Below are 72089 nucleotides of genomic sequence, written 5' to 3'. Positions count from 1 at the left end.
ATATGTATAGCTAGAGGAGGCAATGACGCAGGAGCCATACTACACTTCCAGTGGGTCACAGCTTTGCTTAAGTCTTCCTCCCACCATTCTTTCATTCCTTTTATGAGAAAATGGAGGAAAGCCTGCCTCCTATCACCATAATGACCAGAAACCTGTTCCTAACCTTGGCAGAGACTACAGTTCAATCTCTGATTGTCTCTTTTTGCTATGTGTGTGGAGGAACTAATATGGGGGATCAGTGGCCATGTCTAGCTCCATTCGCTTTCCATGCCCCCCCCCCCCGCCATGAGCCCTATAGTGGAGCCATGTTTCCCGTTCAACTATTGGTGATTGGTTCCTCACAACTTCATTACTGGAAATATTGTCTTGCCCAAGAGGGAAAACAGTTTAACATTTCAGCTGGGACCTTAACATATCTGGACCAAAAATTCTATAATGTAATTACCCAGAAAAACCAATGGTGAGAATCCTAAAATCACACAAAACCACATCTCAAATTTCTCTAACCTCAAACTTGCCTGGAAAAATGCTGCCTTAGAAATCAAATGGCAAGCCCAAGGTGGACTCTACTGGATATGTGGAAGGGCCGCCTATGCTTAAAGCTCGCAGATGGCAACTTGGAACAAGATCCACTGATTTATGAAGTTCAGCCCCAATCCCAGTCTGAATCTTGTATACTGTGGACAATTCGCCCTCCTTCTTCCTCCTTCCACTAACCAGCAGGGAGCACTTGGGAGTCCCAGTATAGGAAGACCAAGGGGTCCAAAGAGAGCTGCCACAAGCCCTGGCATTTAGTGACAGGAAAGATGATAGGTGGCCCCCTGAGTGGATAATTCACTATTATGGTCCAGCCACCTCTGCAGAGGATGTGTCCCAGAGGAACCAAACTCCCATCTACATATTAGATCGCATCATTAGGCTGTAGGCTGTGGTTGAAATGATAACTAATGAGACTGCCCAAGCCTGCAATTTATTGGCCACATAAAGAACGCAAATGCACAATGCTATCTATCAAAACCACTTGGCTTTAGAGTGGGGACAGACCTTATAACCCAGAGTAGCAGGCAGGATAGGATTAGGCAGGCCCCCAACATGAAAACCACAACGCTTATAAGTTTTGAATCCCACAAAAAATTTTTTTTGCACATATAATTGTCATTGAGCCTGTACCTCCTAGACTATTTGCCTGCTTCTGAAGGTGGAGCATGTGGGAAGTTTAAGCTGAGCAACTGTTGCTTACAAATTGAAGATGTAGGCAAAGTCATAGAAGAAATTACAGATCAGATGAGAAAGATCACCCATGGCCTGGTCCAGATCCGAAAATTTGGAAACCTGGAGAATTATTTGGAGGAAGGTTTTCAACTTTTGTGGGATTCAAAACTTATAAGTGTTGTGGTTTTAATGTTGGGGGCCTGCCTAATCCTATCCTGCCTGCTACCCTGGGTTATAAGGTCTGTCCCCAGTCTAAAGGAGGCTATGTTTGAAAGAAAAATGGCTGCACATATAATGATGTTATGGAAATAGAAGCCATTGAATCAGGATGATGCTCTTTGACCCTGAAGGAATTCGAACATCAAAGGGGGTAAGAGTTTACCATGTGGCCTGTGCAGTGGTTTCATTAATGAGGTTCTAGGCATTAAGTTAATTAGAAGAGATCAAAATAAAACACACAAACCAGTACCTCATTTTACATTGCTAGGTCCGAGACGGCTCGCCTCCCTGGTTCCCGCCTCTAGCCGCCCAGCAGGGCAGCGAGGATTTCTCTGGGCTAGCAGGAGAGAGAGAGAGAGCGAACACGCTGGGGAGTAGCCTTTTATTTGGGGGACAAGAGATTCAGGGGAGAATTCCATCCAATGAAGGTTGAGGGGGGGGCTGCACTCCAAGGTCAGGGTCAGTGATTGGGTCTCCGGGGTCAGTGGTCACGCACACCCCCACACGGATGGGCTCTCTCATCAGGAAAGGGTCGGGATAGCTCCGACACAGCCAGAGCGCCTCAGGCCCTTAACGGGAGTCACCCAATCACGTGTCAGAATGGCTCCCCACATAAGAGATCTCCCAGAAGAGAGAGAAAGGCCAGGAGATGCACTCAATATCTATGTGCACCTGCACCATCAACATGCACCACCAAAGTAAAGAAAAGGAGACACAGCACACTCTGTGCATAGGTGCAACTCTGCCGTCATCTTGATGTGCATGACACTGTCACAACTATGTTACAACTTTATACTACAGAGTGCCCAATCAAGATGTATGTGATCACATAGGGAAGACAAAGGAACTAGCATGTAACAGGGGGATATAAGAAAACACTCCAGTGTGCTTGGGGCTCAGACTCTGGATACAAAACAGCTGGGCCAGTGCTACTGCTAATAAATGCTGCTCCCTGCTGAACACCCAGGTGCCCTATCTCTCTGTGTGAGAATCCTGCAACAATTCCAGAAGAGTCACTGTGGTCCACTAGTCAGAGTTGGGGATGATGGAGGTCAGGTAGTCAATGGAGTTTTAGCTCAGGTCTGAATCTAGTGGGTCCAGTGGATCTCAAAACCCATCTTCTTATTTTGCCAGTCTCAATATGCAAAATTGGTATAGATAGACTCAGCAGCTGGTGGAATCCCCTCATGGTTTCCCCTTGAGAGGAATACCCATTATTATTGTGGGAATGGTCAAGTGGAAGTGAGAGCCGGAGATAGAAATGGGTCAGGTAGACAGGATTAAACTCTACCCTTACCCCCAGAGTTTACAACTGGAGTAGACAGCTCATGACCAGTGACTCCATTAGAGCCAGAAGGTATGCTCCAGAACACTGAACCAGTCCCTGAGAGGAAGCTGAATGTGATCCACACCCTGATTGGACAGGGGGCACATGAACACCAGGTATCCTGTGTAACTAGACTCAAAGACCCACTTCTTTACAACCTCTAGCCTGTGGGCTAACTAACTCCCCTACTAACATTATCATATAAACCTCTTGACCATAACCACTCTGGGCAACCGACTCTTGGGACCCCTAACTCTGAGGAGGCTCAGCTTTTTTTTTTTTATTTCTACTACTTTGATGAATCCTGTTACTTTGCTCTCAGCCTTCATATCCAGTACCTCATTCTTCCATTTCTTACGACAAAGAACCAACAGCTTTCCTCCCATCTCAGAAGGCTGCAGGATTAGTTCCACCTAGGAAAAGAGTCCACCAAATTCAATTCTGCATTCCTACTGGTGTTGCAGAGATCAGTGCCACCCCTGAGGAGTTTAAGGATACAGGGATGGTGATTCCCAGCACATCACCATTTCATTTGCCTATTTGCCAGTACAGAAATCAAGGTTAGCCCAATGATGGCTCCAATCACAGGTACTGTATTGGTAGTGGTTTCATTGCTTGGGCAGATTAAAACATCCACTGGTACCTGGTGTGCAGTTACTGATGTGGTGTGTGTGTGTTTGTGTGTATGTGTTTTGTTTATGCAACTTTATTGAAGAAATATAAATCAACTACTAGCAGAGCTATAGGTTGATCACTCATCTATTAATAACTTGCATCATTTATTCAGGGCTATATTAAACAGTGAATTGGAAGATAGATTAACTAATAGCTCCAAGCCTCCTAACAATTTAAGCTAAAATTACAAAATGTTTTGAGACCGTATTTTGGAATACAAAGAGTGTTTGACTTCCAATTTCCATTCTCTGTGGGACAAGAATAGCTCATTCCTTTGTTGATTTTTTTAAAAAAATATTTTTAGTCGTAGTTGGACACAATGTCTTTATTTTATTTATTTTTATGTGGTGCTGAGGATTGAACCCAGCGCCTCGCTCGTGCTAGATGAGCACTCTGCCGCTGAGACACAACCCCAGCCCCTCATTCCTTTATTGATATGTATAAAATACATCACGTTTTCTGTTCTGCTGATGCTACAAATTCAATACCAATTCTCCAGCCACATGAGCATAAAGTATGTCAAATCTCTGATAGTGGAAGGTTTCAACAAAAAGGATGCTGCTAGAATAATACTGCTTGCTTTGATGTGACAACTGAGCATCTATCTCCCTCCCCTCAGATGATATCCTCAGTATGTTAGAACAGTGAGGAATGGTTTAGTCTCATAACCAAGTTAGTGTGAAGACATTGGCCACATAATACACATGCTCCAGTTTTTTTTAAATTCTGAATCTTGGGCAAGTGTTCTCTTGTAACTACTTTACAGTAGTTTCCTAAAGCACTTACCGTCCAAAGCTGGAAGAACTTAAGTCTTCTCAGGTGAGCATGTGAATGAACGGTGGGAGATAAATGAAAAATAACATTTGAAAAGATGAGGTCTGATAGGGGAGCATCTAGAAAAGAAAATCAAAAAAAGGAAGAGTCATTCAAAGTTTATTCCAGCTATAATGCAGGTTATTCTTACTTTAAGGTAGCGTCACATGGCATACTTCTGAGTCCTTTCCTGATACATTCAGTTGTACTTATCTCTGTCTTATAGATCTGTGCAATCTCTTGTACAAAAAGGTCATCTGGGTTTGGATCACATAGCAGTGAACAAATGGATAAAAGAACTTTAGAAATAGAGCAGGAGACCACTGTGACCTTAGAATATTGAGACAAATTACTGTTAATATGTGGATGATAAATTCTTGTAAATGCAAACATAGATGGTTCAAAGGGATAGTTTGTAGGGAAATGAATTGTCAAAAAGAATACACCACCTCTATATGGGCTGTCATTAGGTCCCCTAATTGTGGTTTCACAACAAAACGTATCATCCTCAACCGGACCTGCAGAACATTGTGCTGGAGGGTCACAGCCCAAATCACTGAGTTGCTTATGAATCTGTTTCGGCACCATAGTCTGTGCTTTTTGTCTGGCTCCTAACTATCTCGTGTGTACTCAAAGTTCCAGCCCAAATTCTTGATAATCCAGGCGGGAGGGAAGGATTGTCTCTTCTTCTCACATGGGCTGAGCCAGACACAAGTGTAGAGGGGCTGGGGCCTCCCTCAAGCTGTGGCCTCGGCCTCCTCCCCACATAGCTTTTATTGCCTCCCCCGTCCTAGGGGCTGACACGTACCACACAGCCACACAGCACATGCATGTTTAACCATACCTGTCAGTACAGACCACCAGAGACGGCTTGTTTTCAGCTGGCAAAGCTGGTCCGTCTACTCCCAGCACCACATCTTGATTTAAATCAAAGAGATCTTGATCAATTTTTGTTCCACAAGACATTACACTCGTCTCTCATATTGATGATGTCACGCTAGTGGGACTTAGTGGGCAAGATGCAGCAGCTACTCTGGACTTACTGGCATGACATCTGCATGTCACAGGCTGTGTTTTATTTTGGATCTGGCTTGCCCCTCGAAGGCTCGTGTATGGAAGGCTTTTTCCCCAACACAGCAATGTTCAGAGGCGGGGCATTTAGGAAACAGCGGGACCCTGAGCATTCTAAACGCATCGTAGGATTAATCCAGTGAGGGATTCATAGCTGGGTATCATCATTGGGAGCTGTGGCCTGGTTGATGGAGAAAAGTCACTGGCAGAGTGTCCTGGAAGGGCATTTCTTGTCTCGGGCCTCTTCCTCCCTTCCCTCCCCACAATCTCTCTTTTCTGGTTACCATGATCTGCACACCTTTCCTCCACCACACACTTAGGCCACTGTCTTCTGCCTCCCCTCAGGCCCAAGGCAACCAACACAGCCAACCGTGGGCTGAAACCTCTGAAACTCTGAGCCCACTTAAGTCTTTCATCCTCTTCAGTTGTCCGCACCAGGCATGTTGTCATGGTGATGAAAAGCCGATTAACACAGGCTCTAAAATGAATCTGACAAAAACTCAGGAGCTTCTACTTCAACGAAATTTCTAGGGGCTCACGTATGTGGCTCATGTCAAGAGATCCCTGCTAAAGTGAAGGGTAAATTGCTGCATCTGGCCCTTCTCCTAATACAGAATGAAGCACAATGTGTCGAGGGTCTCTTTGGATTTGTGTAGCAACCTCTCCTGAATTGGAAGGAGATACTCTGCCCCTTTGCTGAGCAGCCCAAATAATTACTATTTTTAAGTGGAGTCCAGAACAAGAGGAGGCTCTGCAACAGGGCCAGGCAGCCTTCCTACCTGCTCCAACACTTGGGCCATATCATCCAGCAGATCGAATGGCACTTGAATTGCCAGGATCAGAGAGATTCTCTGTTTGGAGAATTTAGCAAGGTGCTATAGATGAGCTAGAGCACAAGCCCTTAGGATTTTGGAACAAACCCCTCCAAACCCTCCATGAATACATTATGTCCTTTTGAGAGACAACTTGTGGACCAGGACCCTACTGGAGACTGAACGTTTTAACATGGCCATCAAGTTACTATGTACACTTAGTCTCACCACAAACTGGGTACTGTCTGACCCACCAGCCATAACACTGGGCATGCATGGCAACACTCCACCATCAAACAACAGGAGTGGTGTGTATGTGACTGGGCTCAGGCAAGCTGAGAAAGCACACGTTACACGAAGTGGCCCAAGTGTCTGTGGTCCCTGCTCCTGCCATACAACTCTGACTCCCAGCCTGTGCTTATGGGCTCATGGCGAGTTCCCTAGGATCAGTTTGACAGAGGGAGACTCAGGTCTGGTTAACAGAAGGTGCTGTGTGATATGCAAGCACTGTCTGTAATCAGAGAGCTGCAGCCCACAGACCCTTTTTGGGACATCCGTGTAGGATAGCTATGAAGAGAAATCCTCCCAGTGCACAGAACTCTGGGAAGAAGGGGTGGGGGTATAAGCCAATGGTAAAAGTTTTGCCTAGCACTCACAAGGCCCTGGGTTCTATCCCCAGCACCAAAAATATGAAGCAAAAAGACATGAAGACGTTTGTGCCCCTTGTCCACCAAATGGAGACCTAAGAAGAGGAGGATTTTAATAATCAGAGGAAAGGATGACCCCTTCTGGGCATACCAGTGGCTCTCTTTCCCCAGACACTCTTCTCATTGCCCAATGGGCTCATGAAAAGTGCGGCCATGCTGGCGGGGATAGAGGTGATCCCCGGACTTGGTAACGTGTGCTACCACTCCCCAAGTCTGACGTGGCCATAACCACTGTTGTGAGCTCAACATTCTAGCAGTGGAGACGAACACTGAGTCCCAATATGTCATAACTTATCAGAGTGATCATGCAGTTACCCGGTGGCATGTTGATTTTTATGGAGCGCTTCCTTCTTGCAAGGGACAGTGTTTTGTTCTTACTGCAATAGGCACCTACTTTGGGTTCAGATCTGCCTTCCCTTAGCACCGTGCTGTGGCACAACCTATCCTCTGTGAAATTATAGACTGCCTTATCTACCATCATGGAGTTGCTTCTGATCAAGGAACTCAGCTCATAGCAAATGAAGTGCAGTTACAGGCCCATGCTCAGGAAATTCACTGGTCTTTCTGTATTCCCCACTTTCCTGAAGCAGCTGGATTGATAGCACCTTTTGAAGGAACATTAAGCTGAAGTGCAAAATGGGTCACAATCCATGAAGGGCTGGGCAATTGCCTCCAGGATGCTCTTTCTGCTCTTATCCAGTGTCCAATATAAGTTGCTGTTTCTATCATAGCCAGGATTCCCTGGTCTAGAAATCAAGGGATGGAAATGGGAGTGGCCCGGTCACTATTAACCTTAGTGATCCATCAGCAAAACTTTTGCTTCTTGTCCCTATGACCTCATGAACTCTGCTGTCCCAGAGGTCTTAGTTCCAATGTGAGCAACATACACCCTCCAGGAGGCCCAGCAATGGGTCCATTGAATTGTAAATTCAGACTCCCACCTGCTACTTTGGGCTCTTCAGGCCTCTGAATCAAAAGGAAAATGAAGTAATTACTGCTTCATTGTGGGTAATGATTGGTCCTGATAACCAAGGGAACAATTGGACTGCTACCCTGGAATGGAGGCATGGAAGGAAGGGTGTCTGGTATATGAGAGACCCCTTCGGGCATCTCAGTAATACCATGCCCTTTGATTTAGTTAATTAAAAAACACAATGGAACCACTCTTCAGCAATGAAAGCTTTTATCACACAAGTAAAAGGCCACCCAGGATGACTGCCACAGATGAAGTGCTTGACAAAGGTAAAGAGAACATGGAATGAGTGGCGGAAAGTAATTATAAGTACCAGGTATGATGATGAGACCCATTTACAGAAATGAGGACTATTATTGTCCTGAATATACTTCCTTCTTTTGTTGTGAATGTTTTTGGGTATGTTTAAAAAATATATAATATATAAATAGGTGTAACAATATTTTGGTTGTTAAGGTCACGTGGCAACCTGACTGGACACAATGTGCCAAGATACTCAAATATTATGATGGGTGGTTCTGTGAGGTGGTTCTGTTTTGAATGAGGTTGACATTTAAATTGGTAGACGGAGTAAAGCAGATTGCTCTCAAAATGTGAGTGGGCTTCCTCCAATCAGTGAAGTTCTGGATTGACCAACCAGTTGACCCTCCCCCAAGTAGGAGAGAATTCTTCCTGTCTGCCTGCCTCTGAACAGGGATGTGGGAGTTTTTCCTGCCTTCAGACTTGAACTGAAATATCAGCTCTTCTTGGGTCTTGAGCCTTCTAACCTGTGGCTTAGGCTACACCACTGGCTCTCCTGGACCTCAGGAGACCTTCTGACTCAGATTGGCATTAAACCTTCAGCTCTTTGGGTTTTTGGCATGCCACATCCCTCTACAGATCTTGGGGCGTGCCTGTCTCCATAATCCCATGAGCCAATTCCAGAAAACGAAGAAACAAATGGACATGCACAATCTATGGTTCCCATTTTTTTGGAGAGCCCTGACTAATATATACGGTGAGCGTATGTATTTATATACACATATACGTATCATATATACTTATATTTTATTTGTAGGTTATATATATGGTCTTGGTTTTCTCCCCTGTCTTGTTCTTTTATTCTGTAAGATGTATTGAGTTTACATCATAGTAGTTAAATATTGTTACCTTTACATCGTTTTATTTAAGTCATAAGCAGTCAAGAAGAAGAATGAATATCATATTTCCCAAGGACTTTGCATCCTCTTCTGGGGAAAATGTGAGTGCATTTTTAGTTGTACACAGGAGTGTAGTATCCTATTAGGCAGCAGAAATACAGCCTTGTTGATGTCTTCATTTGAAGATTAAGGAAGGTATACAGAGTTCTGCATCAGTACCAACTTGAGGAGTGTGGGACTTGTGATGGCTAATTCTACGTGTGGCCTTGGCTAAACCACAGCGCCCAGATATCTGGTCAGACACCCGTCTAGATGTAGCCGTGAAGGTGTTTTAAAGATGGCATTTATATTGAAATCTGTAGACTTTATGTAAAGCAGTTTGCCCTCCATAATGTGAGTGGGCTCCATCTAATCAGTGTAGACCCTAAAAGAAGAAGACTGATATCCCCAAGGAAGAGGGAATTTTGCTCCAGACTTCCTTCAGATTTGAGCTGCAGCAGTAATTCTTCCCTGGTTTCTCAGCCTTTAGCCAGCCCTGGATATTTCAGACTTGCCATTCCCCAAATCTGCCTAGGCCAATTCCTTAGAACCCCCCTCTCTCTCTTCCCTCCCATATATACACATACTATATTAGTGAGTTTTCTGTTATTATAAAACATGTGTGACAAGATCAATTTACAAAGATAAACGGTCCACTCTGGCCTAGTGTTTTAGAGGGTTCAGTTCATTCTTGTGTGGCCCCATTGCCTTTGGGCCTATGGAGAGGCATTTTTGACATATTTCCCCAATCATTATGGAATGATTCGGGTTCGCTACTACTTCTTGCATCAGTTTTGGCCAGGTATGTTTTCCAGAGTTTGGTGACCTTTGTCTACATGTTCAACTGATTGGAATAAAGCTATCTGTAATATCCTCCTCTATGCCAGATAGATAGATTAGTTTAAATGATTTATTAGATGTATTTGAAAAAGTTTTACTTGAACCAGGAATTTAAAGTGCCTTAAAGCAAAATAAAATAGAAATTATTTTCAAAATGTCATATGGGATTTAATTTAACTGGCAGGATTGATTATTTAAGGAGGTAGTTCAAATTAAATTAACGAACAATAAGGAAAAAACGAAGGTAATTGTGTTTGCTTATTACTAGATTTGAAAACACAATAATATTCACAGGCTGTATGTGAATCTCAGGGAAACTAGGTTTTGAATTTTGTTTTAAAAACTAATAAATGTTTTTCTTTTGGGGGGTGGTGTTTTTTTTTTTTGAACCCAGGGCTCTTTGCCACATAATTACATCCCTAGTCCTTTTTATTTTTTTCTTTTGAGATCGAGTCTTGCTAAGTCGCCCAGGCTGGCCTCAGACTTTCAATCCTCCTGACTCAGTCTCTAAAGTAGCCGGGATTACTGATTTGTGTTACCTGGCCCATAAATAATAAGTGTAGTGTGTGGGGTTTTTAAATTATTTTTAGTTGAACATGGACACAACACCTTTGTTTTACTTATTTATTTTATGTGGTGCTGAGGATCGAACCCAGTGCCTCATGTGTGCAGCAAGGCAATTGCTCTACCACTGAGCCACAACCCCAGCCCCATTATAAGTGTTTTTAAACCCAGAAAGAGATACCTCTGTGTATAAAAGGATCCCTTTGCAGTCACTTAAATATTCATATTGGCATTTGCAAGTCTGAAAATGTCCTTTTGCCCTTTTGTTTGATTAATAGTTAGCTGGATGCAGAATTGAAAATAATTCCTACTGAAACTTTTGAAGGCATTGTTCAGTGTTCTTTGCATGCAGTGATGCTGTCTACCCCAGATTTTAATTTTAAAAATCTCTGTCCTACCCGTGGAGTTGCAAGGAAAGTGTGAGGAGCCCCTGCATGTCCTTCACCTGGACTCATTGCTTGTTCACAAATTGCCACGTTTGTTTCATTCCTCCTCCAACGTGTTTGCAAATGTTCAAAATTTTATGTCTTTTAATTTCAGTTTTTAAATTTCTTTTCACTTGTAGATGGACACACATCTTTATTTATTTATTTTTTATGTCTACCACTGAGCTACATACAACCAACCCCAGCCCCTTCATTTCACTTTTTATGAGATGGGGTCTGGCTGCTTTGCCCAGGCTGGCTGTGAAATCATGGGCTCCAGGCGGCCTCGTGCCTCAGCCACCCAAGTAGCTGGGACTTCCAGGGGGAGCCACTGTGCCTGACTCTGTGAGCGGTCTTTTAACTCATTCCACGGAAACCTGTGTGCTACTGGAAGACATGTGTCAGCGCGCATCTCTAAGATGAAGAATGGTCTCCTGCTGCTGGCTGCACTGTCGGGTTGTTGGGTCGTCGTGGTTGCTTCCTCTTCTGCTGCGCGCTCCTGGCGGTGGCCACAGTGGCGGCGTGAGGATGTCCCTGTGGCCAGCTCCGTGCTCCCGCTCACCCTGCGGGCCCCGCCCCATAGCCCGCCGCCCGGAGCTCCTGGTGCCTAGGCCGGGGGCGCAGCCAGCGCCCGGGTCCCGAGGGCCTCCTCAGGTGGCCCAGGAACGTGAGCCCAGCCTCACAGCTGTCCCAAAGCCAGCAGGGGAGCCAGGAGGTGGTTGGCCGGCCGGGGCCGGTCTCGCGAAGTTGGTGCCAAGCAGCGGATCCGGAAGGACCAGGAGAAGCCAGCAAGAGCGTCATTCAGCGCGGCATCGTCGCCAAGACCTCGAGAAATGCCCCCGAAAAGACGGCGTTGCCAGGACCCCGGGTATTCGTTCGTTCTCCGTTGACGGTGGCTCCGCAGCTTTCCAGATTACTCCGAGTATCCGCATGGACAGTCAGAGGTTTCGTTTCTCCTGTGAATTGCAACGTGAATCCTTCCTGACGTTTGATAGCCTGGCTGAAAACAATTCAGTAAAGCATCCTGCCCCCAAATGACCTTCATCCTTCAAGTTTCATCACCAGTCAGTCCAGGTTTTCCAGTTCCTACAGAGTGCCTTTGCAAAACCACTGCATGAATAAAGCAACAAAATTCGATTGGTTTACAATGGAGCTGTAAGCTCCCAGAGTGGACCCTACTTAGTAGAGAGTAAGCTGTTTCCGTTCACACTGTGGTTATCGAATCAGTATGCACCATGAATAATGCGATTAAATCTGTGTAGACAGGATCTAGATTTTGTTAACTCTAGCTTAATTTAAAATTTGAAATCTTTTTTATATAGTTAGGCACTTTTTTCCCCTCTCCCCTTCTCTCTCTCTCCTCTCTCTCTCCCCCACAACTCCAGCTCTCAAGCTTTTGCTGCTCTCTCTTTTTTCTTTGTTTTGTTTTGGGGGCGGTACAGGGAATTGAGCTCAGGATCACAGAGCCACATCCCAGCCCTATTTTACATTTTATTTAGAGACAGGGTCTCTCTGAGTTGCTTATTACCTCACTTTACCTGATGCTGGCTTTGAACTCCTGATCCTCCTGTCTCAGCCATATTACTCTCTCTTGAATAGAAAGAACACCCCATTACAGGGTCAGGGTAACTCTCCTGTAATAAGGTGCTCATAAATGGAACACAGCCAAGTTTCATCATAACCATTAGCACCTCAAAGTTTTGAAAGCATAATTTAAGCAGAGATGCTTCTACATAAGCCGTATCTATTTTGATGCCATTATTTCTATTACACTATCTTGGATTTTACACGAGTGAGCATAACCTAGAATTCCATTTTTAGACAGGAAAGAAAAAACTTGATTGAGCATTTTGTAACTCAGTCACTGAGGTTTCGCTAAAAGCTGCCATAGTGGGGTGAAGTCACGAAAGATTTATGTCATACTGATTTCGCCAGGTTGATTTTAATATGTCAAAGGGGTTGGCTATGCTAGACAAAATTTTAGGGGAAAATACCGATAGCAACGCATGATGCATTTTACTCAAGTCATCCAGTTGAGTCCACTGTGCCATACACATCCTAGAATATCCATAGCACTTTTAATACCAAAAAAGTCACTTCAACTAAAAAAATCACACTTGTTTTCAAAACGTTTTTTCTAGTTTTGTGATTAAAATGCCCTTAGGATAGTTACTAGATACCCCAGACTAAAGTGGTGTTGGGAATTAAAAGGATTTACTGATAAAGAGCAGTCTTTAGTCTTCCCTTGTATGATTTTCTAGGTTATGCCTGAACAGATTTTCTTCATACTAATTGTAAGGGTGAGGGAAATCAGGCAGAGTTTAGGTTTTCTAATATAGTTGAAAACTGCAGGTATTGGCTATATTTAGCTATCACTTGGTGCAAAAAGCCTGAGCAGCATGTGTATATCAGTGAATTGGTAGAAGGCTGCTTATGCTTGCCTTGCTAATTGCCTCAGGATATCTCTTTTATTATAAGGTTTTAAGAGGAACAGAATGGAAATCTGCTATGCATGTGTACACAGGGTGAACCTCACAGGGGACTTCTCACATACCCTCATGTAAGCTGGACAGTGAAGGAGAGGAGTGGTTAAGGCATCTAGGAATTTACGGCTCCCATAGGAAAGGAAATGGCCAACCTTGGGTCAGTAAGTTTGTTTTAATTTTAATTAGGTATATATGACAGCAGAATGCATTTTGATTCATTGTACACAATTGCAACACACATTTTCACTTCTCTGGCTGTACACAAGGTAGCGTCACACCCTATGTGCAGTCTTATATTTATCTAGGATAATGATGTCCATCTCATTCCACCAACTTTCCTGCCCCCATGCACCCTCCCTCCGCTTTGCCCAATCAAAGTGCCTACATTTTTCCATGCCTCCCCATTCCCTGTTTTGGATCGGCATCCATTTATCAGAGAGAACATTTGGCCTTTGGTTTTTTGGCATTGGTTACTTCACTTAGCATGATATTCTCCAACTCCATCCATTTACCTGAAAATGCCATGATTTTATTCTCTTTTAATGCTGAGTAATGTTCCATTGTGTACATATACCACAGTTTCTATATCCATTCATCTCTTGAAGGGCATCTAATTTGCTCCCCCAGTTTAACTATTGTGAATTGAGCTGCTACGCACATTGATGTGGCTGCGTTATTATAGTATACTGATTTTAAGTCCTTAGGGTATAGACCGAGGAGTGCGATTGCTGGGTCAAATGGTGGTCCCAGTTCAAGTCTTCTAAGGAGTCTCCACACTGCTTTCAGATTGGTCGCACCGGGTAAGTATGTTTTTAGCTGAACTCTTACCTGACTTTCTCACCCAGTAAAACAATCCCTGTACTTGAGTCCCCCTTTGAAAGCCTCCATTATCTGATTCTATTTTATTATAACCTTAGAAAGGCTCTAAATTTGTAGCAGGTGGCTTACTCTGGTCGAATCAAATCATTCCATAGCATGCTTTCCCTTGATTGACTATAGATAGCTGGCTTTAAGGTGTTTTTCAGTTCTGGTTTTTAATGCACAATAAATACTCTGATTCATTTGACTGATAAATCACGATACCAGGCAATCATTTCATGTATGCAAAATTATTTGCCATTGAGAGCATATTATATTCAGAATGGATTATGTATGTTTGTGTAGATGGAAAACTCTATTTGATTTATCATTTAAAAGTCCTTGTGGGCAAGGACATGGTCCAAGGGCTGGGGTCCAGAGCACGTGGTGGGTTGTTTATGAGTAGCTTGCCAAGGCCTTCTCTTGGGGAGGCAGTTCTTGAGGCCTTGGCGATGTTGTTGCACTGTGTGATGTTCTGTCTGGGCTTCTCCTTGGCCATCCAGATCCACTTTCAAATGATAAAGTAAATATCATGCAGACTTTTTTGGTTTCCTCTAAAACTTTCATGCAATTCTTGCAACAGATCCTCTTTAAATTTAATATCAACTTCCTGACAACTGCATTTACTTCCTCCTGCTCAGGACAAGTGCCAAGGAAATTAAAATTGACATATCATCTGGCTAAGCACAACCTATGTGTGTGTGTGTGTGTGTGTGTGTGTGTGTGTGTGTGTGTGTGTATATATATATATATATATACATACACACATATATATATATCATGTATCACTTGGCTTTTGATACTATGAATTATAACCATTTCTCTGGGACTAGTGGAGAAGCGATCCATCTAGCTGCCTTCCGCAGTTTGATCACACGGCATATAATTGATCCATTTTCCCCTTTTTGAACATTTGCCTATTGCTGGTACAGGCAGTCAGTCAGTGAAATCCATCCATCCAGGATCCAGGCAGGGAACCTGAGCTAGGCTGCCAGGAGTGAAATGGCAACTCTGTGTTTGGACTATATTGCCAACTGTGGCCTGCCAACCCTGGAGGAGAGAATGTGGTGAGGAATGTTCCTGAAGCTGGAGAACTTAATTTCATTTGGGGTCTCTCCCAACATCCACTTAACCAATGTCACCTGTTCTTTGCCACTGTCATGAGAATGGAAAATTCTAATTTAAGTAAGATACATTCAAGGAAAATGCAGGCCATCTTCAGAGGGAGAGACAGCAACTCCTTAGACGGGGGCTTTTACAGAGGGACCGTGGCTAGGACAGGAACAGAGGAGAAGTCAGGGTGGAGTTAGACAGGTTTGCACCAGTCTTTATGGTGCTCACAAGTTGTCCTCATGTTACTTTTTGTGGGCAACAACAAGAACTTGGTCCCAGAGCAAGTGCTGGGTAGCTTGTGAGTTGCTCCTTTGGCATTGCAAAAGGTCCATGGATATCTCCTGAATTTCACTGGTGCTTCTATTTTGAGACTTAGTGTATCTTTTCTTTTCTGGATCCCCAAAGTTCTACTTCTTCCCCCCTGCAGGTTTGAGATCCCTTCAGGGTCAAGGAAGACTAAAGGTTCATCTTCCAGAGCTGCCTCAAGCTGGCAAGGGGTGATGACATGCCTAGTCAGGCATCGAGGGTCTCTGCCTGATCTAATGGGGACAGAGAGAGATGAGTCTCTGCTGTTGGGATGGGTTAGTATCCTTGTATTGCCGTCATTCTAACATGGAACTGTTGTAGTCGGGAAGAAAGAAGTGTCACTAGGAGTTCATGCAGTAGAGTAGCTAAAAATACTTCATGGCGTTTACAGCTAGGTGAGGTTAGCCAAGTAAGGTTGCTTGCCTAACATCTATACATCCTGAGGTGCACCATCTATGTACCTCTAGATCTGGATTTTTTTTTCTATTAGCAGGTCACTTATATCTGATTCAAGATAACTCAGGACAAACTTATGATTTTGGCAGTCTGTTTTAGTGGTTATTACCAGACATTACAAGGAAAAATACAAAATGATAAGGATCCTTTTTACTTTTGGTAGGGGTGACACAAGTACACATCTCAAGTTACATTTAAAAGAATCATCTCCTTTCTCTTTCAAATTCCCATGCATGACCTTCCTTTCTCCTTTTTTTCCACCCTCACATTGGTACTTTTATCTGTGGTTGTATTTTCCTGCTGTGTGTTTGAGCCCAAATAGATAATCTCTATGTTGGCCAAAAATTAATGTCTTTCCTAGCTATTGTTAAGGTGGGCCAGGGATCCTCACGGGTTTCTTTTAGGAACTTGTGAGAGGCCTCTGGGGTCCTTCAGTCTTTCTCTACCAGTTATGCTATCTGCCAGCATGGGTCAGGGTCTTGCTGACTTGGTGGCTTCCATTGGAAGTGTTGGGGATATTTCCCTCTACATTGACCCTCTCTTTGCAGAATGCAGATTGGTTGGCAATCTGTTCTCTAGGATCCTCATGATCCACCTGATCAGGAGGTTGGGTGACTCACCAGCACATCCCCTGGGTCCTTGGCTGACCTTAGAGGACAAGAGTCAAAATATTGACTTTTTTTCTTAGCCCTTTTATTTTCCTTAACTCTGGACACCAAGTTATATTTACTGAGCATGTAGAAAGTCATTTCCACCAATCTTACAATAGGAGCAGAGTTTTTTCCTTTTAACTTCTGCAATATTACAGTTACCCATTCCACTTAATTGGAGTCAGCTTTAGTACAGGGAGTCACTGTCATATCCTATCTGTTCTGTGGATGGTGGCTCATTATCTCAAATTAACTCAGGTTATTCCATTAGAAGTTGTACTTCTGTAAAACACTCACAGGAAACAGTGAGTGAAAAGTATTACAAGGAAAAATACAAAATGAAATCAACAAGAATTAAGCATATTGTTTGTACCATAAATCTGAACCAAAAAGTGTATTTTAATGTTAACATGAATGTACTTTCAATATCTGTTTAGCCTCTACAAAAACCAATCAGTAATTTGTCAACTTGATCGCACATAAACTCTTTCATAAGTTGGATTTCTTTGAAACCCTTTGACAACATTTAAATATCTTTTATACTTTCCTGATACCTTTACTTAGCTTTGCCTTTTATTTCATTTAATTTTGAGATCACAACAAAATTTTATTGTTTTGAACAGACTTAATTTTAGCCTACTTGAGGAGCCATCTTAACATGGAACAGGACAAGAAACAGAGCCTTATCCCAGGTGAGGATGGCCATTTGGCAAATCTTTCCTGAACTCCTTAGGTGACCAATGCCCAACATTTTTTTGTTTGTTTGTTTTGTTTTGTTTTGTTTTGATGTTGGGTTTTATTTATTTTTTCCTTATCATGGTGGTACAATTTGGATTGCCAAGGATTTGTGCACTTGTTATTTATCCTTGTTCAAAAATAATGATAGCAATACAATTAGGAGTATACAACATAAATTTGAAAAGTTTTGTGCCACAAATAATTTTCATTTCAATAACCCCAACTTGGTTAAGTGTTTTCTTAAACTTTGCATTCTAGAAGGCTTATACTTGGGGGAACTAAATACATTTGACATACAAAGAAGCCCATAATAACCAGTATCACAGCTACATAGAAATCATATCTATACCTACCTGTGTGTGTGTGTGTGTGTGTGTGTGTGTGTGTGTGAGGGTGGGTGTGTGTGTATGTGTTTGTGTCTGTATCTTGAACCTGTGATTCCCCTGCCTCAGCTTTCTGAGTCTCTGGGATGACAGGAATGAATACCACACCCACACACCCAGGTAAAACCTTGGTGTTTTAAACAAAGAAAATTAAATTTTGATTTTATATCAGTACATTAAATGTTAATGTTAGAAAACCCTGTAATATCAGGGTGCAATTGCACATGACTGTAATCCCAGTGACTCAGGAGGCCAAGGCAGGAGGATCACAAGTTCAAAGGAGGAAGAAGAGGAGGAGGAGGAGGAGGAGGAGGAGGAGGAGGAGGAGGAGGAGGAGGAGGAGGAGGAGGAGATGGAAACCCTGAAATAAACTTGCAACTAAAGCTAACTTAACCACACATACCAATTTCATTTCAGAAACCTTCTGAAGCTTACTTAGATGCTCTGCAACTGATTTACATCCCTAGTTTTGTCTTTTCTTTTTCCCATCCTGGATTGTAGGACATAAATCTTACATTCCCATACAAAACCTTTTCTCATCCAAAAACGTTCTCCCAAAATATGTCCTCAAGCTCAGTGCATGCTTATATCTCGTGTTCCTACTTACTGATTCGTTTCTGCCTTTTTCTTTTCTTTAGTTTACAATTTAAAATAATCCTTACAAAATTCCTGAATTTAGACAAATTACTCCTTTTCTCAACAAGATGAAATATTTTGTTTGCTAGAGCAGTTCAGTAAACAAGGTTTATAGTCTTTATATCCTTTGCATATAGAATTCCATCTATTAATTGGAATTTTCACTCTCAGTAACCTTGATTTTTAGTGAAGATCAAGAAACAAAGCAATTTGATACTGTTTTGTCCATATATGACAACTTCATGTCACTCCTGGCTCCAGGGCCCCTTCTCTTCCAGAAAGTCTGTTACTGTGGCTTTTGCAATAAACCTGCTGCTTGCTTGCTAAAAACAATCATAGAACACAATATTAATAGAACCAAATACATATTTTCTTGTCTTTTTAGTAGTAGATTGACACAATGCCTTTATCTATTGTTTATATTTATGTGGTGCTGAGGATTGGACCCAGTGCTTCCCACATGCTAGGCAAGCACTCTATCACCGAGCTACAAACTAAGCCCTATTTTTTCTTATCTTACAATAGTGGGAAAGAGTCTTGGAATTTATTTTTAGCAACTGAAATTTCAGTATTTTAACTTAAAAATGCCTCAGATGAGCTGGGCACTCTGGTGCATGCCTGTAGTCCCAGTGAAGCAGGAGACTGGGGCAGGAGGATTGCACATTCAGTGCCAGCCTCAGCAACTGAGCCAGGCCCTTGCCAACTTTGCAAGACTTTCTCTAAAAATAAAAATAGGAAGGGCTGAAGATGTGGCTCAGAAGTTGAATGCCCCTGGGTTCAATCCCCAGTAACAAAAAAAAAAAAAAAATTGCAAAAGATTTAGATGTTTCCTAACAAATACATTTTTAAATGTTCATCTAATTTATAGAAAACATTACTTATCCATTTTACCAGCTATTTTTATATTATGCATGAAAACCAAGATATCAGACAAGCATAGTTAACGGTTTAAGCTATTTTAAGGTATTATGTTCTTGGGCTGGGGATGTGGCTCAAGAGGTAGCGCGCTCCCCTGGCGTGCGTGCGGCCTGGGTTCGATCCTCAGCACCACATACAAACAAAGATGTTGTGTCCGCTGAAAACTAAAAAATAAATATTAAGAAATTCTCTCTCTCTCTCTAAAAAATTTTTTTTAAAAAAGGTATTATGTTCTTGTCAATGAAAAACCCTAAAAGAAACAGACATTGTGCTTTAAATATTGCAACAGACACAACTTTAGTCCCAACTGGATAGTTATGTAGGCAAAAAAAAAAAAAATGTCTGTGCTAGTAATTTTAAAGAAATCTTTACTTTTATCTTACCAGCAAAACTAAATTAACTTGTCTGTCAAAGATTTATTTCTTTTATTTAAAAGGCCATTTGGGTTTATATCTTTATAAATTCATGAGTACTTATTTATTGCCAGCAAATTTGGTACCACGTAGATGCAACATACAATACACACATGTATACAAAACAAAAACTCTAGACGGAAAACAAAAATTTGTGACTTTTAGATTTCCTATTTTCATCCTTTTAAAAGCTAGACTGCAGGTATACCATGTCTCTGAGCAATCATTAATCTTAAATTCATACTTCCAAAGGTCTGACTTTATTGAAACACAGCAGAAATTTTATATCTCAAAATAGACACAGAAATTAGTCTAAATATCACTGGAAAGGGGAAGACAAAAGCCTAGTAAACCAAAATGTTTAAAGATGAGGCTTCTTATGTGGACGTAATGAATATCTTATCCCATTTTAAGAGCTAATAGATAGAGGGAGACACCCTTACAAGTGGAAATTCTTTTTTTAAAGGGTTAGGATAAACATATTTTGGAGAACTATGTAGTTGAAAAATCATTTTAATCTCATTTGTTTTTTATGAGATATAGGCCTTCAATGAGTCACATGAAAAGCACTTTTATATCCTCCCAACCTGAGAAGCCTCCTTTCAGCTTTCTAAAACATGGACAATAAAATTTCTGCCTTATGGTATTAAGGGGGGCAGGTACTAGGGATTGAACTCAGAGACACTTGACCCCAGAGCCACATCCCAGCTGTATTTTCTATTTTATTCAGAGACAGTGTCGCACTGAGTTGCTTAGCACCTCTCTTTTGCTGAGGCTGGCTTTGAATTCAGGATCCTCCTGCCTCCTCCACCCAGTTGGGATTACAGGCATGTGCCACACTGCCCACTTTATGCTTATGTTTTTGGCTTATGATATTTTTGGAGCTCTGTTAGGGGCTTATCTAGCTGGAACAAGCATCAATGTTGGGGTTTATAGGGCTTTTCTCCAGGTCACCATTGGGCCTAAATGCCCCTTTAACCAAAAAGCAGAGAAGAAAGTGTCACATGAAATTAGCAAAGGAAAGGAGAAAAGGATGGGGCCTGTTTTTGTTGTTGTTGTTGTTTGTTTGTTTGTTTGTTTAAGGATTTGGGGTTACATTTTCTCAATTCCTTAAGATGCAGCCCGAGGAGTGAGTCTCAGGGTATGGACACCTAGTTGTCCATCAGGAAGCGAAGACAACAGTGTGTGTGAGAGTTCGAGGTGTTCCAGCATATCTCCCAACGTGTGACTCAGTATGTGAAAGAACATAGCATCCAATGTCCCTCTCACCATATGACTTGATCAATTCAGAACACCCCCAGGGAGTGTTGTTGCCAACTCTCCATCTTCTAGAGTTGGATCATGTGAACACAAAGATTCCCTTCAGTATTGTCTTCTCGCCTTCGTGGTTATGCTAACCTATTACATCTCCACATGCCAGGGGAGGTCCTTCATAATTTCCCTAAGACATGACAGTTTTCACAGTGAGACTTGCCGAAAACCTCAGATGTCATCAAGGACAAAATAGACCATGCTGCCAAACAACCCAAGTTATGGGCCCAGACTCCCTTCAGGGAGAGGCCCACCACACAATGCCAGGGGTATTTGTTCTTAACCCTCTCTGGAAGGGGCATCTCCTCATACTTCTCCTCTCCCAACCCAAGCACAGTCCCTCAGAGAGAGTGCAGACCAGAAAATATGAGAGGCACTGAATTTTCAAATTGCTATGAACTAAGGTGGGCAAACCCAAAAGTGGGGGCAGAGAAGCAGCCCTGGCCGAAGAAGAAAGAGGGGGAACCAGCTTGGCCACTGCACCTGGGCTCCTCAGGTACCAGGGGCTAGGCTTACCTTTAGAATGATGCTTTGTACCACCTGACAAGCAGAGAGTCAGCCCACAGCCCTCCCACACAGCCAGGAGTGTGGGAAAGGTATGTGATAAGCCATATGCTCATTTCTGAGGTCCTAGGACTTATCATCCAGAGACTGCAAGAGCACTGAAAGAGAGACACATAACTAAGTAGTTCAGAAACATGGGCTACTGGACACTGTCCCTTTCACACTTCCTGGTGGTGAACCACCAACACAGGAACCTGACTCCCCTCCGGCCCCTGTCCAAGCAGCCCAGGGAATGACGCTCTCACCCACCACTGAAACACTTGTATAAGGAAACGACATGTAACAGTAGTGCTCAAACACTTGGGCAGGCAGAACCATCCAGAAACAATTTAAAACAAACCTAGGGCAAAAGAAACACATAAAAGAAACTACAGAAATCATTTTATAAAGGAAAAGCAAAGGTCTTGAGTAAAGGAGTCATCTGGGACTCAATGGCAGAGTACATGGAGTTCACCTGATGCACGGCTCTTTGTACACAGCCTCAGCAGTCAACACCCAGAGGACTCCCAGGCCAGCTGCAAGAAAGTCCATGTTTGTGGTGCTGCCTGTATCTGCAGGCCCAGCCCACCACAGGCTCATCCACTCAGAGACACCAAGGTCTCCCTCTGTCACGCCCCTGCCCCACCTGGGAGTCCTCATGCCTAGCTGCTCTTTGAGGTCTCTTCTTTCTTTCTGTGGCGCCACACACTAAGCCAGCAGACACCAAAGAGAAATGAGAATGGGATTCTGGTCTCCTCTCTCCTCATCCTCCTGCTCACCCCCACCTCTCACATTCCCCATATCCAAAAGCCCAGCTGCAGCACAACCTGGAATCCATAGAGGAAAGGAGGAGGCCTCCCTCCACCCTCTCATCCCTATGGTGTGGGATGGGAGGGGGCACTTAAGTCAGCTCATCCCGGGCAGGGAGCACACCCTCTAGCTGGGCCGGCATTTCTAGGGTCCAGAGAAAGCAGAACCTGGGAACAACCCTGTGCTACAGGTGGCTGCTGCCTCCTTTCCAGAAATGGGGTGTGCACTGCTGGCTCCTGGTCACTTGAAAGAGACACAAAATCAAGTCCCCCAGCCTAGGTGTGAAGTGGAAAGGGCCTGGCTGGGTCACACTTGAGGTAACAGCCCTCTCTGTGGGCAGCAAACTGCACTTGCTCTGACTAGCAGCCCACCCCTGTGAGCCTGCCTTCCCTGCTGCCCAGGGTCAGCCCCAGCTGTCATTCTGGCCCCCTAGTACTGTGGCTCTCAGCTGGACACTAGCAGAGATGCAGTCTTAGCCAGCCCCTCATAAGAGCCGTACAGCTGTATAAGACACTAAAGAAAGGGCTGTGTTCCTCCAAAAATCTACTTTTGGAGTTGGTATTTGGGGCACTGCTACATATCACCCCCACATCATTAAACCCACAGAGGGGACCAAGTGGCCTGACACCATGCTTGCCCACACCCAATTATTTATATGCTCACTGTCTGGACAGGCAAGAAAGCTTGGGACCAAGGCTGGGTCCACAGATGTGACAGAGCCAGAGGATTACAGATCCTGCCTTTCTCCATGCTATCTAACCCACAAAACTCACCAGAGGGGGCCGGGCCTCTGCGAGTGAGGCCTTTCTGGCTCAAGTCCATGTGCTAGGAACTTCCAAGTGGTTGGGGAACTCTGGTTTTCTGGTCATCAGTGCTGAATTCCCCACAACGCATGCCCAGACAAGGTGTCCTTGGCCTATGTGCTGGAAGCACATGCAGAAATTTCTGACTTGGCCTAGTGGGTGTGCCTGTTGAGTATGATCCTGTGTGCACAGGAGCTAGATGAGGTGGGGAACAAAGGAGGGATTCCAAGGTTCATCTCATTAGCAAGGTCTCCCTCACTCAGCTCCAGGCAAGGAGGTAGAGCTGAATCAGGCAGAAGCAGAGTGCGGGGGTGGGGAGGATTGAGAATGGTCAGGCCCCTGGGGGAAGAGCTGGAGGGAGGAGACTAAATACCCAAGGTGTGCAGCCCAATGTGTCAGGGGTCGCCTGACCAAGTTAGCATTCAGGCTCCACTTTCCATCCTAGCCGCTGACTGGTGAGGAGGCAGGAAGTACACCAAGTGTGACCAACAGGGACTGGCACCTACCAGACATTTTTTTGATGTCAGCCCTGACTACAGAGATTGCCAATGGACATTTCAATGACAATGGGCTCCCAAAGACAACCCCTCAGCAAGGAGCGGAAGGAAACAGGAAGTGTGGGCTAGGGCAAGAGAAGGGCAGTGTGGGAGGAGGAGGACAACCAAGAAGGCCCTTGCCCTCTTCACTTTGCAGCAGCCCAAATTTGAGGCATGGCTAGTGCCCAGGCCCAGGCCTCACCCTGGTGTGTCTGGGATTTGTAGGTTGGACACCTACAGGCTTCTCACTGGTCCAAAACTCTCTACCTGAACTGAAGCCTCATCAGTGGAGCTCATGTCACCAGTCCCACATCAAAGTTTGAGGGCATGCAGTTTGAAGGCTAAAATTTTAACTCAGGAAGGCTGTTGTAAAAAGTTTGAAACTCCTCGTCACTGGGAAAAGCTCATAACTCAAGTGTTCACTGCTTATCTTCTTTCCTTCGGACCCATTGTTACCTAGAGCTTTTCTCCTTCCAGGGCTCATCTGCAATGGGAAGGGGTCCAAATCCAGGTCCCAGGGGTTTCAGTATTTGCCTCCTTCCCTCAGGACCCATTGTGGTTGGGAAGGGGTAAATGTTCCCTTTTCCCCTCAGGGCCCATTATTACTGAGAAATGGATGTACTGGGAGAGGTTTAATGTTTGGCTAATTTCCCTCTCTGCTCCCCAGCCACACTGTCCCTTCATTTTTCTTGGAGAGCTGTCTTGTAGGAATATTATTTTCTATAACCCTTCAAGCATGTTTTTCACTTAATACAATGATCATATTGATGAAGGAGTTATAGAAGGTTTAGCTAGCCAGGGCAAGATGGCTAGTGAGGAATTTGGGGGCAGGGCCAGAACAAAGGAGCATGGAGAAGGTCTTATAATGAGGTCAACTTTCTGATTGATGACAGTTCTTAAGGACACAAGTGGGGGAATCAGACAAACACTTTCATTTTAGTGTTCCTAAATGGAGATTCCAATAGATAAACTAAAACAGATGTGTGGACAGAGGGACGCCAATCAATAATAGTGAGGAGAGTATGGACAGGGGAAGAGAAGGAAAGTAAGAAATTCCAGAGACCATAAAAAGAACAGGTCAAAACTCCCCCTCCAGATTCCGGGCTCTGAGACTCCTTCTCTTCAGAGAAGTTTGTCTGTATTGCTTTTGCAATACAGACAAAATATAAAGCTACTGCTTGCTTGCGCTCTATGTCCTGTTATTTAATTTTTGGTGAATGGAGACCATGAACCCAGCACCCCTAGACACTAACACAATTGGGGGCTCATCTGGGATGGAAACCATCAACTCAAAGGTCAGTAACAGTCATGTAAAAAGACTGATGAGACCTGAAATGTGGCCATTGATTGCTTGGCACTTATGTGGCTCACTGAGGCAGGAGAGTCCCCAGATCTGACCATCATAGCTGAATTCCCAGACTGATCTTTTTTCCATCTTTCTCTCTTCTTGGGCAAAAACATGAGTAAGAGGCCCCAGAGTCATGACAGAATCAGCAACACTTCTTTCCTCCTATGAAAACACAATTTGTCAGTTACGACTAGGTTGCTCCTAATTTATCTTTGCTTTATGCAGAAACCTTGTCCCTTTTGACAGGATAGTTACTCCTGATCAAAAGGCCGTATAATAGAGAAACTCCCTATCTTTTTGAGACATTTGAGAAACCACCTATTTCTCCCCTTTGTGGCTTTAAGTTTCCTTCAAAAGAATAGCAAAAGAAGAAAGGGGGATATTATTATGACCATCATAGGACCTCTCTTGGGGTTGATTTGTAGCATACTGGGAACTTCCAAGCACAGGAAAAAGAACTATAAATGTGGGCTGAGAGATCATGTTACTAGTTCAGGGGACTCTCCTTATCTCAGAGACTTCAGCATAAATCTTTTTACATACAAATGCTTCCTTCCAGATTCTTGTTCTCCTGAGAATTCTAAATCCCTTTTTGACCGGAATGGAAGCTTCAGAAATATTTGGATTACAAAAGAAAAGTCAGGGACCTGGACCTCAGACTATGGAGAGGCTTGGCTAATCCCTACCCGGACACAGTTCCCTCTCAGATAGATTCTGGGCCAAGCCAGTCTACCAGATTTGTAGACTGGAGCTTCCCCTCTAGATTTGTGAAAGAGTGAGATGGGGACTGGGCGATCCCCATCAAGACATCTTTTTTTTTCTTTTTGTTTGTAGATGGGATACAATTCTTCCAAAGTCCCACAAGGCTCACCTCTCTCCTGTCTTCTCAAAAATTGGGGTAATTTAGACTCCCAATTAAAGTGAAAATCTTTGATCTTTTGTATTAGGGCCTGGCCTCAATAATCATTAGGAGATAGAGAACAATAGCCACCTGAGGGGACCATAAATTAAAGTACTATTCAGCAATTAGACCTTTTCTGTAAATGGGATGGTAAATGGAGTTAAGTTCCTTATGTACAATTGTTCTTTTATCTGAGGGATCATCCTGAAATAGCAAAGGATTGCAAACTTGACACTTAGACCATAGCAGCAGGGTGCTGCTCTAAGCCAGGCACCAAATCCCCAGAACAGAAAAATTTATTGACAGAGAAAATGGGACCTATACCAATTAAACAGGAAATTTCCTCAACCCAATCTGAAGGAAAAATAGGCCCTAAGACTGCTTCCGCTTTATATTCCAATTTAAAAGATTGGAGCCCAGTTCTTTTAATCTAGGGACAAACTTCACCTATAATCCCGGAATTGCTAGGAAATCTGCTGCTAAGGGCATATTTCCTCTCAGGGCAATGCTGAGGGTGGGGGGAATTTGCACCCCAAATGGAAGATGTGCCTTTTTCATTAACTGAATTAAAGGACAATAAAGAAAGACCTACCAGAGAGAACATTCTGCCTTTGGTGTTTTGAAATTGCATTACTTTGCTTAGCATGATATTCTCCAACTCCATCCATTTACCTGAAAATGCCATAATTTTATTCTCTTTTAATGCTGAGTAATATTCCATTGTGTATATATGCTACAGTTTCTTTATCCATTCATCTATTAAAGGACATCTAGGTTGCTCCCACAGTTTAGCTATTGTGAATTGAGCTGCTATAAATATTGATGTGGCTGTGTTACACTATAGTATACTGATTTTAAGTCCTTTATTTTCTCTGATAAGTGGATGCTGATCCATAATGGGGAGAGGGGACATGGGAATAATAAAGAAACTTTGGATTGGGAAAAGGGGAGGGTAGAGATGGCGCATGGGAGTAGGAAAGATGGTGGAATGAGAAGGACATCATTACTCTAGTATATGTATGATTGCACAAATGTGCAATGCTAGCTATATCGTGTACAACCAGAGAAATGAAAAGATGTGCTCCATTTGTGTACAATGAAACAAAATTCATTCTGCAGTTATGTGTAACTAATTAGAACAAATAAAAAAATAAAAAAGACCTAGGGAACTACACTGAAAATCAAGAGCAATATCTTCAACCTTCTGGCAGTTATCAAATTTTTATGACTTAGTATGGAAGAATGTTATGTTGCTTTTGAATAAAACTTTAACTTCTTTGGAAATACAAAGGATCTTAGAGAAGGCTATTGAAACAAGTCTTAGAGCAGGCTATTGAAACAACTATACAGCAAGGGGAGGGAAAGTAACCATGGCTGACAAGAGTTGGAACATCCCAATGGGTGTGGTGGTGCACACCTGTAATTCCAGAAGCTTGGGAGGCTGAGGTAGGAGGATTGCAAGTTCAAAGCCAGCCTCAGCAAAAGCGAGGCACTAAGCAACTCAGTGAGACCCTGTCTCTAAATAAAATACAAAATACGGCTGGGGATGGGGCTCAGTGGTCGAGTGGGCCTGAGTTCAGTCCCTGGTACCCACCCTCACAAAAAGAAAAAAAAAAGAGTTGGAACATCCCCACAGGGAGTCAGGCTGTTCCCCTCACTAAACCAAAATGGAATGCTCACAGAGATAGAGATGAATGGGTCAGTTGTCACTTTATATACTCTGTATTAGAAGGATTGGGGAAGGCCCAAATTAAGCTTTTCAGTTATGCCCACTTGGCCACTGTGATTCAAGGGGAAAGGAGCTATTAGTAACCTCTCCACAGAGGTTCCAGGAGGCCATTACCAACCATAATAATATTAAGCCAGCACCACAGACAGAGGAAATAATTCTTAAAGATAAATTATTGACCTAAACCTCTCCCAGACATATGGAAGAAACTCCCAAAACTGGCTGCAGAACCAGAAAAAACCTTGGGCCAATTAGTCCAGGTTGCTACAATGGTCTTTTGTAATTGGGACCTAGAAAATGATAAAAAAAGGACAAACTACATGGAGAATTGAAGGTAGCCAAGCAAGTAAGTGCTGTTTCTCTTATAAGAAATAAGGCCATTTCAGAAAGGATTGTCCCTAGAGGCATCGACCACCTATAGGATGGCTTCCCGGACCTTGTCTTCTGTGTCAGGGGAACCATTGGAAGGCTAGATGTCCTTGGAACCTGAGAGGAACAAGGCCATTGCCTATCAGTTCCCATTATTAATCCCAGGAGATCCCTTTATGGCTCCCATGATTGAAGTCCAACTTGAGGAGCCCCAGATAAACTTGCTCATGGACAGGCACCAGATAAACTTTCTTCTTGATATGGGAGCTCAATTCTCAGTCATGTCCTTCTCTCCTGTACCTTGGTCCCAAGATAAAGTGGGGCATATCATGCCAGCCCCTTTAGAGATACTTAAATAGATCTCTTGCTTGTTCCTGGGATTATTTCCACTTCTGTCATCCCTTTCTCATTATACCAGAGACCTTAACCCCTATCTTAGGAAGAGACCTATTATCTCAATTGAGGGTCAAGTTGTTGCCACCTGAGGAATATAGATGCCTACCTTTAATAGAGACAGAGGTGGACCCCATAGTTTGGTCAGATAACAATACAGTGGGAATGGTATGGGCTGCAACCCCTGTTGAAATTTATCTTAATGATCATTTCAACTTTCCTCACAAAAGCAGTATCCCTTAAAACCTGAAGCTAGGAAAGGACTGATACTTACCATACTAAGTTTGAAATGATAGGGACTTTTGATAAAGTTCTAGCCCTTATAATACTTCTATATTGGGGTCCCAAAGGGCCCCAATAATTGGAGATTAGTTAAGGATCTTCATATAATCAATAAAGCAGTAATCCCTGTGAATGCAGTTGTTCCAAATCCATATACTCTCCTTTATGCAGATTCCCAAGGGAACTATTTATCATACCCCCCTAGACTTAAAGGATGCCTTTTTTCTGTATCCCTTTACATCCCAAAAGCCAACCTCCATTTGCCTTTGAGGACCCTACTTATGAGGCAGGACAAGTTATCTGGACAGTCCACCCCCCAGGAATTTAGAGACAGTCCCCATCTGTTTGTACAAGCACTGCCATAAGACCTCATGGACTGGTCATAATCAGATACAGTGTTACTTCAATAAGTAGATGACCTTCTTTTGTGTGGACCTTCGGAAAAAATAATAATCTGAGGACACTAGCTCTCTTCTCAACTTCCTGCCCACCAGGGGATATAAAGTCTCCTGAGAAAAGGCTCAGTTGTGCCTTTTATATATCATACTTGGTTATGATACTTGAATGTGAAACTGGAAAGCTTAGCCTAGAAAGAATTTGACCCATACTCTCATATCCCCTTTCTCAGACAATAAAATAACTGAGGATTTTTCTGAGAACAATTGGATATTGTAGAATTTGGATCCCTGCATATTCTGTGAAGGGATCCTCTATCTGTGCCTTAAGGAAGCACAGGACATTCATAGGAAATTATTAATTGGACTCCAGAGGCAAGGAAAGCCTTTGATACATTAAGAATAGCTGTTATCCAGGCCTCTGATCTGGGCTTGGCCACTCAGTCAACTTTTCAATTATATGTTACAGAAAGGAATGAGTGGAACTAGGAATGATTACTTAATCATTAGGGGCCGCTCCCCAGCCAGTGGGATATCTAAGTAAAGAATTAGACATGATGCAAACTTTGAATAAAATTTTAACTTCTGATAACATATACATAATCTCACAGTTCTACCTTTACATGGCAAGAATTCTTAAAATGCATTCCCATAGAGATTTTGAAGTGTACAATAGATTTTTATTAAATGTTGTCAATATGTTACACAATAGAACTCTCCAACTTATTACCCCTAACTGAAATTTTGTATTATTTGACCAACATCTCCCAATACTTCCTCCTGTCCCAGCCCCTGGTACCACTCTTCTGCTCTCTATTTTTCACTAGATTCAAATTCCACACATAACTGAGATAGTGAGTATTTGCCTTCCTGTGCCAGGCTTCTTTGACTTAACATGATATCCTCCATGTTCAGACAGGCTCTCACAAGTGCCAGGGATTCCCTTTTGAAGGCTGAGTAGTATTCTATCCTGCACATGTATACACATTTTCTTTGTCCATTTATCCATTGACGGGCACATAACTTGATTCCATGTGTTGACTGTTGTGAGTGGTACTGCAATGAACAGGGATGTGCAGATGTCCCTTTGAAATACTGATTTCATTTCCTTTTGGTTTACACCTAGTAGTGCCTGTGCTGAATCATATAGTCGTTTTAGTTATGAGTTGTTGAAGACCATATACAATGTATTCCATGATGGCTGTATTAATTACATTCCCACCAACATTATCCAGGGTCCCTTTTTTCCATGCCCTTGCCAACATTTATAATCTTTTTTTTTTTTTTGAGAGAGAGAGAGAGAGAGAGAGAGAGAGAGAGAGAGAGAGAGAGAGAGATTGTTTTCTAATAATTATTTTTTAGTTTTCGGTGGACACAACATCTTTATTTTATTTATTTTTTAGTTTTCGGTGGACACAACATCTTTATTTTATTTATTTTTTATATGGCGCTGAGGATCTAACCCAGCGCCCCGTGCATGCCAGGTGAGCGCGTTACCACTTGAGCCACATCCCCAGCCCCAACATTTATAATCTTTTGTTGGTTTTTGTCCTCCCCCTTCTCTTTCTCCTCCTCCTTCTCCTCCTTCTCCTCCTTCTCCTTCTCCTTTCTTCCCCCTTCTCTTCCTCCTCTTCCTCCTTCTCCTTCTCCTTTCTTTTTGGACGTGTAATTGAACCCAAGGACTTATGCATGGCAGGCAAACACTGTGCCACTTAGCTACACCCCCAGCTCTTTTGTAAAATTGTATTTGGAGACCTGGTCCCATTAAGTTGCCTGGGCTGGCCTTGAAATTGTCATCCTCCTCCCTCAGCCCACCCAAGCAGCTGGGATTAGAGGCATGTGCCACCACTGTACTCAGCTCTTTCATGTTTTTTTTTTTCTTTTCAAATTATTTTACAATTGGCACAAAATACACATAACATAAATTTACCATCATAACAATTTTTACATATATAGCTCAATGGTATTAAGAACATCCACATTGTTGTAAAATCTCCATAATTATTTTCATCTTGTAAAACTGAAACTTCATACCCATTAAATCACACCTCATTTTCCCCTTCCCCAACCCTCTGGCAACAACCCTTCTAATTTCTGTCTCTATGAATTTGACCACTCTATGTACCTTATATAAATGACCATATCACATTTATCTTTTTTTTTTCCATTGGCCTATTTCACTTAACATAATGTCCCCAAAGTTCATCCATGTTGTAGCATGTGTCAGAACTTCCTTCCTTTTCAAAGCAGATAATATTTCATTGTATGTATATGCCACATTCTTAAAAATCCATTTATCCATCAATGGACACTTGAGTTACTTCCACTTTTTGGTTATTATGAATAATGTTGCTATAAATATAAGTGGACAAATACTTCTTTAAGACCCTACTTTCAGTTCTTTGGAATATATACCCAGAAGTGGAATTGGTGAGTCACCTGGCCATACTGTGTTTGAGTTTTTCAGGAACTGCCATTCTGTGCTCCACAACAACTGTGTCATCTTACATAGAGTGCACAGATTTTTGACTACTCCACAATGGCTGACCCCATTCTTTAAACTCCGAATATTACCACATCTTGTACTGCATTTTTTTAAAGACTTCTTTGTTAATTGTGAACATCCTAGATCCCTATTCTTATTTACCTTTGAACAATTAAAAAAATATGTCTTAAGTGCCTACCTTCACTCCTAAAGAAATTTATTTATTTTTATATAATGCCCTTCAATGGATGAATGGATAAAAATGTAGCATATATCACAATGAAATTTTATTCAGCAATAAAAGAGAATAAAATCATGGTATTTGCAGGTAAATGGATGGCAGTGGAGAAGGTAATGCTAAGTGAAGTTAGCCAATCCCCCCAAAACAAATGCCAAATGTTTTCTCTGATATAAGGAGGCTGACTCATAGTGGAGTTGGGGGGGAGCAAGGGAGAAATAGATGAATTCTAGATAGGTGCTAAGAGCCATAGCCAAGTAAAAATGATGCATGGCATTTTTGGTTGTAAGGTGACACCAGCAAGCCATTGAGATTATATGATTATGTTAAGATCTGCATTCAAATGGATATTAGACCCCTGCTGTCCACTTCAGCCTGCTACTTTGGCGCTCTAGTGGGACTCCCAAAGAGTTCCCATTGGTTGGAAAGTGCCTTTGGAGGGAATTCCGGAGGAGGGATTTGCTGTTGGGGGAGGGTGTCCAGGAGAACGCCACATGTGTGGGTCCGCATATTTCCCGGGAGCATACAAGGCATTGGCGGGAGTTTCAAAAATAAAATTTGTTCCTGTTTGAGTGGCTCGTGATTTTGTGCCCAGCCAGACTGCAGCAGATAGGAAAGAGGGGAGGGAAAGAAAGGGAGGGGGCAGGGGATTAGCAAGGATGGAGGAAAGTGATGGACATCATGTTCCAAAGTATATGTATGAAGACATAAATTGGGGACAACATACTTTATGTAAAAACAGAGATATAAAAAATTGTGCTGTATACGTGTAATAAGAATCGTAATGTCATTTATTTTTTTAAAAAAATCAATACAAAACACAGGAGGTTGTGGCCCTTTCATCTTTTTCATAAGAACTTTCTACTAGGTAGGAGGGGATATTCTATTGTGATTTCCATTTGCATGTTACTAATGATGGATGTCACTGAGCATTTTTTCATATCTGGTCATCAAAGTGGTCTTTCAAGAATGTCTATTCAAGTCCTTTGTCCATTCTTTTTAGTCAGGTCATTTTCTTTATCTTGATATGTTTGAATTTTATATATATATGATATTAGCCCCTTAGCAGATATAATTAAATAGTATTCATTGTTTCCATTGGTTTGTCTCTTAACTTTGCTTATTGTTTCCTTGGGTGTGAAAAAGATTTTGAGGTACTCTCAGTCCATTTCTGTTTTTGTTGCCCATGCTTTTGGGGTCTTAGAAAATCTTGCTTTCATGAACTAATGCCATGGAGATCCCCCCACCCCCCATCTCTACTTTAGTTTTATAGCTTAAACTTTTTCTTGAATTTAAGTCCTTCATCCATTTTGGGTTGATTTTCCATACAGTGTGACATAAAGGTTGAATTTAATTCTCCCACACATGAAGAGCCAGTTTCCCAGCACCATTGACTGAGGACACTACCCTTCCCCTTTCGTGTGTTCTCGGAATCTTTGTCAAAAATGCCTGTCTGCATGTGGTCTTCTCTGTGTGTATACCTGTGTCCAAATTTCCTTATATGGATAGCAGTCATACTGGCATAGGCCCACTCTAATGACCTCATTTTAACTCCATTACTCCTTTAAAGTCCCTATCTCCATATTGTCATAATCTATGATGCTGGGGTTAGGGCTTCACCATACAATTATTGCCAGAGGGGGGGTTATAGGGAGCAGACTGAGGAATGTGTAAAAGGATTCTTATTGATATAATTGGAAAGCTAATAAGGCAGTGAAAGTTATACGCTCAAGATGCAGAGAAGGAGGGTTCTCAGAATTCTGAATCCCATGTTTGGATATGGCTTTATTCTGGGGGTGTCTGATAACTGCAAAAGTGGCAGCTGAAAGTTTGTGAACATGGGCAGAGCTTCCATACACTAGAACAATGGTTGGACAAAACGTAGAATACAAGACCTGCCAAGAAGGTTGGCAGGATCTTCTCCCCCATATTTTGGTTTGCAGTCCGAAGAGCTACACCCTAGCATTTAGGGATATGCAAAGTATACCAGATCTAAAAGAAAGGAAAGCCCACCTTCAAATCATCTGAAGCTTGCAAATGGACAGGGAGGCAGAGAGGGAAGAGGAAGAGGAGAAGGAAGAAGAAATAACAAAAGAAATTAAAGCCTCTTCCACTCTCTGCACATGGCGACTGTGCTGTGGCACTCCTTCAATGCTTAACTTGTTCATTTTCACCTCTACCTGGGCCTTATGCTTTCCACATGCATTGAGGCCAGATATCAGTCAGAGGTGAAACCTTAGGGTCTTTTCAGGACTTTGCTATGCACACGACTTGCCCTGCACATGCAAGTGGTTTTCTGAGATCCCCAGTAATCATGGGAGTTTTGAGTGCCCTAAGATCCCTCGGTCCCCCAGTTTCCACCCTAAATTTTCAGCAGTCTCGAATGCCTCAAACATAATATTTTACTGGAAGTTGCAGCAGTTAGCCTACATTTTATTGTATTCAAGAATTATTTGCCTGCTCTCCTGCCCTGGGTGAGTTCTGAGTAAGATGCACTGGTCCTTCAGCTGGCCCTCAGACAGACCAGAAAGGACAAACACAATTCTCGAGATGTGTCTAGACGGCTCTCTTGGAAGACAGAGACCAGAGTCTCACACCAAGGATGTGGATGGCAGTATACAGGGTTGCCACTGAGCTAGGTAGGGGCACAGAGCAAGGATAAGGGAGAAAACCGCTATTGTTTGCAACCTTTTTAAACCTGCCTCTGTCTTGGTTCCACATTGGCTTAGTTATTGTAGATATTGACCATTTTCCAGATTTCTGACAATGATGATTGTGATAATTTTTTTCTTGATTTCTGATGTTTCTTTGGAGTCCCTCAGAGCTACCTGCTTCACCAATGATGCTGATTTACTCATGCCAGCTTAAATTTTTTGTTCTTGTTTTGGTTTTGGTTTTGGTTTTGGCATGGGTGATTGAACCAAGAGGATCACTAAGCCACATCTCCAGCCCTTCTTATTTTTTTTTTTTCTTATTTTGAGACACGATGCCAGTAAGCTGCATAGGGCCTCGGTAAGTCTAGTTTTAAACTTGCAATCCTCCTGCCTCAACCTCCCAAACCGTTGGGATTACAGGTATGACCCACTGCAACCAGCTTCTCTGCTGAGATTTTGAAATGTTGACAAATAAACTCAATGCAGAAAGCAAAGTCTTTCCTAAATGGCAGCATAATATTTGGGTATCCATATACAAACAACAACAACAACAACAAAAAAAAAAACCAGCAAAAGAATAAAGCCTGGATCTCAACATTGCACCTTATATAAAACTACACAACTTTAAGTTGTATGAATCATGGGTCAAAATGTAAATGATAGACATTTTGAGAAGAAAATGCAGGAGAAAGATCATCGTGGCCTGAGTTTGGGTGAAGAATCCTTAGAAATAGCAACCAAAACCCTGTTCTATAGAAAGTCTAAGAAAAATTATTAAACTGAATTTCCTCTAAATTAAAGACTGTTTTTCTCAGAAAGACCCTGCCAAGACAATGGAAAGACAAACACAGAACAGGGGAAGATATTTGTAAGTAAAAAGTATACCGAGAATATACAAAGAACACTTATGTTCCACGATATGAGAAAAGAAAAAAAGCTACTCAATTAAAAATTGAGAAAGGGTCATATATAGACACTTCAACAGAGAGGATATACTAAAGGTAAATAAGTACATTAAAGGATAGTCAAGAACATTATCCACTAGAAAAAGACAAATTAAGACTAGAATGCAATATCACTGTACTCCTATTAGAATGACAAACATAGAAATGGTACTCCAGTACCAAGTGATGAGTAGATTGCAAAAAAGAAAAAAAAACGAACAAACAAACAAAAAAACGGGAACTCACATTATTCGGTGGAGGGAATGCAGAATGGTACATCCACTCTGCAAAAAACCTGCCACTCCTTATAAAGTTGAAACACATTTTTGTCATAAAACAGCAACCTCCCTCCTCAAGGCTTGACCTGTTCACACAAAATTTTGTGCATGCCTGTTGGTAGCAACTTTATTCATAGTCACCTAAAACCAAAAGCAATCAACAGATGAATAAATAAAAGCCATGTATCCCTATAGCAGGACAATATTCAACAACATAAAGGAAGGAACTGTTGATACGTGCAATAACAGGAGTGAATTGCAAGTGCATTATTGCTAAGGGAGAGAAGGCTGTACGAATTGGCTACATAATGTATACATTTGTTTGTAGAGCATTCTACCAAAAATAAATAAATAAATAAAAGTACAGGGACGGTAAACAGATCCCTGGTTGTCAGAGGATCAGGATACATGAGATGGTTTGGAGACGCAGGTTCAGAATGAGGGAGATTTTTGTGGTGGTGGAAACGCTGTGAGTCTTCATCATGGTGGTCGCTACAAGAACCAATCCATGTGTTAAAAATCTCACTACTGACAATAGAAGGAAGAGAGTTTTGCTGCATAATAATTTGCAATATATAACATTGAAAATTAAAAAGATGGAGCACACAGAAGTGACTGAGAATCAAAATGACAGGAAAAAATGGCACCAGCCTACTCAAAAGTCATATTGGAAGGTAGAAAGCAGTGGAGCTACGATATTCACTTCACAATGCTTGGCCAAAGTTGTTCTCCAGCTAAAATTCTGTGCCAAGCTACAACTAACTGTGAGATTAAAGGTACCTTGTGTTCAGGCAGTGTCCCAAAAGAAATTGTATCCCACATATCTTGTCTCAGGAAGTTCCTGGAGGAGAGGTCCCATCAAAAACCTGCTGTAAACCAAGAGCACATGAGTTCCAACAAAACAGGAGATACCTCCAAGGGGTCTCGCAAAGGAATTTTCTCAGTCAGGGCAAGACCTTCAGACATCAATCAAGGTTGAAGCAGGGTCTAGAAGGTTGATCTCCAAGGACAGAAAAATGCAATCGTAGAAGATTTGGAAAAGACTGTTGATAGGCTCATGAAACAAATGTGAGCTCTTGGGGGGCAGGGTGCTCATATTTCTTTCTCCCGTGGGAGGCTCCCGTAAAGATTGATTCAATGAAAGGGAAAAGGGAGAGAGGGGAGAGAGGAATTTGAGACACAGAGTGTGCAGAACCCAGTTAAGGAGGTTTCTTTTTCTGAAAAGGGGAGCAGAGAAAAATGGGATAGCTTCAAGGGAACATGGGATCACAAGAAGTATACTCCAATTAGTTCAATGATATCATGCTCCCATGGTTGCAGGAAGCTCTAACCCAAGAAAACTCATTTACAGTGAGGGGTAGAAGTCGTCAGGGTGATTAACAGGCATTTGGAAAACAGGAAAATCAGACTCACCCAAAGGCCAAAGGCCAAGTGTGTTCCTAGCTGGGGTCAAGAGGGGAGAGCTCTTCCTTCCTAAGGTATAAGCAAGTGTCTTTTTCTGAGTCCTTTTACACCAAGCTGAGACTTCTTCTGACCAGTTCCCAGGCAGTGACAGAGCGTGGCTGGTGTCCACTGCTGAAGGGCGTAGCCAACTCTATCGCACAGTTCCAGGTTGGGGCTTCACAGCAGCCTAACTGATTCTCTGTTGGGATTAAACTGCACCTGAGATTCCTATCCCACCCTGCTTTCTCCCTCCTGTCTCTTACCGGCACCAGGCCCTGCATGCAGCCCTGAAGATTCTCACTGCCTCACTGCTCCTTCCCCTCGATTCCTCTTGCCCCACAACCACCTTTCAAGTCCAGTCACGCACAGACCTCTCTGTACGTCTGGAAGGTCTGAACTAAAGACAAGTGTTCCCAGGAGAGGTCCAAGGAAAGGCAATAATCTCAGGTGTGTGGATGGCCTCTCTCACTTCAGGAATGACAAAGGGCAGGCCATCCTCGGGGCTACTTGGGCCATGCATAATCTCTAGCATGAGGTCCCCTCTGATTGCTCCATGTTTCTAACACTTGGTTACCTGGCAAGCATCCCGGGGGAGACTCTCTCTCTCGTGGGTGAGAAGATGAAGAACTGCATGGTATGGAGGGACAGACTCCTCAGGCACGGCAGTGCCAGCTGTCGACTTGTAGCCCTGTAGAGACATGAAGAGGAATGAAGGGACATTAACCAACCAGTTTAGGTCTGAGAGGAAGATCCAGAAATCTGCTCGTGTGGCTCACAAGAGGCCCTTCAATCCTACAGAAGATGAGTGGACACAACTGAGAAGCCTCGGGCCACGATGATTTCTCAGCAAGAGATGCAGGACTACAGGGGCATTTATGCTCTCAACATACACAGGTGTGTGAGTTACACAGGTCGGAGCCCTGCTTGGGAAAACCTGGGAGGCTGGAATAAGGAGAGGGGGTTTGGGGATGGATGTCCCTGAGGGAAGCCTATGAGCTTGCAACCTGCCACCTCCCCTGTGCTGAGACATGCTAGCATCCTCTTCCCACAAAGCCACAGATGCCTCCTTCAGGGGCTGCCCCCTCTTCATTTCCAGCATCCACTGCTACAGCGCAGGCTGATGAGTAACTTACACTCAGCAAGTTGCAAGGAAGACTGAGCCTGAACCAGCTGGAGACAAGGGATAGAAAGCCCTGGGGTTGGATTTTGACTGTGCTGGATCAAGGGAGCTGAAATACAAGGATGGACGAGCAAGGTTTCCTGAACGGGGACACATCCTCACATCATGGGACTCCCGGAGCTTGGAGGAGATTCACTGTCAGGGTGACCCCGAGAAGCTTTGAGAAGGTGGTGGCCCACAGGCAGCAAAGGGGAAGTGCCTGCTTTGGCAGAGGGAGGAATAAAACGCCGAGTGACGCACCCATGCCGCAGCAATATAGAAGATGTGAGGCCAGTCAGCTGACCTGGGGGCTCTGTTCCACAGTAGGGCCCAGAGCGCACACCATTTGCCATGGCCATCAGGAGTGTTCCGGTGAGGGGGCCCCAGGTCTGGTGGTTGCTCTTCTCCACATGCCCGCCAGGATGGGGGGGAGGACCATGACCCCAGGCCTAGGCTCATTACCTCCACCTGTGCAATGATGGAACCTGGCACGAGAGAGGGTGCGGGGAGGCTCTCAGACCAGCCTTATCGACCCAAGAAGTGGATGACACTGAACGAGGAAGCACCCAGAACCTGGTGGTAAGGGTGTACTGTTCCCACGCCTCGGTCCTACCCTAAAGACACTGACTGCCATGGGTGACAGTATCCTGAGGAGAAGGAGACAGCTAACATTTTAACGATGATGAAAGTAGGGCCTGAGATGACCTCGATCCTGGTGGTACTATGGGACCCCCTGTTGGGATGGGGCTTGAAAGGCCCTGGGGATCCATCCAGTCAGGATCGCAGTGAGGTGACTGGGTGCCTGGATCAACCCTAGTCCTTTCTCCTGTCCTCGAGTGGATGGTCGTGAAAGATAACACTTGACCATCAGACCCAAAACTGCCCCCCTGGGTGACTAATCTGAACAGTTAGAGCTACCCTGCTGGGGAAGACCTTATGGAAACCGTGAAACTGGCCCCCACCTCAGCTCAAGAAATTAAGTCCAATCCAACATAGGTTCCTGGAGGGGGGTGGGGCTGTGTTCAGCAGAGATTTGCGCTACCAGTAAAGAACTAAGGGACGCAGGGGAAGGGGACATAGGAGAGCCACAGGGATAAAGAGAGTGGAGTAGGTTGTCAAAGTTCTAGAACTATCTGTGTGGGACAGGGAAGGAAGAAGGCAGTGGAAATGAGGAGAGGGACATGGCAGGCATCAACTGGATGGGTGATGTAGAAAGAACATTTTGTGATACTTTTTGTTATCCCTGTTGGCATGCCTGAAAGAGTCCAGCATGTCTTCACAAGTCATTTTTTTTCTAGTTCTTTGCTTTTCCTTTTTGTTGTTTTTTTTTTGTTGTTGTTGTCGCTGTTATACCCAACATTAGGATTCATTTTGACATAATTATAAAACCATGGAATATAATTTGCTCTAGTTCAGTCCCCAGTACTCCCCGTTCCCTCCTCCTCCCTCCCCCCACTACATTTATGTTTCTGCTATATACTTTTAGTTTGTGTTATTGTTGCTGTTGTTGTTAGTGTCTTGTGGATATACATGATGGTGAGATGAGATTCACTGTGGTATATTCATAACTGCATAGGTACGTTAGGTCAGATTCCTCCTACTGTTCTTCCCTTATACCGTCTCTCCCCGCTCCCCATCAATACCCTTCATCTAGTCCACAGATCTTTCTGCTATTTTGATGGAATCCTTCTGCCTCCTTTTCCCATTCTCCTCCCTGCCTCATTACGGACTAGCTGCCATGTATCAGAGAAAACATATGACCTTTGACCTTTTGGTCCTGGCTTCTTTCACTTAGCATGATAGCCCCAGTTCCATCCTTTAAGCAGCAAATGCCATAGTTTCATCCTTCTTCATGGATGAGTAATACTCCACTGTGTGTGTGTGTGTGTGTGTTTATACACACACACACACACACACACACACCACGTTTCCTCCATTCATTCACATGTTGAAGAGCACTAGTTTGGTTCCGTAGCTTGGCTATTGTGAATTGTGCCACAAAGTCAGTGATTGTGTGGGTATGGCTGGACGTGGGTGACTGCAGATGTGTGGTGGACCCAATCTGCCCTGCTGTGGAACCTTCTCCGGGAGGGAAGGCATCACGGGTGCAGATTCAGAAAAGTTGGGCCTTTGACATCCTCTAGCCAAGAGGCATTCACACACTCCAGGCCTCTATTGGAGAGCAGTCAGAATAGGACATGAGGGCGAGGCAAGGAAAGACAGGTGAACCGAGACTGGCAGGTGTGAAACTAATCGGGGGTCAATGGAGTAGGAATGGCATGGCAAGCAAGGGAAATTCTAGCACTCCAGGACCTTATGGAAAATAAGGAAGGGATTGCTCCCCAGATACCAGACTGCACGGATTGGGGAAGCTGGGAACCAGTAGTCTGACTGAAATTTGGCTCCCCACCACCACTGGTAGGGCTTCCTTGTGTGTCCGTTCGGGCCCCTTTAGTACATATTTTCACATACGCTTATGTGTGTTCTCACAGGAAAGCGAGGACTGGTTTGGGCTTTCAAATTTACAAATGTGTACCCAAATCCACGTGTTGTTCTACAACTTGGCATGTGCAGCCACGAGACTATTTTTGGAATGTATTAACAGAGCCTGGTGCATCTCTTTGGACTTCCTCATTTTCGTCTACTGGATGCATGTGTCACACGGCATTCCTGCATCCCCTGACCAATGGGAGTACAGAGCATTCCCAGATTGTTCCCTGCACCAGCTTCCTTGTGTGTGTGTCTTTGTGCACTACACATACCAGCTTTTCTCCAGATGATGTGCCCAGCCCTTGCTGAAATTACTCTAAGTTTGTTTCCTTGCGTTAGAAAGGCAGCATTAGTCGTTACCTAAACCTAGGACTGTCGCGAGGATGAGTTAATATTTTATCTACGGTGCTTAGAAAAGTGCTGGCACACAATGAAATTTCTAGAATTGGCACTCTGCTCATTCTATCAAAGCACTCTTCCCAATGGCTCTGCCCCACCTGCACCCCAGGGGAAGTCAAAAGCACCGTTTTGTTCATAACCTCTTCCACCCATGGAACAGTAAAGTCCTTTCATTGTTGTAAACCTGGTATGTGAAAAATGGTTTGTGATTTAATTTGTATCTTCAGGATCAGTGATGGTTAGGACCTCTTGGGGTCATTGGCCACAGGGATTCCCGCATTAACTGGTGGTGGGAGTAGAATAGGGTCTGAGAGAGGTGGGCAAACAACAGACTGCCAATAAAGTGCCCTGGGCACACATCCACGTGCTGCTTTGATTACCTATGGTAATCGAGCAGTAGAGAGAGATCCCCCTCAGATGGCCAATCACAGAACAATTGCTGTCTGGCCCTTCATGAGGGGGGGGGGGGAGCAGGAGGACCACTGATCACTGACTGTGGACTTCCTCGCCTACTTTCCTATCTGGCCTGCTGTTTTCCTGGGCAACAGGGGCTTGCAAATCCTTTCTGGGCTGGGTGCTCCACATACATCATTAACTGAATCCTCACCGGCTGCCGAGCCAGGTGGTATTATGTCCCTCATTTTACAGATGGAAAACCAAGGCTCAGAGATGAGATTCTCAATAGGAAAAGAGGCTCGAGACCACAGACAGCAGGACAGGAAACGGAGGGAGGGTGCCCACACAAGCGGACCCCACGGCCCAAAGTGGCTTGTCAAGAACCTGTACAACTTGGGCTCTGCAGCAGTCCAAGCGCCCTCGCCCCTATTGGCGAGGGCCCAGAGGGACGACCCAACAAACAACGCTCTGGTTGGCCGGGGCTGGACCAATGGGAAGGCTGCGACCTGGGCATCAAAGGCGCGGGAAGCCACTCGGTGTTTGAGGCGATCGCGTGCCTTGCCAGTGGTGACGGAGTTCTAGAAAGCCTAGCTGTTCCCGCGGTGGCTCTGGCTACGGTCTCTCCTCAAACCTGGCTGAGTAGACTGGTGACATGAGTTCTGCCGATGAGGCTTCTGTTCATGGGGACGGTTTTAGCCAGGAGGGTGGGAAGCCCGCAGGTGTCCGTCCTGCAGGCCGTGGAGCCCCACGGAGCCGGGCCCAGGGCCTTGATTTGGGGCCGCCACGGAGCGGGGAGGGTGAGGGCAGCCTTCCAGACCCCGAGGCTTATGAGTTGGAGTTGGAGGCCCCGTGGGAGGAGATCCAGGCAGGAAGGGCAATGATTCGCGGCCACGAAGGCAGGCCTGGCTCCTTGGCTGACGAGAAGGGGGACGCTCTGGACTTTGTGCCCCACCTCGCTGTGGAATCTGTGGCCGTTGTGCAGCAGCTGACAGGCCGGGAACACCGGGGCACTCGCAGATACCCGTCCCCGGAAAGCTTTGCCACCGAACTGTCCGCCATTTGGACGGATGCAGAGGCAGGCTTCAGCGCCAGAGGCTCGCTGTCCAGGAGCTGTGTGGAAGCGCCACAGGCCTCTGCCGCCCCGCTGAGCCACCCCAGTGGGCCCGAGGGGAGCCGGGCCTGGGGGAAGCCCAAGAGAGGCACCAAAAGTCGGATGGTGGGCAGCGGGGAAGCCCAGCATCCCTCTTGTGACCCTGAGTCTTCAGATGAGCTCAGTGAGATACAGCTGATGAGGGTGAGCATCTGCCCCAAAGGAGGAGGCCAGGCCAGGTCCTGCAGCCCCAGGGAACCCGGAGACCCAGCCAGACGCTCGAGTGTTCGTAGCAGGGAGAATTTCCTTCACATGCCGGGCCCTCTGCCGACCTCCGCTCCTCGAGGACTCCCCTCAGGCATGGACAGGCAGGCCTTGGGAGAGCTGGAAGCTGGCTCCTCCAAGAAAATGCAAAGCATGCTCTGGGGCAAGGGAGGGAGCAGGTCCAGCAACCCGGGAGCTCCTCCTCCTCCTCCTCCTCCTCCTGCTGCTGCTGCCACTCCTGCTGCTGCAGGGGCCCTACCCAGGGCCACTCCTTCTAAGAAGAAGGCCATCCAGGAGAAGAAATCCCTGGGGGGTGGCGCAAAAGTTAGCCTGGGCAGGGCCTTCCCTTCATGGGGGCAGAGACTCAAGGCAGCTCCCCTGGAACCAGCCACATTCCCCCCAATCTCAGGAGTTCCACTGCTTGGGAGGTCCAAGAGGTATTCCTTGCTGCCTCTGGGGCCCAAACAGTCCAAGCACAGTGGCATTGGGAAGAGATCTGTGGCTAAGAAGACACGGGAGTCCCAGCCTGTTGCCAGGGAAGATAATGACCCAAATAGAGATGCAGTCCCACAGGCCCAAGTGAGTAGACCCTCCTCCCCCTGCCCCTCTCCCTCCTCCTCCCTCTGCTCTTCTGCTCTACCAGGCTGCGTTTCTTTGCCCTTGCTCCCTGGGCCCTTTGCTCAGGGGTTGTCCATGGGAGCCCACTGTCATTGGGATGCCATATTTGGGGGGAGGGTCTCTGTAGTTGTGGCAGACATCAAGAAAGTACATGGTAAGCGTGACTCCATCTTGGTCACACTTTGTGCATTTCCTGCCTCCTTCCCAGACAGGGGCTGGGATGGGAAGTGGGTCTGGCCGCTAACTTGGTCAGCGCCCCCCCGACCCTTACAGTTTGGGCTGCACGGATTGGTGTTTAGTCCCATCTGCCTCCTGATTCCTCCCTCCCAGCTCTTCCCTCAGAGGTGCCTGACCTTTCTCAATGCTCCCATGCTTCTCCCTGACTCAGCTCTACCTCCAGGCTTGGGGCTGACTGAGGGAGACAGTGCTGACGATGGGACCATTTGACTCCCCCCCACACACACCCGAGCCCCTATATGCGCATCATCACCCTCAACAAGCACACCCGTTAACCTGACTCAGTGAGATATTTCTGTGTCAGCTTCCAACACAGAGGCCAGGGTCGCCTGGTCTGGGCATGCATCGTGGAGAATTTGGTAGTGGTGACCCCAGCACCAACAACCCCCAATCTTCAGGAAGCTCCCAGCTTTTGGACCTGAGCCCGGGGGACCTCACTCCAAGAGGCCCTGCCACCTCTGGTGAGTCTTATGGGTTTGATAGCAGGGGAGATGGGTGTGGGAGGAAAAACTGGCTCTGTCACTTGCTGCCAGGCTTCCCTGCCTTTCAGCAGAACAAGGCCTTCCCTGTTGGGTCCTGTTCAGCCACATGGCTCCTACCAGGGGCTGGCTGTGACTGCAGCTCTGCTAGTGTCCAACCCAGAGCCACAGTGCTTAGGGGTCCACAGTGGCATTTGGGGCTGACACTGGGCAGCAGGGAAGTCAGGCCCAAAGAGAGGGGTGGAGCTGTGGGGCAGAGCAGGCGCAACTTGCTGCCTCACTTTAGACCCAGCCGGGCCCTTTCCACTTCACACCTTGGCTGGGGAGCTGGATTTTGTGTTCTCTTTCAGGTGACCAGGAACCAGCCATTCGTCACCCATTTCCAGAAAGGCAGCAGCAACCACCTGGAGCACAGGGCTGTCCCCGGGTACTGCTTTCTCTGGCTCCTAGAAATGCTGGCCCCAGCCAGGTCAATCACACACAGGAACAAAAGGCAGAAACAGAATGTTACAAACAGATTTCTCTGGGATACGAAAAGATGAAAACATGCATACTACTATAGAACCATCACTACAATATCTACAGCATTTATATCACCTCCCCAAATTCCTTCATGCCATATGGTAGTTAACCCTTCACTCAACACCCATGGCCCTTCCACTGATGCCTATTTTCTGTCCCTGTACTCTTCCTTTTCCATGTCATGTAAATGGGATCATAAAGGATTCAGCCTTTTGCGTTTGACTTCCTTCACAGGAAGACACTCAAATGTGGACTTTCCTAAGGTACCATTTGCAGTCTCTACAGCACAGTAGTGGTTACCTAGCTTCATGTCTATAATTACTTGCCAAATTGTAGGCTTGTGCTTCCTGCATGTGTCATGTTACATGTAACCTAATCTAATTTAATTTTTTGTATCGTTGTGAAGGGTTTCATTTAAGAGCAATCATTCATCCTTTAAGCAGAAGTTGAGTGATTCTTGGAAAAGTCAGGAGAGCTGTAAAAGTCAGCTGACCCCAGAGGTCTAGGGAGGGGATTGTGATTGGGGTGGAGCACACAGGAAGAAGTGTGTCCTGGTAAAGGAGCAGAGCAGAGTGACAGGAGGAGAAGGAGAAGGAGGCAGGCTTACTCACTTGGACCTGTGGGACTATATCTCTACTTGGGTCATTATCTTCACTGGTCACAGGCTGGGACTCCCGTGTCTTCTTGGCCACAGATCTCTTCCCAGTGGCTCCATGCTTGGACTGTTTGGGTCCCAAGGGCAGCAAGGAATGCCTCTTGGACCTTCCAAGCAGTGGAACCCCCGAGATTGGGGGGAAGGTGGCTGGTTCCAGGGGCGTTACCTTAAGTCTTTGCCCCCATGAAGGGAAGGCCCTGCCCAGGGTCACTCTTGAACCACCTCCTAGGGACTTCTTCTCCTGGATGGCCTTCTTCCTAGGAGTGGCCCTGGGCAGGTCCCCTGTAGCAGCAGCAGCGGAGGCAGAGGTGGCAGTGACAGCAGCAGCAGCAGCAGCGGCGGTGGTGGCAGCTCCTGGGTTGCTGGACCTACTCCCTCCCTTGCCCCAGAGCATGCTTTGCATTTTCTTGGAGGAGCCAGCTTCCAGCTCTCCCAAGGCCTGCCTGTCCATGCCTGAGGGGAGTCCTCGAGGAGCGGAGGTCGGCAGAGGGCCCGGCATGTGAAGGAAATTCTCCCTGCTACGAACACTCGAGCGTCTGGCTGGGTCTCCGGGTTCCCTGGGGCTGCAGGACCTGGCCTGGCCTCCTCCTTTGGGGCAGATGCTCACCCTCATCAGCTGTATCTCACTGAGCTCATCTGAAGACTCAGGGTCGGAAGAGGGATGCTGGGCTTCCCCGCTGCCCACCATCCGACTTTTGGTGCCTCTCTTGGGCTTCCCCCAGGCCCGGCTCCCCTCGGGCCCACTGGGGTGGCTCAGTAGGGCGGCAGAGGCCTGTGGCGCTTCCACACAGCTCGGGGCCAGCGCAGCTCTCCCACCGGGGCCTGCCCCTGCGTCCACCCAAACGCCGGACAGTTCGGTGGCGAAGCTTTCCGGGGATGGGTATCTGTGGGCTCCCCGGGGCTCCGGGCCCATAGGCTGCTGCACAACGGCCGCAGACTCCACAGCCAGGGGCACGAAGTCTAGAGCGTCCCCCTTCTCATCAGCTGGGGAGCCAGGCCTGCCTGCGCGGCCCAGAAGCACTGCCTTTCCCTCCTCTATCTCCTCCCATGGGGCCTCCAAGTTGAACTCATAGGCCTCGGAGTCTAGGAGGCCGCCCTCGCCCTCCCTGCTCCGTGGCGGCCTCAACTCGAGGCCCCGGCCCAGGCCTCGTAGGGCTCTGTGGCCTGCAGGACGGACGCCTCCCGGTTTCCCACCGTTCTGGCTCAAACCGTCTCCCTGAAGGGAAGTCTCGTCAGCGGAGCTCATGTTGCCAATCCCGGCAGCCAAGCTCGCTCGAGGGGAGATGATAGACCGGTTAACTAAGGGAGCAGTTAGGCCTCAGGGAACAAAGTCACCACAAGCCAGGCACAGATCACCTCAATCACCACCCGGCTTCGGCTTCTAGCAGCTTCGCGAGTCTTCGATGCCCCCCTCGCGGCCTTCTCATTGGTCCACCTCCCTGCCAACCAGTGCGCAGTTTGTTGGGGCCTCCCTCCGTGCACTCGCCAATACGGATGAGGGCGCTAGAGCTGGGGGAAGGCTCTGATGCTACTGGCTTCCTTGCTTGCTTGCTTGCTTGCTTTCCTTCTTTCTTTCTTTTACTTTTTTCTTTCTTTCTTTCTTTTTTTTTTTTTTTAACTGGGGATTGAATATCCAGGGACACTTTACCACTGAGCAGAATCCCCAGCATTTCTTTTTTTCTTTTTTGTTGAGACAAAGTTTTGCTAAACTGCATAGGGCCTCATTAAGCTGCTGAGGCTGTTCTTAAACACCCAATCCTCCTGCTTCAAACTCCTGAGTGGCTGGGATTACAGACTTGCCCCACTGTGCCCAGCTTGTACTGGCTCTTGACAAGCCAGTCCAATTGTGGGTGTGCACTTCACTGATTTCTTGTCCTGCTACTTCTGGCGGGGAGCCTCTTTCATGTGAGAGCCAATTTTCAGTCACATATTTCTTTGGATTACTGGGTCTCAGCTTCTCTAATCTTTAAATATAACTGATGTGACACAGCAATCTGTGTGTGACTTTTTAATCATTTTGAATCATTAGTTACTTGAAGGTATTGTGATACATCATCCCTAACATCTTTAGCATTTATCTCCCAAATAAGCAGTCTCCCATAGATCCTGAGCACAGTTGTCACACTAAGAATGTTTAACATCGAGCCAAGACGGTTTACTACTATATGACCCCAGGAAACATTTTGTGATTGTCCAAATATCCTTCATAGTTGCTTTCTCAAAAACCTCTTTGTAATCACAGATCATGCATTACATTTAGTGGCCAAGTCATCTAATGTCCTTTGTCAATTATTATTTTAAATTGCATTTTCCTTTTTAATTAGCACAATATTTGTACATAGTAACGTGGTACTGTGATATTGCAATATGCAAACACAAGGGGCTGGGGTTGTGGCTCAGTGGTAGAGTGCTTGCCTAGCATGTGTGAGGCACTGGGTTCGATTCTCAGCACCACATATAAACAAATAAATAAAAAAATGTCCATAAATAACTAATAAAAAGAAATTAAAAAACCTGAACACAATGTGTACTGATCAAGTCAGGGTGATTACAATTTCTATCTCTGTGTTCTTTCGGGATTTTTTTTTTTTTTTTGAGGCTTTGAGCTCCTCTCTGCTAGTTCTTCATAAAATCTAATTTACTTTGAAGCATAGACACCCTACCATGCTTTATGACTCTAGAACATCTTCCTCCTTTTTGTGCTTTGGTATCCTTTATCCCTCTATCCCTTCTCCCAATAACCTTCCTCGCCTCTATGAATTATCATTTTGCTCTCTTCTGCCTTGAGATCCAGAGAACTTGTGGTATTTGTTATTTATTCTACTGCCTTCCAGTTCCATCCTTTTTGCCATCAGTGAGAGGATTTTATTCATTTTATGAACGAACAGTATTGTGCGGCATATATATATGTATCACACTTTCATTATCTGTTCACTGGTCAGTGGAAATCTAGAATGTGTGCATATATCAGCTATTATGGATGGTTCTGTAATAAGCACTAGAATGCAGACGTCCCTTTGATGTGCTAATTGTATTTCCTTTTGGGTATATACCTAGGAGAGGAATCCCCGGATAATATGATGGATTCGTTTTTAGTTTTTTTTTTTTTATTGGATGTTCACAACATTACAAAGCTCTTGGCAAATCATATTTCATACATTAGAATCAAGTGGGTTATGAACTCCCATTTTTACCCCAAATACAGATTGCAGAATCACATCGGTTACACATCACATTTTTACATACTGCCATATTAGTGACTGTTGTATTCTGCTACCTTTCCTATCCTCTACTATCCCCCCTCCCCTCCCCTCCCATCTTCTCTCTCTACCCCATCTACTGTAATTCATTTCCCTCCATGTTTGTTATCCCATTCCCCTCACAACCTCTTATATGTAATTTTGTATAACAATGAGGGTCTCCCTCCATTTCCATGTGATTTCCTTTGTTTTCTCCCTTTCCCTCCCGCCTCATGTCTCTGTTTAATGTCAATCTTTTCTTCCTGCTCTTCCTCCCTGTTCTGTTCTTAGTTGCTCTCATTATATCAAAGAAGACATTTGGTATTTGTTTTTTAGGGATTGGCTAGCTTCACTAAGCATAATCTGCTCTAGTGCCATCCATTTCCCTGCAAATTCTGTGATTTTTGTCATTTTTTAGTGCTGCGTAATACTCCATGGTGTATAAATGCCACATTTATACACCATTATCCATTCATCTATTGAAGGGCATCTGGGTTGATTCCACAGTCTAGCAATTGTGAATTGTGCTGCTATGAACATCGATGTGGCAGTATCCCTGTAGTGTGCTCTTTTAAGGTTTTCAGGAAATAGTCCGAGAAGGGCAATAGCTGGGTCAAATGGTGGTTCCATTCCCAGCTTTCCCAGGAATCTCCATACTGCTTTCCAAATTGGCCGCACCCGTTTGCAGTCCCACCAGCAGTGTACAAGAGTACCCTTTTCCCCACATCCTCGCCAGCACTCGTTGTTGTTTGACTTCATCATGGCTGCCAATCTTACTGGAGTGAGATGGTATCTTAGGGTGGTTTTGATTTGCATTTCCTTGACTGCTAGAGATGGTGAGCATTTTTTCATGTACTTGTTGATTGATTGTATATCCTCCTCTGTGAAGTGTTTGTTCATGTCCTTGGCCCATTTGTTGATTGGGTTGTTTGTTTTCTTATTGTCTAATTTTTTGAGTTCTTTGTATACTCTGGATATTAGGGCTCTATCTGAAGTGTGAGGAATAAAAATTTGTTCCCAGGATGTAGGCTCCCTATTTACCTCTCTTATTGTTTCTCTTGCTGAGAAAAAACTTTTCAGTTTAAGAAAGTCCCATTTGTTGATTCTTGTTATTAACTCTTGTCCTATGGGTGTCCTATTAAGGAATTTTGAGCCCGTCCCCACAATCTGTAGATCGGAGCCAACTTTTTCTTCTATCAGAAGGAGAGTCTCTGATTTGATATCTAGCTCCTTTATCCACTTTGAGTTGACTTTAGTGCATGGCGAGAGGAGGGGATTCAGTTTCATTTTGTTGCATATGGATTTCCAGGTTTCCCAACACCATTTGTTGAAGATGCTATCCTTTCTCCATTGCATGTTTTTAGCTCCTTTATCAAATATAAGATAGTTGTAGCTTTGTGGATTAGTCTCTGTGTCCTCTATTCTGTACCATTGGTCCACCCGCCTGTTCTGGTACCAGTACCATGCTGTTTTTATTACTATTGCTCTGTAATATAGTTTGAAATCTGGTATCGCTATACCACCTGATTCACACTTCCTGCTTAGAATTGTTTTTGCTATTCTGGGTCTTTTATTTTTCCATATGAATTTCACGATTGCTTTATCTATTTCTACAAGAAATGCCATTGGGATTTTGATTGGCATTGCATTAAACCTATAGAGAACTTTTGGTAATATCGCCATTTTGATGATGTTAGTTCTGCCTATCCATGAACAAGGTATATTTTTCCATCTTCTAAGATCCTCTTCTATTTCTTTCTTTAGGGTTCTGTAGTTTTCATTGTATAGGTCTTTCACCTCTTTTGTTAGGTTGATTCCCAAGTATTTTATTTTTTTTTGAGAATATTGTGAATGGAGTGTTTTTCCTCATTTCCGTTTCAGAAGTTTTGTCGCTGATATACAGAAATGCCTTTGATTTATGTGTGTTGATTTTATATCCTGCCACTTTGCTGAATTCATTTATTAGTTCTAGTAGTTTTTTTGTAGACCCTTTTGGGTCTTCTAGGTATAGAATCATGTCATCTGCAAATAGTGATAATTTAAGTTCTTCTTTTCCTATTTTTATGCCTTTAATTTCTTTCGTCTGTCTAATTGCTCAGGCCAGTGTTTCGAGAACTATATTGAATAGAAGTGGTGATAGGGGGCATCCCTGTCTTGTTCCAGATTTTAGAGGGAATGCCTTCAATTTTTCTCCATTCATAGTGATGCTAGCCTGAGGCTTAGCATAGATAGCTTTTACAATGTCGAGGTAAGTTCCTGTTATCCCTAGTTTTTCTAATGTTTTGAACATAAAGGGATGCTGTACTTTGTCAAATGCTTTTTCTGCGTCTATCGAGATGATCATATGGTTCTCATCTTTAAGTCTATTGATGTGGTGAATAACATTTATTGATTTCCGTATATTGAACCATCCTTGCATCCCAGGGATGAATCCTACTTGATCATGGTGCACAATTTTTTTGATGTGCCTTTGTATCCGATTCGCCAGAATTTTATTGAGGATTTTTGCATCTAGGTTCATTAGAGATATTGGTCTGTAGTTTTCTTTCTTTGAGGTGTCTTTGTCTGGTTTTGGAATCAGGGTGATGTTGGCCTCATAGAATGAATTTGGAAGAGCTCCCTCTTTTTCTATTTCCTGAAATAACTTGAAAAGTATTGGTATTAATTCTTCTTTAAAGGTTTTGTAGAACTCCGCTGTATACCCAACCGGTCCTGGGCTTTTCTTGGTTGGAAGTCTTTTGATTGCTTCTTCTATTTCATCTATTGATATTGGTCTGTTTAAGTTGTGAGTTTCCTCCTGACTCAGTCTGGGCAAATCATATGACTTAAGGAATTTATCAATGTCTTCACTATCTTCTATTTTATTGGAATATAGGTTTTCAAAATAATTTCTAATTGTTTTCTGTATTTCTGAAGCGTCTGTTGTAATATTGCCTTTTTCATCCCGTATGTTAGTAATTTGAGTTCTCTCTCTTCTTCTTTTCGTTAGTATGGCTAGGGGTCTGTCGATCTTATTTATTTTTTCAAAGAACCAACTTTTTGTTTTGTTAATTTTTTCAATAGTTTCTTTTGTTTCAATTTCATTGATTTCTGCTCTGATTTTAATTAATTCTTGCCTTCTGCTACATTTGCTATTGTTTTGCTCTTCCTTTTCTAGGGCTTTGAGATGAAGTGTGAGCTCATTTATTTGTTGGTTTTTCCTTTTTTTGAGGAATGACCTCCAGGCGATGAATTTCCCTCTTAAAACTGCTTTCATTGTGTCCCATAGATTCCGATATGTTGTGTCTGTATTTTCATTTATCTCTAAGAATTTTTTTATTTCCTCCTTTATGTCTTCTGTAACCCATTGATCATTCAGTAACGTATTGTTCATTGTCCATGTGATGTAGGATTTTTCCTTCCTTCTTTTATCATTGATTTCCAGTTTCATTCCATTATGATCTGATAAAATGCATGGTATTATCTCCACCCCTTTATATTTACTGAGGGTTGCCCTATGGCATAATATATGATCTATTTTTGAGAAGGTTCCATGTGCTGCTGAGAAAAAAGTATATCCACTTGATGATGGTTGATATATTCTATATATGTCAGTTAAGTCTAGGTTATTGATTGTGATATTGAGGTCAATAGTTTCTTTATTCAACATTTGTTTGGAGGATCTGTCCAATGGTGAGAGAGGTGTGTTGAAGTCACCCATGATTATTGTGTTGTGGTCTATTTGATTCTTGAACTTGAGGAGAGTTTGTTTTATGAACGTCGCAGCGCCATTATTTGGTGCATAAATATTGATAATTGTTATGTCTTGTTGGTGAATGGTTCCCTTTAACAGTATATAATGTCCTTCCTTATCCCTTTTGATTAACTTAGTCTTGAAGTCGATTTTATTCGATATGAGAATGGCCACCCCTGCTTGCTTAAGAGGACCGTGTGCGTGGTATATTTTTTCCCAACCTTTTACCTTGAGCCTGTGTATGTCTTTTCCAATCAGATGTGTCTCCTGGAGGCAGCATATTGTTGGATTTGTTTTTTTAATCCATGTTACCAGCCTATGTCGCTTTATTGGAGAGTTTAAGCCATTAACGTTTAGAGTTACTATTGATATATGGTTTGGACTTCCTGCCATGTTTGATTATTTATCTCTTTTTTTTCCCTAATTTAGTTTGTTTCTCCATGATTAGCTTCCCCCCCCGTCCTCTGTCTTTACCGAGGCACTTCCCACTGATGGTTTTGGTTATTGTTTTCCATTTCTTCCTCGTGTAGAGTTTTGCTCAAGACGCTTTGCAATGCTGGTTTTCTGGCTACAAATTCTTTTAGCTTTTGTTTATCATGAAAGATTTTTATTTCGTTGTCGTATCTGAAGCTTAATTTTGCTGGATACAGAATTCTTGGTTGGCATCCATTGTCTTTCAGTGTTTGAAATACGTTGTTCCAGGATCTTCTCGCTTTCAGCGTCTGTGATGAAAAATCCGTTGTCAACCTTATTGGTTTACCCCTAAATGTAATCTGCCTCTTTTCTCTTGTAGCTTTTAATATATTCTCTTTGTTCTGTATATTGGATAGCTTCATAACAATGTGTCTTGGCGTTGGTCTACTGTGATTTTGTGTGCTCGGTGTCCTGTATGCATCTACAATTTGTATATCTGTTTCCTTTTTTATTTCTGGAAAGTTTTCTGTAATTATTTCCTTCAGCAAGTTACTCATTCCCTTGGCATGAATCTCTGTGCCTTCCTCTATCCCGATGACTCGTAAGTTTGGTTTTTTTAAGTTATCCCAAATCTCTTGGATGTTTTTCTCGTGATTTTTTACCAGCCTATCTGAGTTGGCTAGACTCTTTTCAAGATGATATATTTTGTCTTCATTATCTGACGTTCTGGCTTCTACTTGTCCACTCTGTTAGTGATACTCTCGATTGAGTTTTTAATTTGGTTTATCGTTTCCTTCATTTCTAGAATTATTGTTTGATTTTTTTTATAATCTCTATCTCCTGATAAAGATGCTTAACTTCTTCTTTTATCTGTTTATGTAATTCATTTTCAATGTGATCTTTAAGGTTCCTTTCCATCTGTCTAAGGTGTTCCTTGAGTTCTTTATATGGCCATTTTTCTGATGACTCCAGGTCCTCCTGAATATTTAGGCTGTCTTTCATTGTTTGTACTCCTTTTCTTCCTTGCTTTTTTATGCTCATGATACTTCTTGTTCTGTTTGACTGCTGAGTTACTGTTTACTCGTATAAATTTATTTGATGACTGGGAAGAGAGGTATTAGAAGGGAAGGGAAGAAGTTACTAAAGAGAGTGAGTGTAGGCAGGTGGAATTCAAGAGAGGGGGAATAAGAAAATTGAAAAGAAATGAAAAGATAAAAGAAAAAAAAAGTGAAAAGAATGAAAGAAAAAACGAAAAAATAAAAATTTAAAACAAACAAAAAAATTATAATGATAATAAAAAAATGGAAATTGAAGTTTAAAAAATAATAGTAATAATAATAGAATAAAAAGAATTTAAAAAATTGAAACCATTAATAAGAAAGTTAAAGAACAACAACAACATCAACTACAAAAAGTGAGAATAAAAAAAAATTAAAAAACTAATAATAATCATTTAAAAAAAAATAATAATAATAATAAATGCAGTCATAGAGCTCGATTAACTTCTCTTCCAGTAGGTAGAACTATGCCCACTGGTCCAGGCTTCTCAACTCTTGATAGGTGGGAACCAATCACTGTGCCTCAGCTCTTCTTCCCAGACTGTGCGGGTCTCCAGTCCTGAGTGCCTAGGTCCTTCTCTTGTGGTCCCTCAATCCAGGCCCCACTCACCTGTGACGCTTACCACATTACTGGCTACACACCGGGTCTGCTGCTCCTGGGAGCCCTGTTTTCATGGATGCCTGGGCACACCCTTTCTGTTTGCCTCCCTCGGACCCTAAGTTTGTAGGGCTTGGGGCTGAGGACCCCCAGCGAATTTGTTTGCCCTCAGGTTGCAACTCCCCTGGTAGTTGGTGCAAGGGACCTCTGTTGTCAGCCCTGGTGGGAGCGATATCCGGGGGTTCTGCGCCGCTAGTCCCACGTCACTCCTGATTCCCTGGGTCTGGCTATGGTGCTCAGTTGGCTTTTGCCTCTGTGAGATCAGGTGGGCCGACTAGTTATTTCAGCGGGATCGTTAGTGCTGAGTCACGAGAAGCAGGCGATCCGGGGCTTAAATGCAGCAGATTCGTGCTCAGTGTGTGTTTTCTGAGGGGCCCAAAGTGTACGCCCTAGCTCCACGTCAGCTCAGCATTGCCTAGTGATCCTGAGCAAATAGGCTTTAGATAATTTACAGCTCCCTGTGCCCGCGCAGTTGAAGAGGTCAGAGACTTGATCTCTCCGCACCTGCCGCCATGTTAGACCTCCTCAATGATATTCATGTTACCCTTACAGTTTCCTGGCATAAGCAAGATCTTGGGGTTATACAAACTGCTGCTTCTGTTTCCAGTCCAGTTTTCTAGAACTGAAACCCTGCTGCCATCGCCTCCACCTCTGGGCCGCGCTCTTGGGCGCCGCGCTTGTCCGCGACCTTAGCAGCGCCGCCGCGGCCTCCGCTGCTCCTTGGCCCGGTGCCTAGCACCCAGGGCCCAAGCGGCTGCCGCCGCGCCTCTCCAGCCCCCTCCTCCGGAGCACGGGTCCCCTCGCAGGGGGATGCCGAACGACCCCAGAGCAGGCTCTGCCCCAAAGTGCAGCAGGGAACAGGCGACCGAGGCACTTGAGGCCGTGGTCCAGCCTTCGGAGGACAGGGCTCGGCACGCAGCCCAGTTCCAGTCTCTAGATGTGGCAGCTGGACCGTGTAGACAGGGCCATCAAGACAGCATGCAGAAAGCAAATGGCGGCTCCCGCGGAGTGGATTTTCGGCCCCGAAACCACAGCCCCGCCAACAATTCCAATCCACTAACTCTCCCTGTATAGACAATATTCAAAAAAAAAAAAAAAGGCGGGGTGTACTGAGCTTTCTTTGCCTCAGGTACTTACAGTCCACTGCTGATTACCCATTCAGCTTCTCTGCCGGGAGCGAAGTGAAAGAGGAAGCAGATGGGCGCAAAGCGCCCGCGGCTCTGAGCAGGAAAGTGTCCGGGAGCCAAGCGTCTCTTTATCAATCTCTTTGTTTTTTCTGCTGCTTGGCCGGGTGGTCCACTACAGATTAATGGTGAAAGGAGCTCTAACAAGCTGCGCGAAGTCTCGATTAAAGCCGCTGCTCTGAGCACCAGGCTCAGCACTTCAGCAACCCCCGTACGCAGCGGCCATCTTCGCAACACTTATTCTAGTTTTTAGTTTTTAAAGGAACTTCAGTACAGTTCTCCATAATGGCTGTGGTGATTTACATTCCCATCAAGAGCATATGAGAGTTCCTTTTCCACCACATCCTCGCAGGCACTTGTGAGCATCAGTCTTTTTCATAATATCCATTCTTACTGGGCTGAGGTGGTATCTCACTGTGGTTCTGATTTGCATTTCCCTGATGATTAGTGATGTGGAGCATTTTTTCATATGCCTGCTGGCTGCTTGTGTGCCTTCTTTTGTAAAATGTCTTTTTAGGTCTATCGGCTATTTTTCAGTTTGGTTATTTTTGTTGTTGCTTGTGAGTTTTCTTATATTCCTTGTATATTCCAGATATCAGCCCCAAAGTACCATCTCATCAGATGTACTGTTTGAAAATAAAATATTCTCTCCCACACTTTTGGTTGTGTCACCACTCTGTGGACTGCTTCCTTTGCCATGCAGGAACGTTTTAGCTTCATGTAATTCCTTTTGTCTAGTTTTGATTTACTTTTCAGTGCTTTGGGGATCCTATCCAGAAAATCATCGAGTGTACCGATGTCTTGAAGTATTTCCCCTGGGTTTTCTGCTAGAAGTTTTGGAGTTTTAGGTCTTATGTTAAAATCTTTGATCCATTTTGTGTTGGTTTTTGTACAGGATGAGAGACAGAGGTCAAGAATCAATCGTCTGCACATGGATATCCAGTTTTCTTAACACCATTTATTGAAAAAGCTGCCCGTTCTCGAATGTACGTTTTGGGTGTTTTTGTTGAGAGTCAGTTGGCTGCATATTATGGATTTTGGCTGTCTTGTAAATACACTCATGTAATATGTCTTGAGATCAAGTAGTATGAGGAGGCATCACACTTGTGATTGTTCTTGTTGCTCGATATTGCATTGGCTATTCAGGGTCTTTTGTGCTTCCATGTGAAGTTTAGGATTGTTTTCTCTGTTTCTTTGAGGGTGTCACTGGTATTTTGATGAGGATTGCACTGAATTTGCAAATCACTTCTGTGGACAATTTTCTTCCTTCCTTCCTTCCTTCCTTCCTTCCTTCCTTCCTTCCTTCCACACAGCCTCTCTATGTTGCCCAGGCTGGCCTCAAATTCACTTTCCTCCTGCCTCAGCCTTCTGAATACCTACAGGTGCGCCTCACTGTTTGTGGCTTACTATGAACATTTTGACAATATTATTTCTTCCAATCCAGGAACATGGGAGGTCTTCCAATTTTTTTGTGTGTTCTTCAATATGCAATTCAAATGCTTCCATGATTTCTTTCTCAACAAATCTGTAATTAGTATAGAATAATGCTTCTGAGGTCAGGCACCTGTAATCCCAGTGGCTTGGGAGGCTGAGGCAGGATAATCACAAGTTCAAAGCCAGCCTCAGCAATTCAGCAAGGCCCTAAGCAACTTAGGGAGACCTTGTCTCAAAATAAAAAGTTAAAAGGGCTTGGGGTGTAGCTCAGTGATAAAGCAGCCCTGGGTTCAATCCCTGGCACTAAAAAAGAAAAGAAAAGAAAATGCTACCGAGGCAGGCAAGATGGCTGAATAGAGGTACCTAGCACTCACCTGCTCCTCCACAAAGAACCAAGGCAACAGGTGAACAGGGGCATGTTGAGGTAAGTGACCATGGGAGGACACTGGAATTCAACAGTAGAGAAATTAAAAACTTGTAAAATGGGACAGCAGTATAGCAGGAGAAATGAAACATCCCACCACCTGCCTGCTGGTTCCACAGCTGGGGTAGGCGGAGTGTCCCATGGCAGGAGTAAAGGTGAAAGAGGGAGACCCAGCAAACTCTTGTCTGTACAAGTACTGACAGCCCTTGCTTTTGGCAATTTTCATGGCCCCCACCCTTGCAGGCTTGAGTACTTTTAAAATATGGACCACAGGGCACTGTCCCCCGACCTCACTTTCACACTTCCAGGTAGGGATCCACCAGCCTGGGAACCTGACTTCCCTCCAGGCCCCACCCAAGCAGCCCTGGGAATGACTGTCGCATCCACGTGGTTTCTGTAAGAGGAAAAACCTGTACCGATAGTGCTCAAACACTGGGGCACGGTGGAAACACACAGAAACGAGTTCAATCCAACAAGTAAGTAAAAACTCAAAGAAAACACAGAAACCGACCCTTAAAGGAAAAGCAAAGGTCTTGAGTAAAGGAGTCATCTGGGACTCAATGGCAGAGTACATGGAGTTCACCTGATGCACGGCTCTTTGTACACAGCCTCAGCAGTCAACACCCAGAGGACTCCCAGGCCAGCTGCAAGAAAGTCCATGTTTGTGGTGCTGCCTGTATCTGCAGGCCCAGCCCACCACAGGCTCATCCACTCAGAGACACCAAGGTCTCCCTCTGTCACGCCCCTGCCCCACCTGGGAGTCCTCATGCCTAGCTGCTCTTTGAGGTCTCTTCTTTCTTTCTGTGGCGCCACACACTAAGCCAGCAGACACCAAAAAGAAATGAGAATGGGATTCTGGTCTCCTCTCTCCTCATCCTCCTGCTCACCCCCACCTCTCACATTCCCCATATCCAAAAGCCCAGCTGCAGCACAACCTGGAATCCATAGAGGAAAGGAGGAGGCCTCCCTCCACCCTCTCATCCCTATGGTGTGGGATGGGAGGGGGCACTTAAGTCAGCTCATCCCGGGCAGGGAGCACACCCTCTAGCTTGGTGGGCATTTCTAGGGGCTAGAGAAAGAAGTACCAGGAAACAACCCTGTGCTCCAGGTGGCTGCTGCCGCCTTTTGGGAACCAGGGGATGAACAGCAGGTTCCTGGTCTCCTGAAAGAGAACACCAAATCCAGCTCCCTTGCCCTCCCTGGGAAATGGAAAGGGCCTGGCTGGGTCTCAAGTGAGGCAGCATCTCCCTCTGTGGGCAGCAGATTGCACCTGCTCTGACCTGCAGCTCCACCCCCTCTCTGGGCCTGTCTTCCCTGCTGCCCAATTTTGGCCCCAGCTGTCACTGTGGCCCCCTAGCACTGTGGCTCTGGGTTGGACACCAGCAGGGCTCCACCCACAACCAGGCTGTGGAGGAGCCATGTGGCTGAACAGGATCCAATTGAAAGGCTCAATTCTGCCAAAAGTCGACTTGTGGAGCTGGTGTTTGGGGCACTGCTGCAAATCACCCACACCACATGAAACCCACACAGGGGACCAAATTGCGTAAAGCCACTCTTGCTTGACCACACCCAGTTTCTTTTTTTTTTCTTCTCTCTTTTTCTTTCTTTCTGCTTTGTTGTTGTTGTTGTTGTTGTTGGTACCAGGGATTAAACTCAGGGGCACTTAACCACTAAGCCACATCCCCAGCCCCTTTTTGTGTTTTATTTAGAGACATGTTTTGGTTAGGGTCTTATTGGGTTGCTGAAGCTGGCTTTGAACTCAGGATCCTTCTGCCTCAGCCTCCCAAGCTGCTAGGATCATGCCCAGTTTCTTATATGAGAACTGTCTGGGCAAAGCAGGAAACCCTGGGACCAAGCCTAGGTCCACAGAACCGACAGAGCCAGAGGTTTCCAAATTCTGCACTTCTCCACTGCTACCAAACCCACAAGACTCACCAGAGGGGGGCTGGGCCTCTGCAACTGAGGCCTCCCAGGCTCAAGTCCTTGGGCTGATAGCTTTCTGGAGGTTGAGAGACTCTGGTGTTGGGGTCACCGATGCTGAATTCTCCATGATGCGTGCCCAGACAAGGAGTCCTGGCTTGTGTGCTGGAAGCTCATGCAGAAATTTCTGACTCGGCCAAGTGGATGTGCCTATTGAGTATGATCCTGTGTGCACAGGAGCTAGATGAGGTGGGGAACAATGGAGGGATTCCAACGTTCATCTCGTTGGCAAGGTCTCTCTCAATCAGCTCCAAGCAAGGAGGTAGAGCTGAGTGAGGCAGAAGCATGGTAGGTGGGAGTGTGGGGGGCACACTGAGAATGGTCAGACCCCCCCCCCGGGGAAGAGCTGGAGGGAGGAATGAGGATGCAGATGAGACTAACACCCAAGATGTGAAGCCCAAACTGTAACTGGTCATCATCTGACCAAGTTAGCCTCCACACCCTCTTTCCTTCCCAGTCCCTCAAGGCAGCAGGCAGGAAATGCACAAAATGTGATTAGCAGGGACCAGCACGTACCAGGTACATTCTTGATGTCTTCCCTGTCTACAGAGACCCCTAGTTGACATTCCAATGGCAGTGGACTCCCAAAGACATCCCCTGAGCAAGGGGCAGAGGGAACAAGGGCAAGCAAGTGTAGGCCAGGGGAGGAAGAGGGAGCAATGAGAGGAGGAAGACGATGAAGGCCTACTCACTTGGGCCTGTGGGACTGCATCTCTATTTGGTCCATTATCATCATGGGCCACTGGCTGGATTCCCATGTATCCTTAGGTCCAGATCTGTCCCCAGTGCCACCGTGCTTGGAATGTTTGGGTCCCAATGGTTCCAAGGGATATCTTTTGGAACTCCCAAGCAGTGGACCCCATGAGATTGGGGGGAAAGTGGTTGGTTCCAGGAGAGCTGCCTTGTGTTTCTTACTCCCTTGGAGGGAAGGTCCATCCCAGAGTAACTTCTGAGTCACCCCCTAGTGATTTCTTCTCCTGGATGTCCTTCCAAGGAGTGGTGGTAGCAGGCCTTTGAGCAAGGCTCTGGGTATGCCCCCTGCAGTATCTGGTGGACCTCCTGCATTGCTGGGCCTGCTCCCTCCCTTGACCCAGAATATGCTTTCCATTTTCTTGGAGGAACAGGCTCCCAGGTCTCCGAAGGCCTGCCTTTCCATGGTGAGGTGAGTCCACGGGGAGCAGAGGTGTTCAGAGGGCCCGACATGTGAATGAAATTCCCCCTGGCATAGACACCTGAGTGTGTCCTTGTCTCCTGATTCCCTGGGGCTGCTGGACCAGGCCTGGCCTCCTCCTTGGGGGCAGATGCTCACCCTCATCAACTGTATCTCACTGAACTCATTTGAAGACTCAGGACAGAAGAGGGCCGCTGGGCTTCCCCACTGCCCTTCATCCTACTTTTGGTGCTCCTCTTGGGTTTCCCAACCCATTCCCCCTCAGGCCCACTGGGGTGGTTCAGAGGCCAACAGAGGTCTGCTGCACTTCCAATTTCCTCGAGGTCAGTGTGTATCTATCTCCCCGCTGGGATCTGCCTCTCCTTCCACCCAATGGGCATAGAATTTGGAGGCAAAGAATTCAGGGCATGGGTGTCTGTGGGCATGCCGGGGCTCCAAGCAGGTGAGCGGGTGCAGGATATCCACAGGCTCCACAGGGAGGGGCACAAAGTCCATATCATTCCCTTTCTCATGAACCTGGAATCCAGGCTTGCCTTCCCAGCCTAGAAGCAGCACCCCTCCTCCCTCTATCTCCTCCCACTGGGCCTCCAAGTCGAACTCATAGCCCTCGGTGTCTGAAAGGAGGCTCTTGCCCTCCCCACTTCACAATGGTCCCAATTTGAGGCAAACTGGGCCCAGGGCCTTCCCCATATGTCTCTAGCATCTACAAGACAGACACCTACGGACACCTAGGAGCTTCTCACTGCCTGTTCCAAAACTGTCTCCGTGAACTGAAGCCTCATCAGTGGAGCTCATGTCACTGGTCCCAGCACCAAGGTTTGAGGGGAGAGAGTCACCAGAGTCACAGCAAGAGCAGCTAGTGCTTTCAGAACTCCATCACCACAGACAAGGCAGGAGATCCTCTCAAACACAGCCTGGCTTCCCGTGCCTTGGGTGCCCACATGGCTGCCTTCTCATTGGTCCTCCCCCAGCCAATCAGCACACCCCTTTCTGGGGCATCCCTCCAGGCCCTCAACAACAGCACTGCCGTGGATCTCTGGTTATATTGGCTCTTGGCAAGCCAGTTCAGACTGTGGGGTGGCGTCGTAGGTGCAGTACCAATGCCCACCTGCCATTTCCTGTCCCAGCTTTTCTTTTTTTAAAGCTTCTGACCTACAGAGGAATTGCAAGCAAAGAGCGAGGAGGCCCCATATATATCCTTCATCTGGACTCGCCAGTTGTTAACACTACATCCCATTAGTTTCATCGTGTCACGGGTTTTGGGTTTTTGAGTATTTTGAATTTTATCCCATTAAATTTCATTTATTCATTGTTTCTGGCAGGGATTGAACCCAGAAGTGTTTTGCTAGTGAGCACATCCCCAGCCCTTTTTTATTTTTGACACAGGGATTTGCTAGGTTGCTTAGGACCTTGCTAAATAGCTGAGGCCGGCTTGGAACAAGTGATCTTGTCTCAGCCTCCCAAGCCGCTGGGATTACAGGCATGGGCCATGGAGCCTGACCTCATTTTACATTTTCAAGGGGTGGAGTCTTGCTGCATTTCCCATCCTGGTCCTGAACTCCTGGGCTCCAGCTGGCCTCCTGCCTCAGCCTCCTAAGTAGCTGAGACTATTGGCGAATACCACTGAGCCTATGCGAGTGTGTGCTTTTTAACCAATATACCAAATCGTTTGTGTTACTTGAAGACATTATGATACACCATCTCTGAATATGTCACCATATTTCTCAGAATTGTCTCATACAAAACCTTAGTGGAATTAACACACTGAGAAAGTTTAACCTTGAGGTGATATTGACTTCTAGTATAGGTCTCCATGAAATATTTTCTGATTGCCCCAATATCAGTGTTGCTTCTAAAACCCCTCTTTCCAATCACAGGCTCATGCAATTCATTTGTCTTTCAAATTCTTTAGTCTCTTTAAACTAGAACATGACCCCAGATCCTTTGACTTTCATGTCAGTGAGATTTTGGAAGACTGAGTGCAGTTGTTTTGCAGCAAGCACTCATGTCTGATGGCTCCCTCCTGTTTAAATTCAGGTTAGGCATTATGGGCATTTGGCCCAGTTGCTTCTGGGTCTGTGGTAAAGAAGCACATCATGGTGGGGACATATGACAGTGGAAGCCAATCCACCTCATAGTGATCATTGCATGTGAGTAACATGCTCAATTTGTGAAAACTTCTTCGCTTCTACGAAGAGCCGCTGTCAAGCTCAAACTCCACCAGGTGCAGAGGGAGCTCATGGTTAGAGCTTCTGGGACCCAGGCCTCATGGAGCACCATTGCATACTCCCTCCTGTGCCCACAGGATCCCTGGGCCGATACCCAGCCCCTGGGAGAATGACTACTTCTCATGTGACCATGGGTCCCGGGGCCCAGTGCCCACCAGTTCTGGCCACTCCTGGCCTAGAGTCCTACCCCAGACCAGCTGAGCCCACCCCTCTACCAAACCCCACCTGATCATGAGATTCTGGGTTTCACCTTGTCCCTTGGCTGGTGACCACATGCTGAACATGTGGTCAGCATGATGTTCCAGCTCATTCCATTGTGAAGGAACCAATTTCCTGCTGTGGTGCTGCACGGAGAGAAAACATATCAATCACATCCAGGTTTGGTGGGTTGTGAGAATTATTTAAATACAAAGGTGTATTATTGTTCTAAACAACACCCTCTATCTTTGCAAAATATGCAGGTGGAGAACTGTGACACATATGTACACGTTTAGTGAATAAATTTCAAGGACACCGATACAGAATCACACAGTCCCTGGTCATAGAAGCGAGCACTCCCAGGATCCCTGTATACTCCTGGGGTGTCCTTGTGTGATCTCATCTCTCTTACCCCTCCAGGAAAAGACACACATCCTTTCTTGTGTGATCATTCTTTGTTCACTGTTCTTCATGGCATTCATATCTCATGTGTACACCATAATGACATAGTTTGGTGTTGCCTGTTATTTACTTTGTAGAAGTGGCATTACAGATCATGTCCACATTGTTTGCTTCTTGCATTCCACATGAAGACTTCACCTCTGAACATGTGAATTTGGGTTGTCTATCTGAATTCCATGTGGCGGTGTTGAGTTGGTAGAGATCTGACTCTGGACGTGAGAAAAAATATGGATATGGGAGTCATCGTGGTATCAATGGCTTCCTTTTCAGGGTCCACTCTGGAGACAGAAATCACACCAGTTTTTATTTAATTGTGGTAAGAGTAACATAACTTAAAATTTGTCATCTTAATCATTTTTCTTGATCAGTTCAGTATTTTAATTTATTCATGTGACTGTGTGACCAGTCTCCTGAACTTCTTATTTACAAAACTAAAACATAAGTCCATTAAACAACAACTCTCACTTTCTTGTGCCTCCAACCTCTGAATATCAATATAGCACTTTCTGTGTTTCTATTTCACTCTTTCAGACACTTCATATAAGTGCAATCACATACTATCTGTCGTTTTTTGACCGACACATTTCAAACACAATGTCTTCCTCTCTGAGGATCCACTATAGGTTTTTTTTTTTTTTCAGTTGTAGTTGTGCCATTTCACGTTGCCACCAATAGCTGATATGAGTTTCAATTTATATATGTCCTCACCAACATCACCCAAGTTTTTTATGGAATTCATTTTACTTTTTTGTTTATTCTTTTTCTACTTCATTGTTACATAATTCAATTTAAATTTGAAATTGTACATATTTATACTGGACAGTGTGATGTTTTCAAATATTATAGTTTGTGAATACCTAAACTGAGCTGATAACATAACATATAACATATCCTCCTCTGGCTCCTCCGCCACCCCCTCTGTTACTCCTACTCCTCCTCCTCCTCCTCCTCCTCCTCCTCCTCCTCCTCCTCCTCCTCCTCCTCCTCCCCCCTTCTCTTCATAGTCCAAGGATTTCATGGAAAATATTCTTATAAAGTGTTCCCATAGAGATTTTGAAATTTACAATACATTTTAATTAACTGTCATCAATATGATACACAACAGAGCTCTCCAACTTATTACACCTAAGTGCAATTTTGTATTATTTGTGCAACCGCTCCCAGTATTCTCACTGGTCCTAGTCCCTGGTACCACTCTTCTGCTCTCTTTTTTTTCATTAGATTGGATATTCAAATTCCACATATAACTGAGAATGTGAGTATCTGCCTTCCTGTGCCTGGTGTCTTTGACTTAACTGGATATCCTCCAGGTTCAAACAGGCTGTCACAAGTTACAGGGATTCCCTTCTAAAGGCTGAGTAGTATTCTATCCTGCACAAGTATACGTGTTTTTCTTTGTCCATTTATCCATTGATGGGCACATAACTTGATTCCATGTCTTGACTGTTATGAGTGGTACTGCGATGAACAAGGATATGCAGGTGTCCCTTTGAAAGTGATTTCATTTACTTTTGGTTCATGGAAAAGATTATTAAAAAGTACACCTAGTAGTGGCTTTGCTAAATCATGTGGTTTTTTTAGTTATGAGTTCTTGAAGTACATATGCAATGTATTCCATGATGGCTGTATTGATTACATTCCCACCAACAGTATGCAGGGTCCCTTTCCTCCATGTCTTTAAAAAAACTTATAATCTTTTGTTGGTTTTTGTCCTGCCCCTTCTCCTCCTCCTCCTCCTCCTCCTCCTCCTCCTTCTCATTTTTTTTTTGGACGTGTAAATGAACCCAAGACCTCATGGTAGGCAAGCACTGTACCACATAGCGACATCCCCAGCTCTTTTATAAAATTGTATTTGGAGACCTGATCTCATTAAGTTGCCTGGGCTGGCCTTGAAATTGTCATCCTCCTCCCTCAGCCCCCAAAAGCAGCTGGGATTAAAAGCATGTGCCAGGGTATCCAGCTCTTTCATCTCTTTCATAAGAGCCTTCTACTAGGTAGTAGGGGGATATTCTATTGTGATTTCAATTTGCATGTTCCTGATGAGGGATGTCACTGAGCATTTTTTCATATACTTCCTGGTCATCAAAGTGGTCTTTCATGAATCTCTATTCAAGTCCTTTGTCCATTCTTTTTAGTCAGGTCATTTTCTTTATCTTGATATGTTTGAATTTTATATATATATATGATATTAGCCCCTTAGCAGATATAATTAAATAGTATTCATTGTTTCCATTGGTTTGTCTCTTAACTTTGCTTATTGTTTCCTTGGGTGTGAAAAAGATTTTGAGGTACTCTCAGTCCATTTCTGTTTTTGTTGCCCATGCTTTTGGGGTCTTAGAAAATCTTGCTTTCATGAACTAATGCCATGGAGATCCCCCCACCCCCCATCTCTACTTTAGTTTTATAGCTTAAACTTTTTCTTGAATTTAAGTCCTTCATCCATTTTGGGTTGATTTTCCATACAGTGTGACATAAAGGTTGAATTTAATTCTCCCACACATGAAGAGCCAGTTTCCCAGCACCATTGACTGAGGACACTACCCTTCCCCTTTCGTGTGTTCTCGGAATCTTTGTCAAAAATGCCTGTCTGCATGTGGTCTTCTCTGTGTGTATACCTGTGTCCAAATTTCCTTATATGGATAGCAGTCATACTGGCATAGGCCCACTCTAATGACCTCATTTTAACTCCATTACTCCTTTAAAGTCCCTATCTCCATATTGTCATAATCTATGATGCTGGGGTTAGGGCTTCACCATACAATTATTGCCAGAGGGGGGGTTATAGGGAGCAGACTGAGGAATGTGTAAAAGGATTCTTATTGATATAATTGGAAAGCTAATAAGGCAGTGAAAGTTATACGCTCAAGATGCAGAGAAGGAGGGTTCTCAGAATTCTGAATCCCATGTTTGGATATGGCTTTATTCTGGGGGTGTCTGATAACTGCAAAAGTGGCAGCTGAAAGTTTGTGAACATGGGCAGAGCTTCCATACACTAGAACAATGGTTGGACAAAACGTAGAATACAAGACCTGCCAAGAAGGTTGGCAGGATCTTCTCCCCCATATTTTGGTTTGCAGTCCGAAGAGCTACACCCTAGCATTTAGGGATATGCAAAGTATACCAGATCTAAAAGAAAGGAAAGCCCACCTTCAAATCATCTGAAGCTTGCAAATGGACAGGGAGGCAGAGAGGGAAGAGGAAGAGGAGAAGGAAGAAGAAATAACAAAAGAAATTAAAGCCTCTTCCACTCTCTGCACATGGCGACTGTGCTGTGGCACTCCTTCAATGCTTAACTTGTTCATTTTCACCTCTACCTGGGCCTTATGCTTTCCACATGCATTGAGGCCAGATATCAGTCAGAGGTGAAACCTTAGGGTCTTTTCAGGACTTTGCTATGCACACGACTTGCCCTGCACATGCAAGTGGTTTTCTGAGATCCCCAGTAATCATGGGAGTTTTGAGTGCCCTAAGATCCCTCGGTCCCCCAGTTTCCACCCTAAATTTTCAGCAGTCTCGAATGCCTCAAACATAATATTTTACTGGAAGTTGCAGCAGTTAGCCTACATTTTATTGTATTCAAGAATTATTTGCCTGCTCTCCTGCCCTGGGTGAGTTCTGAGTAAGATGCACTGGTCCTTCAGCTGGCCCTCAGACAGACCAGAAAGGACAAACACAATTCTCGAGATGTGTCTAGACGGCTCTCTTGGAAGACAGAGACCAGAGTCTCACACCAAGGATGTGGATGGCAGTATACAGGGTTGCCACTGAGCTAGGTAGGGGCACAGAGCAAGGATAAGGGAGAAAACCGCTATTGTTTGCAACCTTTTTAAACCTGCCTCTGTCTTGGTTCCACATTGGCTTAGTTATTGTAGATATTGACCATTTTCCAGATTTCTGACAATGATGATTGTGATAATTTTTTTCTTGATTTCTGATGTTTCTTTGGAGTCCCTCAGAGCTACCTGCTTCACCAATGATGCTGATTTACTCATGCCAGCTTAAATTTTTTGTTCTTGTTTTGGTTTTGGTTTTGGTTTTGGCATGGGTGATTGAACCAAGAGGATCACTAAGCCACATCTCCAGCCCTTCTTATTTTTTTTTTTTCTTATTTTGAGACACGATGCCAGTAAGCTGCATAGGGCCTCGGTAAGTCTAGTTTTAAACTTGCAATCCTCCTGCCTCAACCTCCCAAACCGTTGGGATTACAGGTATGACCCACTGCAACCAGCTTCTCTGCTGAGATTTTGAAATGTTGACAAATAAACTCAATGCAGAAAGCAAAGTCTTTCCTAAATGGCAGCATAATATTTGGGTATCCATATACAAACAACAACAACAACAACAAAAAAAAAAACAGCAAAAGAATAAAGCCTGGATCTCAACATTGCACCTTATATAAAACTACACAACTTTAAGTTGTATGAATCATGGGTCAAAATGTAAATGATAGACATTTTGAGAAGAAAATGCAGGAGAAAGATCATCGTGGCCTGAGTTTGGGTGAAGAATCCTTAGAAATAGCAACCAAAACCCTGTTCTATAGAAAGTCTAAGAAAAATTATTAAACTGAATTTCCTCTAAATTAAAGACTGTTTTTCTCAGAAAGACCCTGCCAAGACAATGGAAAGACAAACACAGAACAGGGGAAGATATTTGTAAGTAAAAAGTATACCGAGAATATACAAAGAACACTTATGTTCCACGATATGAGAAAAGAAAAAAAGCTACTCAATTAAAAATTGAGAAAGGGTCATATATAGACACTTCAACAGAGAGGATATACTAAAGGTAAATAAGTACATTAAAGGATAGTCAAGAACATTATCCACTAGAAAAAGACAAATTAAGACTAGAATGCAATATCACTGTACTCCTATTAGAATGACAAACATAGAAATGGTACTCCAGTACCAAGTGATGAGTAGATTGCAAAAAAGAAAAAAAAACGAACAAACAAACAAAAAAACGGGAACTCACATTATTCGGTGGAGGGAATGCAGAATGGTACATCCACTCTGCAAAAAACCTGCCACTCCTTATAAAGTTGAAACACATTTTTGTCATAAAACAGCAACCTCCCTCCTCAAGGCTTGACCTGTTCACACAAAATTTTGTGCATGCCTGTTGGTAGCAACTTTATTCATAGTCACCTAAAACCAAAAGCAATCAACAGATGAATAAATAAAAGCCATGTATCCCTATAGCAGGACAATATTCAACAACATAAAGGAAGGAACTGTTGATACGTGCAATAACAGGAGTGAATTGCAAGTGCATTATTGCTAAGGGAGAGAAGGCTGTACGAATTGGCTACATAATGTATACATTTGTTTGTAGAGCATTCTACCAAAAATAAATAAATAAATAAAAGTACAGGGACGGTAAACAGATCCCTGGTTGTCAGAGGATCAGGATACATGAGATGGTTTGGAGACGCAGGTTCAGAATGAGGGAGATTTTTGTGGTGGTGGAAACGCTGTGAGTCTTCATCATGGTGGTCGCTACAAGAACCAATCCATGTGTTAAAAATCTCACTACTGACAATAGAAGGAAGAGAGTTTTGCTGCATAATAATTTGCAATATATAACATTGAAAATTAAAAAGATGGAGCACACAGAAGTGACTGAGAATCAAAATGACAGGAAAAAATGGCACCAGCCTACTCAAAAGTCATATTGGAAGGTAGAAAGCAGTGGAGCTACGATATTCACTTCACAATGCTTGGCCAAAGTTGTTCTCCAGCTAAAATTCTGTGCCAAGCTACAACTAACTGTGAGATTAAAGGTACCTTGTGTTCAGGCAGTGTCCCAAAAGAAATTGTATCCCACATATCTTGTCTCAGGAAGTTCCTGGAGGAGAGGTCCCATCAAAAACCTGCTGTAAACCAAGAGCACATGAGTTCCAACAAAACAGGAGATACCTCCAAGGGGTCTCGCAAAGGAATTTTCTCAGTCAGGGCAAGACCTTCAGACATCAATCAAGGTTGAAGCAGGGTCTAGAAGGTTGATCTCCAAGGACAGAAAAATGCAATCGTAGAAGATTTGGAAAAGACTGTTGATAGGCTCATGAAACAAATGTGAGCTCTTGGGGGGCAGGGTGCTCATATTTCTTTCTCCCGTGGGAGGCTCCCGTAAAGATTGATTCAATGAAAGGGAAAAGGGAGAGAGGGGAGAGAGGAATTTGAGACACAGAGTGTGCAGAACCCAGTTAAGGAGGTTTCTTTTTCTGAAAAGGGGAGCAGAGAAAAATGGGATAGCTTCAAGGGAACATGGGATCACAAGAAGTATACTCCAATTAGTTCAATGATATCATGCTCCCATGGTTGCAGGAAGCTCTAACCCAAGAAAACTCATTTACAGTGAGGGGTAGAAGTCGTCAGGGTGATTAACAGGCATTTGGAAAACAGGAAAATCAGACTCACCCAAAGGCCAAAGGCCAAGTGTGTTCCTAGCTGGGGTCAAGAGGGGAGAGCTCTTCCTTCCTAAGGTATAAGCAAGTGTCTTTTTCTGAGTCCTTTTACACCAAGCTGAGACTTCTTCTGACCAGTTCCCAGGCAGTGACAGAGCGTGGCTGGTGTCCACTGCTGAAGGGCGTAGCCAACTCTATCGCACAGTTCCAGGTTGGGGCTTCACAGCAGCCTAACTGATTCTCTGTTGGGATTAAACTGCACCTGAGATTCCTATCCCACCCTGCTTTCTCCCTCCTGTCTCTTACCGGCACCAGGCCCTGCATGCAGCCCTGAAGATTCTCACTGCCTCACTGCTCCTTCCCCTCGATTCCTCTTGCCCCACAACCACCTTTCAAGTCCAGTCACGCACAGACCTCTCTGTACGTCTGGAAGGTCTGAACTAAAGACAAGTGTTCCCAGGAGAGGTCCAAGGAAAGGCAATAATCTCAGGTGTGTGGATGGCCTCTCTCACTTCAGGAATGACAAAGGGCAGGCCATCCTCGGGGCTACTTGGGCCATGCATAATCTCTAGCATGAGGTCCCCTCTGATTGCTCCATGTTTCTAACACTTGGTTACCTGGCAAGCATCCCGGGGGAGACTCTCTCTCTCGTGGGTGAGAAGATGAAGAACTGCATGGTATGGAGGGACAGACTCCTCAGGCACGGCAGTGCCAGCTGTCGACTTGTAGCCCTGTAGAGACATGAAGAGGAATGAAGGGACATTAACCAACCAGTTTAGGTCTGAGAGGAAGATCCAGAAATCTGCTCGTGTGGCTCACAAGAGGCCCTTCAATCCTACAGAAGATGAGTGGACACAACTGAGAAGCCTCGGGCCACGATGATTTCTCAGCAAGAGATGCAGGACTACAGGGGCATTTATGCTCTCAACATACACAGGTGTGTGAGTTACACAGGTCGGAGCCCTGCTTGGGAAAACCTGGGAGGCTGGAATAAGGAGAGGGGGTTTGGGGATGGATGTCCCTGAGGGAAGCCTATGAGCTTGCAACCTGCCACCTCCCCTGTGCTGAGACATGCTAGCATCCTCTTCCCACAAAGCCACAGATGCCTCCTTCAGGGGCTGCCCCCTCTTCATTTCCAGCATCCACTGCTACAGCGCAGGCTGATGAGTAACTTACACTCAGCAAGTTGCAAGGAAGACTGAGCCTGAACCAGCTGGAGACAAGGGATAGAAAGCCCTGGGGTTGGATTTTGACTGTGCTGGATCAAGGGAGCTGAAATACAAGGATGGACGAGCAAGGTTTCCTGAACGGGGACACATCCTCACATCATGGGACTCCCGGAGCTTGGAGGAGATTCACTGTCAGGGTGACCCCGAGAAGCTTTGAGAAGGTGGTGGCCCACAGGCAGCAAAGGGGAAGTGCCTGCTTTGGCAGAGGGAGGAATAAAACGCCGAGTGACGCACCCATGCCGCAGCAATATAGAAGATGTGAGGCCAGTCAGCTGACCTGGGGGCTCTGTTCCACAGTAGGGCCCAGAGCGCACACCATTTGCCATGGCCATCAGGAGTGTTCCGGTGAGGGGGCCCCAGGTCTGGTGGTTGCTCTTCTCCACATGCCCGCCAGGATGGGGGGGAGGACCATGACCCCAGGCCTAGGCTCATTACCTCCACCTGTGCAATGATGGAACCTGGCACGAGAGAGGGTGCGGGGAGGCTCTCAGACCAGCCTTATCGACCCAAGAAGTGGATGACACTGAACGAGGAAGCACCCAGAACCTGGTGGTAAGGGTGTACTGTTCCCACGCCTCGGTCCTACCCTAAAGACACTGACTGCCATGGGTGACAGTATCCTGAGGAGAAGGAGACAGCTAACATTTTAACGATGATGAAAGTAGGGCCTGAGATGACCTCGATCCTGGTGGTACTATGGGACCCCCTGTTGGGATGGGGCTTG

At 44.6% G+C, this 72089-nt stretch overlaps 1 protein-coding gene and 1 pseudogene across 2 annotated transcripts; both read right to left on the bottom strand.

Annotated features, from left to right (window-relative positions):
• Positions 1 to 4409: 4409 nt before the first annotated feature.
• Positions 4410 to 4834, bottom strand: LOC308639851 (ubiquitin-conjugating enzyme E2 D2-like; annotated as a pseudogene). The gene has a single exon. The product of its transcript is annotated as a ubiquitin-conjugating enzyme E2 D2-like (transcript).
• Positions 4835 to 44675: 39841 nt separating this feature from the next.
• On the bottom strand, positions 44676 to 46900 carry LOC308639439 (uncharacterized protein CXorf49 homolog; the record flags this gene model as incomplete). Its single annotated transcript, XM_081277688.1, has 2 exons — positions 45501 to 46900; positions 44676 to 44813 (listed from the first exon to the last, which is right to left on the bottom strand). The coding sequence occupies exons 1-2, from the start codon at positions 46788 to 46790 to the stop codon at positions 44676 to 44678; spliced, it is 1428 nt and encodes a 475-aa protein (XP_081133814.1). The 5' UTR covers positions 46791 to 46900.
• Between the last annotated feature and the right edge of the window lie 25189 nt (positions 46901 to 72089).

The sequence above is a fragment of the Spermophilus citellus genome (genome assembly GCF_964194105.1).
Source record: "Spermophilus citellus genome assembly, chromosome: X".
In the NCBI taxonomy this organism is placed as follows: domain Eukaryota; kingdom Metazoa; phylum Chordata; class Mammalia; order Rodentia; family Sciuridae; genus Spermophilus; species Spermophilus citellus.
Note: the sequence above shows the minus strand (reverse complement) of the source record. Positions and strands in the feature narration are given on the sequence as shown.